Source organism: Nicotiana tomentosiformis, chromosome 3, assembly GCF_000390325.3.
Source record: "Nicotiana tomentosiformis chromosome 3, ASM39032v3, whole genome shotgun sequence".
Taxonomy (NCBI): domain Eukaryota; kingdom Viridiplantae; phylum Streptophyta; class Magnoliopsida; order Solanales; family Solanaceae; genus Nicotiana; species Nicotiana tomentosiformis.
In genome coordinates this window covers 38,687,073-38,759,161 of record NC_090814.1, presented here as the reverse complement: position 1 = coordinate 38,759,161, position 72,089 = coordinate 38,687,073, and the positions used below count along the sequence as shown (strand labels likewise).

Sequence of the window (72,089 nt, the reverse complement as noted above, 5' to 3'; positions counted from 1 at the left end):
GCGAGGCCAGGCTCGCGTTCGCGAAGAAGATTTTGGGTCCCGAGTTTGTTGAGCTGTGCGAACGCGAGGGCAGTGCCGCGTTCGCGAAGAAGAAAAGCCTGAACATAATGTTTAAGTTCTGAAAATGGGACTTCGGGAGATTTGGACCTCGGGGAGAGGCGATTTTCGAGAGATTTTCAAGGAAAACTATGGGGTAATTGTTCTGAACTCAATTTTGGTCAAATTACTGTTTAACATTTAATTGGTGATTTAAATTGAAAAATTTTGAAAACCCTCTTGGTTAAATTTGAAGATTTGAGGGTCGAGTTGATGTCAGAATTAAGTAAAATTGGTCTAGTTGGACTCATGGTTGAATGGATGTTCATATTTTGTAACTTTTATCGAGTTCCGAGACGTGGACCCCATAGGCTATTTTTGAGTTAAAATTCAGATGGTTGGAAAATTAGTATTTTCATATGGAATTAACTCCTATAATTTGTATTGACTGAACCGAATTAATTGTGACTAGATATAAGGCTTTCGGAGACCAATTCATGAGTCAAAGACATATTGGATTAAAGAAGTTCACGGTTTGAGGTAAGTAACATTTCTAAACTTGATTCTGAGGGTATAAATCCCTGAATTACATGTTATGTTGTAACGACCCGGCCGGTCGTTTTGAGTATTATAATCCCATTCCCCATTTACTGCTTAATTTATATTTTACAGTTATTTTATGACTTACCAGATTAGTTGGTTCGGGTCCGGAAGAAATTCGGAGTGAAACAAAACACTTAGTCTCATAATTGAAAATTTAAGTTAGAAAAGTCGATCGGATGTGGACTTATGTGTAAATGACCTCGGATTCAAATTTTGATAATTCTAATAGCTCCGTATGGTGATTTTGGACTTAAGAGCGTGTCCGAAAAATTATTTAGAGGTCCGTAGTACAATTAGGCTTGAAATGGCAAAAGTCGAATTTATGGGAAGTTTGACCGGGGGTTGACTTTTTTGATATCGGAATCGGAATCCAGTTCTGAAAATTTTTATAGCTCTGTTATGTCATTTATGACTTGTGTGCAAAATTTGAGGTCAATCGGAATTGATTTGATAGTTTTGGCATCGAATGTAGAAGTTGGAAATTCTTAAGTTCTTTAAGCTTGAATTGGGGTATGATTTATGGTTTTAGAGTTGTTTGATATGATTTGAGGTTTTGACTAAGTCCGTATAATGTTATAGGACTTGTTGGTATAATTTGACAGGTCCCGAGGGGTTTGGGTGTATTGTTTTTGGATCATTGGTTGAGAGACTAGTAAGGTTAAGAAATTTGAGAGTTTGACCGTGGTCAATATCGGGTCAAGATGACCTATTTTTAGTGTTTTAAGTACGCGAGCAGGTTCATAGCGTGTTTTATGATTGAAATTCATATATGGTTTCTGTCCGGGAGGTTTCGGATGGTTAACGGATCAAAAGTTGGACTTAAACAGCTGTTGTAAAAGCTGCTGCAATTTTTATTCTGCTGGAAATTCGAAGGCCTGGACAGAACTGTAAGTTATAAAGCAGGGGACTTCATCCCATTTTCTATTTTTGACAAATTGGAGCTTGGGGAGAGGCGATTTTTAGGAGAATTTCAGAGAAAACATCGGGGTAAGTATTCTTAACTCAATTTTGGTTAGATTATCTGAATCCATCATTGTTTTTACCATTTAATTGGTGTTTTGAGATTAGAATTTGGTAAATTTTTAGAAATCTCATAAAAACGAATTCTTGAGATTTCGGAGTCGGATTTTGTGAGTTTTGCCGGATTCCGAGACGTGGGCCCATGGGCGATTTTTGAGCTAATTTCGGATATTATTGAACAATGTAGTATTTTCTTATGAAATTGATTCCTATAATTTTTGTTGACTGTATCGAATTATTTTGGCTAGATTCGAGCCATTTAGAGTTGGATAATCGAAGAAAAGGCCTACTAGTGGATTAAATTGGAGCAAGTCGAGGTAAGTGTATACACAGGCTAAATATGAATGTGATGAAAGTCGTGTACACGAGGTGATGAGTGTGTACACAGGCTAAATATGAAAGATTATGGTCATGACCCAAAATCTCACCCGTCGTGATGGCGCCTATCTCAATACTAGGCAAGCCGAAAATCTCAATAAACCATAATTTCTCTCAAGATTGAAAATATAATATTTAAATACAATACAAACACTCCCCAAAACCTGGTGTCACTGAGTACATAAGCATCTAATATGAATACAAGTGTGGAAAATATAGTCTATAATAGTCTGAGACCAAATACGGTAAATAAAGAGATAGGAAGGGAGAGAGAAGGTCGGCGGAACACTGCAGCTACCACAAAATCTCCTGAAAATCAACCGCGCGAAAGGATCAACACCCGCTAAGTCCGGGAATACCTGGATATGCACACGAAGTGCAGGGTGTAGTATGAGTACAACCAACTTAGCAAGTAATAATAATAAATAAGGAACTGAAGATAGTAACGAGCTACACAGTTATGGTTCATTTCGAGTAATTCCAGCCAAGAATAAACATGCTATCAAATCTAGCAGATTAATGTCAAATCAATTTTTATACAGTTCCTGTTCATGTAATCCATATATCAACAATCTTTCAGAGATTTTCCAACAATGACAGATAGCAACTAAGTGCAACAACAAATGGAAATCAAGTACAACCTCTTAGGACAACAATCACTCACTAGACTCCCAGCCCTCATCACTCCCTGGCCCCCCAACCCTCATCAATCTCTCAATGGGTACCCGCGCTCACTGGGGGTGTACAGACTCCGGAGGGGCTCCTACAGCCCAAGTGCTATAATCTGCACGGATAACTCACATGCCATAATATAAATATCTGGATCTGCACGGCCAACTCACGTGCTATAGTATAATATAAGGATCCGCACGGCCAACTCACGTGCTGCACGGCCAACTCACGTGCTATAGTATAATATAAGGATTCGCACGACCAACTCATGTGCTGCACGGATAACTCACGTGCCATAGTATCAATATCTCACAATCAGGCCCTCGGCCTCACTCAGTTATAAATCTCTCCAGTCTCTCGGGTTCTCAATAATCATAAAATCAGTCCAAACAATAATTATATGATGTATCAATAATAATAACAGAGACTGAGATAAAATGTACAAGTAAAAACTGAGACTGAACAAATATAGCATTTAGCAGGAAATTCAACAAGTACACGACCTCTGTGGACCCTAACAGTACTATCACATAGCCTAAGGATGATTTCTAACATGATTTACAGTCAAATTTTATCAACACATAGAGAGCATATAGCTAACAACAAATTATTCAACTTTACGGTTTCCCGGGACGGACCAAGTCACAATCCCCTCGGCGCACGCCCATACGCCGGTCACCTAGCATGTGCGTCACCTCCAAAATAATCACATGATACCAAAATACAGGGTTTAATACCCTCAGGACCAGATTTAAAATTGTTACTTACTTCAAGCCGTGAAATTCTTATTCTGCAATGTCCTTTCCTCAAGAATTGGTCTCCAAATGCCTCGAATCTGGTCATAAATAATTCGTTTCAGTCAATAAAATTTATTGGAATTAATCCCATAAGAAAATGATAATTTTCCGTAAAAATCCAAAAATTAGCTCAAAACTCGCCCGTGAGGCCCACGTCTCGGAACTCGACAAAAGTTAAAAAAAATCCGAAAGCTCATTCCACCACGAGTCTAACCATACTAATTTTACCAACATCCGACATCAACTCGACCTCCAAATTATCAAATCTTATTTCAAATCCATAAGTTCAAAACCCCCGATTTACACCTCAAAAACATGTAATCTAGTCAGATTATTCGATGATAATTCAATATTATGGAGTAGAAATGATCACAAGGGACTTACCTCAAGTTTTCCCGTGAAAACCTTGCTCAAAATCGCCCAACCCGAGCTTGAAATGCCCAAAAATGGCAAAAGCTCGGAACCCCTCTGTTTTTGTACTGCCCAGAGGTTTTCAAACCTGCGGCAACTTGGCTGCTTTTGCGCCAACCGCATGTGCGGAAAAGTCACGCATATGCGCCTTTGCCTACATCTGCGCGCCTATTTGCGCTCTTGCACAAGCCGCTTCTACGTGCGTCCCTCCGCATCTGTGCTCACGCAGGTGCGGAATTTCCCTCGCACCTGCGACCACTGCCCCACAGTCCATTTGCACATTTGTGCTTTCCAGGCTCACTTCTGTGAGCTCGCACCTGCGATGGAATTTCCGCAGGTGCGATTGCAGCGGAGGGCAGAAACTTCAGTTATGTCTTCTAAGTCCGAATTTGATCTGTTAACCATCCGAAACTCACCCGAGGCCCCCGGGACCTCAATCAAATGTACCAAAAAGTCCTAAAACATAATACGAACTTAGTCGAGCCTTCAAATCACATACAACAACACTAAAACACAAATCACACATAGATTCAAGGCTAATGATCTTTGAAATTTCCAATTTCTACAAACGACTTCGGAACCTATCAAATCACGTCCGATTAACCTCAAATTTTGCACACAAGTCATAAATGACAAAACGGAGGTATTCCAATTTTCAGAATCGGATTTCGACCCCGATATCAAAAAGTCAACCCCCGGTCAAACTTTCCAAACATTTAACTTTTGACATTTCAAGCCTAATTCCACTATGGACCTCCAAATAATATTCCGGACACGCTCTTAAGCCCAAAATTACCATACGGAGCTATTGGAATTATCAAATTTCAAATCCGAGGTCGTTTACACATAGGTCCATATCCAGTCCATTTTTCTAACTTAAATTTTCAATTATGAGACTAAGTGTCTTTTTTCATTCTGAATTCCTTCTAGACCCAAACCAACTAACCCGATAAGTCATAAATCAATTGCAAGACATAAATTGAGAAGTAAATGGGGGAATGGGGTTATAATATTCAAAACGACTGGTCGGGTCGTTACATTCTCCCTTTCTTAAACAAACGTTCGTCCTCGAACGAGTTTAGAATAATACCTGGAGTCTCAAATAAGTGTGGATATTTGTTCTGCATCTCCTGCTCAGTCTCCTAAGTAGCTTCTTTGACTGGCTGGCCTCTCCACTGCACCTTCACTGATGCTATGTTCTTTGACCTTAGCTTTTGAACCTGCTGGTCTAAATTAGCCACCGGCTCCAAATCATAAGTCAAATTACCGTCTAGTTGTACTGTACTGAAATCTAGAATGTGAGACGGATCCCCGACATACTTTCAGAGCATGGATACATGGAACACTGGATGAACACCTGATAGACTAGGTGGCAAAGCAAGTTCATAAGCCACCTCCCCAATTTTATTAAGTATCTCAAAAGGCCCAATATACCGAGGGCTCAACTTGCTCTTTTTCCCGAACCTCAACACACCTATCATGGGTGAAATCTTGAGCAGAACCGTCTCCCCAACCATGTGAACAATATCACGAACCTTCATGTCGGCATAACTCTTCTGTCTAGACTGTGTCGTGCGGAGCCGTGCTTGAATCACTTTGACCTTCTCTAAAGCATCCTGAACCAAGTCAGTACCCAATAGCCTAACCTCACCCGGCTCAAACCAACCCACCAGAGACAGACACCGTCTCCCATATAAAGCTTCATACGGAGCCATCTAAACGCTTGACTGGTAGCCATCTGAATCCCTAATCAAGATTGAAAATATAGTATTTAAATATAATAAAACACTCCCCAAAACCTGGTGTCACTGAGTATACGAGCATCTAATATGAATACAAGTGTGGAAAATATAGTCTATAATAGTCTGAGACCAAATACGGTAAACAAAGAGATAGGGAGGGAGAGACAAGGTCTGCGGAACACGGCAGCTACATCAAAATCTCCTGAAAATCAACCGCACGAAAGGATTAACACCCGCTATATCCGGGAACACCTAGATCTGTACACGAAGTACAGGGTGTAGTATGAGTACAACTAACTTAGCAAGTAACAATAATAAATAAGGAACTGAAGATAGTAACGAGCTACATAGTTATGGTTCATTTCGAGTAATTCCAGCCAAGAATAGACATGCTATCAAATCTGGCAGATTAATGTCAAATCAATTTTTATACAGTTCCTGTTCATGTAAACCATATATCAACAATCTTTCAGAGATTTTCCAATAATGACAGATAGCAACTAAGTGCAACAACAAATGGAAATCAAGTACAACCTCTTAGGACAACAATCACTCACTGGGCTCCCAGCCCTCATCACTCCTTGGGCTCTCATCCCTCATCACTATCTCAATAGGTACCCGCGCTCACTGGGGGTGTACAAACTGCGGAGGGGCTCCTACAGCCCAAGCACTATAATCTGCACGGATAACTCACGTGTTGTACGGACAACTCACGTGCCATAATATAAATATCTGGATCCGCACGGCCAACTCACGTGCTGCATGGCCAACTCACGTGCTATAGTATAATATAAGAATCCGCACAGCCAACTCACGTGCTGCATGGCCAACTCACGTGCTCTAGTATAATATAAGGATCCGCACAGCCAACTCACGTGCTGCACAGACAACTCACGTGCCATAGTATCAATATCTCACAATCAGGCCCTCGGCCTCACTCAGTCATAAATATCTCCGGTCTCTCGGGCTCTCAAGAATCATGAAATCAGCCCAAACCATAATGATATGATGTATCAATAATAATAACAGAGACTGAGATAAAATGTACAAGTAAAAACTGAGACTGAGCAAATATAGCATTTAGCAGGCAATTCAACAAGTACACGACCTCTGTGGACCCTAATAGTACTATCACATAGCATAAGCATAATTTCTAAGATGATTTACAGTCAAATTTTATCAACACAAAGAGAGCATATAGCTAACAACAAATTATTCAACTTTACGGTTTTTCGGGACGGACCAAGTCACAATCCCCTCGGTGCACGCCCACACGCCCGTCACCTAGCATGTGCGTCACCTCCAAAATAATCACATGATACCAAAATCCGGGGTTTAATACCCTCAGGACCAGATTTAAAACTGTTACTTACTTCAAGCCGTGAAATTCTTATTTTGCAATGTCCTTTCCTTGTGAATGGTCTCCAAACGCCTCGAATCTGATCATAAATAATTCATTTCAGTCAATAAAATTCATTGGAATTAATTCCATAAGAAAATAATGATTTTCCATAAAAAACCGAAAATTAGATCAAAAATCGCCTGTGGGGCCCACGTCTCGGAACTCGACAAAAGTTACAAAAATCCGAAAGCTCATTCCACCACGAATCTAACCATACTAATTTTACCAAAATCCAACATAAACACGACCTCCAAATCCTCAAATCTTATTTCAAATCCCTAAGTTCAAAACCCCCGATTTACACCTCAGAAACATGTAATCTAGTCGGATTATTCGATGATAATTCAATATTATGGAGTAGAAATGATCACAAGGGACTTACGTCAAGTTTTCCCATGAAAACCTTGCTCAAAATCGCCCAACCCAAGTTTGAAATGCCCTAAAATGGCAAAAGCTCGGAACCCCTATATTTTTGTACTGCCCAGAGGTTTTCGCACCTGCGGCAACTTGGCCGCTTCTGCGCCAACCGCATGTGCAGAAACAGTCCCGCATATGCGCCTTTGCCTGCATCTGCGCGCCTATTTGTGCTCTTGCGCAAGCCGCTTCTGCGCGCGTCCCTCCGCATCTGTGTTCACGCAGGTGCGGAATTTCCCTCGCACCTGCGACCACTGCCCCACAGTCCATTTGCGCATATGTGCTTGCGAGGCTCGCTTCAGCGAGCTCGCACCTGCGATGGAATTTCTGCAGGTGCGATTGCAGCAGAGGGCAGAAACTTCAGCTATTTCTTCTAAGTCCGAATTTGATCCGTTAACCATCCGAAACTCACCCGAGGCCCCCGGGACCTCAATCAAATGTACCAACAAGTCCTAAAATATCATACGAACTTAGTCGAGCCTTCAAATCACATCCAACAACACTAAAAAACGAATCACACATAGATTCAAGCCTAATGAACTTTGAAATTTCCAATTTCTACAAATGAGTTCGGAACCTATCAATTTTGCACACAAGTCATAAATGACATAACAGAGGTATTCCAATTTTCAGAATCGGATTTCGACCCCGATATCAAAAATTCAACCCCCCGGTCGAACTTCCCAAAAATTCAACTTTCGGCATTTCAAGCCTAATTCCACTATGGACCTCCAAATAATATTCCGGATACGCTCCTAAGTCCAAAATCACCATACGGAGCTATTGGAATCATCAAAATTCAAATCCGATGTCGTTTACATATAGGTCCATATCCGATCTATTTTTCTAACTTAAATTTTCAATTATGAGACTAAGTGTCTTATTTCATTCTGAATTCCTTCCGGACCCGAACCAACTAACCCGATAGGTCATAAATCAATTGCAAGACATAATTTGAGCAGTAAATGGGGACACAGGATTATAATATTTAAAACGATCGGCCGGGTCGTTACAATTATATTTTTAAATTGTGTAGATCTCTGTTGCATACTGATTAAATTATTAAATCTTGTTATATTCTCCATCATTGATCTGATTTATATACTTTAAATTTGCTAGACTTTCTCCTGCTAAATGTTTTTACCTGTTTAGCTTAAACTTGTTTTCTTTTATTCTGTGCATTATTTGAAGGCTGAATTTCTTTAATTTAAATATTATTAATATGAAATATTTGATATTTTAAATTTGGAACTGAGGAAACGTATTAAAAAAATTTAAATATTATTTTTGTTGAGTTATTTATTCTCGAATATTTTGTGAGATTTCGTACTCATTGTGATTGAGCCGTGAACTCCCTATTGTGGAAAGTATTGTTGGTGTTGTTTATTTTGGCAAATTGAATTAATTGGGCACTTGAGGTGCAAATTGTGATATATTATGATATTGATACGCATGCGGTAGTATAAGGTCTAGGTGTTGAAGTGCATGCGGTGAGATAAGGGTATCTTGATATGCGTGGCTAGTAGGGGAACTAATAGAAGTCATGCGGTGTGATAAGGGTGGCTAAAATGCGAGATGCTATTTCGGAAAAAATATTTTTCTTTAAAATTCAATGCGAAGGCTTCCGCGGTGATATAAGGAAATGAGATATTGTGAATTTATTTGTGATTTGGGACTACGAGGCGGTACCTCGGGAGTGCCCTTGTTGATATTGATTTATGACCGCAGTTGCCTTTGATTATTGTTGTGATTTTCTTAAATTTGAAAAGAATTCTGTTTTGTTTTCATGAGGTATTATTTGCCATTATTTTGCGTAGTTAATTGGTGACATACTACTTACTTGATTCATTTCCATTGCCATTTTATTTTTATTATATTGTTAAATATTTCACCTTGTCTTTTATTATTCCAGTAGGGCCTGACCTGACCTCGTCACTACTCTACCGAGGTTAGACTTGGCACTTACTGGGTACCGCTGTGGTGGACTCATACTACGCTTCTGCACGTCTTTTTATACAGATTCAGGTACATCCTACCAGTCCAGATATCAGTGAGCTACCTGTGTATGGACACTTCGAGGTATATCTATCAGCGTCTACAGACTCCAGAGTCCCATTCTATCATTATTATGTTGCTTCCTTATTTTCCTTAAACCCTGATATATAGATACATTGAGGATAAATTCTTAGAAGCTTGTGACTTATTTCTACCGGGTTTTGGGAGTTGTAATTATGTGAATTGCAGATTTAATTATTTTATATTTCAATTGTTATTCCGCATTGATAGGCTTACCTAGTCTTAGAGACTGGGTGACATCATGATATCCTACGGAGGGAATTTGGGGACGTGATATATGTGAATTGTATGAAGGTGACGCACATGCTAGGTGACGGGTGTGTGGGCGTACACCATAGAAATTGTGACTTAAATAAATTCTGTGGAGTTGTAAAATTAAGGAATCATGTTATTATCCGCGTATCCTCCACGTATTAGAGGAATTGAGCTGAGGCTCATATTAAAGATCATGTTGAGGCTACGTGCCGATATTTTGGGACCCATAGGGTCGTGTTGCTATTGAAATAATTGTTGTAAAATATACATTTCATACTTAGTCATGTTCATCCATTGTGAGGATATTTATGGGATCGAGCTGCGCGCCGCAGAAGGCCATATTGGCTTTATATATATTATAATAATTATTATTATTATAATATGGATCAGGGTTGCACATCGCAACAGGCCTTATTGGCTTTATTATTATGGGATCAGACTGCACGCCGCGGTAGGCCATATCGGCTTTATATAGCGCTTGGGCTGAAGGATCCCCTACGGAGTCTGCACCCCCCCCCCTCCCCCTATAGTGAGCGCAGATGATTTATATCTGGGATGGACTTCCCAGGGTATGGACTTGCCTTATTTATTTATAATTGTGATGAATTTCTGTCACGACCCAAAATCCCACCACAGACGTCGTGATGGCACTTAATCTCTAAGACTAGGTAAGCCGATTACAATTACATTTAGAGCCATTTTTTTTGAAACATATAATTTAATACAAGTGTCGAAACCAAAAGCATAAACAAATATAACAACCTCCCAAGACTGGTAATACTGAGTTACGAACTCTAACTGAATATATGCAATGATCTCAAGGATCGAATATACAATATTGTTCGAATAAGAGTTGACAGTACAATAAAATAGAAAGACTCCAAGGGACTGTGACGACCAAGCAGCTCTACCTTGAATCCTTGCGATCAACACACTAACTCTGCCCAAGTCCAATATCTCCAATACCTGGTTCTGCACAAAAATATACAGAAGTGTAGTATGAGTACACCACAGTCGGTACCCAGTAAGTATCAAGACTAACCTTGGTAGAGTAGTAACAAGGTATAGTCAAGACACTCACTAGTCAAATAACATGTGCAATATAGCAGTATACAATAGTAACAAAAATCAACCAGTGATAGCAACAAAAATCAACCAATGATATAAATAGCAAGTCAACAAGAACACCATAATTATTACTCAAACGAATAATGTCACGACCCAAATTCTCCTATAGGTCGTGATGGCGCCCAACGCTACCGCTAGGCAAGCCAACAGTGAACTAACCACATGATTGTTGCTTTTAATATTTTTAAAATAGCTGATTTTTAATTAGTACATAAATAGGAAGTAAAAATTTAATAAGATGAGAGATAACAAATTTTAAGATCAAGTGAGATAAGTAAACAACCCAAAAAGCATCACGCGTCTACTAGCAAAATTTCTAAGACCTGGTGTCACAAATGTATGAGCTACTAGTAGAATATACAAAAGAATACTACACTACTGTCTGAAGTGAAATAGACAAAAAAAAATACAAGCAAAAGAAAGACTTCGGATGCTGCAGAACGGGCTCAGAAGGCAGCTCACCGCAAAGTCTCGTGAAAATCAAGGATGCGCGCTGGACTGATATCCAGATGCACCTGCCTTAGATCCTGCACATTTAGTGTAGAAGTGTGGCATGAGTACATAAACAACATGTACCCAGTAAGTATCTAGTCTAACCTCGAAGAAGTAGTGACGAGGGCTCGACTTCGATACTTACTATGGGCCAACAATAAAATATAAAAAAAATCTAATTAAACATGGGGTATATAAATGATATTAGAACTCGGAAGCAAGAAATAAACAAACAATCTTTTCACCGATAGTTAGTACTAAATCAATTTTCCTCATTTAAACATTTCACCTCTCAAGCCAATGAAACAATATCAAATATAATTGGGTGCCCAGTATTATTACACACAAATTATGTCGAGGCCATGCGGCCCGATCTAAAATACATGTACATATACTATGTGCATGTCACGACCCAAAACCAACCGTCATGGTAGCGCCTATCGTGGAACTAGGCAGGCCACAACTCAATCATTTCAACACAGCAAAAGCTTTGGAAATATATATGGAAGCAATTTATATTAAAGAAAATCCTTTTTGAAACAGAAATAAATCCGCAACACAATACAATCTATCCCAAAATCGGGGTGTCACCAAGTACATGAGCATCTATACCGGGATACAGTCTACTACAATGTCTAGGGAATAAGAACTGAAATACAAATAAAGAAAATGAAGGAGAGTTAAGGCCTGCGAATGCTATACAACTACCTCGATAGTCTCCGAGATCTCAACTCCTCTCTCAACAACCGCCGTGACCAGAAGCACCTGGATCTGCACACGAGGTGCAGGGTGTAGCGTGAGTACAACCAACTCAATAAGTTACAAATCCAAACTCTGGACTGAAAGGTAGTGAGGAAGTCAACTGACACAGTTCAATATAGAAATAACAGTACAAAAATGTAGGCATGCTTTCAAGTTCAATAGATAATTCAAATAGTAAAAATAGAGTAAATCTGAATGGTATGAAGAATATAACTCCTCTAATTCTACATGCCAATGCTTATGCTGTATGTGATGCACCATGCTAACAACCTCATGTACTCACACTCTCAACTGCTCAATCACTCAGTATTGTATATGGCCCATCCGGCCCAACCATCCTGGAATATATACATCAATGACTATCAGTCACCCAGTATCGAGTAGGGCCAATCCAGCCCGTGGAGAAGATCCATCTCTAGGTATATAATGCTTCGGATAAGATCCATGTCGAGGGAATATCCATCCCTCAATATAATCAACCGTGCTCACTGGGGGTGTGTGCAGACTCCGGAGGGGCTCATTCAGCCCAAGCGCTATCATAATTCAGTATAACCACTGCGGCGTGTAGCCCAATCCCATAAATGTCAATCATAGTCAAGCCCTTGGCCTCACTCAGTCATCAATCTCTCCAGTCTCTCTCACGGGCTCACCATATCAATGAAACTACCTCGAAAACAATGATATGATGCATCAATAAATAACAACAGAGACTGAGATATGATGTGAAATGAATGAATATTACTAAGTACGAAATATCAATGAAATCCATAAGATAACAGCAAGAAACGACCACTATGGGTCCCAACAGTACCGGCATATAGCCTAGACATGATCTCTAGCATGTTTAACAGCTTAATTCGTTTATAACATGATGAAAACACGGACATCAACAAGATAAGTCCACTATACAGTGCCATGGAATTGACCAGGCCACAATTCTCACGGTGCACGCTCGCACGCCCGTCACTTGGCATGTGCGTCTCCTCAACACCAATGATATAACATATATTTTGGGGTTTCGAACCCTCAGAGCCAAGTTTAGAAGTGTTACTTACCTCAATCCGGGCAAAACTCTACTCCAACACGCCTTTGCCTTGGAAATCGGTCTCCAAATGACCCGAATCTAGCCACAAACAATACAATACAAACAATACGGGCTAAAGGAATCAATAATACAAAAAATTACTAAGTTATAACTCAAAATCCGAAATTGGTTCAAAACCGCCCTCGGGCCCACGTCTCGAAATCCAACAAAAGTTACAAAACCTGAAAGCCCATTCGACCAGTCTAACCATACCAAATTTATCAAAATCCAACATCAAATCGCCACTCAAACCCCCAAAATCAACTCTCCAAATCCGTAGCCTCAAACCCCCAAATTTCACATCAAAAACACACAAACTAGGTGGAAAATCAGTGGGGAAACATAATTATTGAAGAAAAATGAACACAAGGAGCTTATTTCAATAATATCTTCAAAACCCCTCTCAAAAACCTCCAAAACCCGAGTTCAAAATGTTAGAAATGGGATAAATCTCGGAACCTTCGTTTACATAGGTTCTGCCCAGGCTTTCCGCACCTGCGGCAACTAAGCCGCTTCTGCGCCCTTTCAGGAGCGACAAAATACCCGCTTCTGCGGTGACCTCCGCATATGCGGCTCCCATATCCACTCCTGCGGAAACACCCCTGCGTGATATCCTCCATTTCTACGGAACCCAGCTCCCCCTCCTTCCTTCGCTTCTGCGGCCTTCACCCCACATCTGTGGTCTCGCAGGTGCGGGAAAACCTTCACACCCGCGTCCCTCTGCCTTATCTCCTCCATCTCCGCATCTGCGGACCTTCACCCACACCTACGGGCTCGCATCTCCAGTTCCCATTCCGCAGGTGCGATTACACCAGCGGCACACAGACTTCAGCAACTTCTCAAATCAAATTCCAAGTCCGTTAACCACCCGAAATCAACCTGAGGCCCCCGGGACCTCAACCAAGCACACCCATAAGTCTTAAAACATCATACGAACTTAGTCGAACTGTCACGACCAAAAATTCATTAAAGGTCGTGATGGCACCGGACACCGCTGTCAGTCAAGCCAAAAATAAATACTTAACTTGGTTCCCACTTTAATATTTTTGAAATCATATTTCCTTCAATTAAATGGCAAAAGATGAAATTTGCAAAATAAATAATGATATTCTTAATAAATTCCAATACAGTGCAACCCACAATCGCCCCAAAACTCGGTGTCACAAGTGCATGAGCCTCAACTAAGAATGTAAAATAAAATACAACATCTGTCTGAAATACAAATCGGACAGGAAAATATAAATGCTCTGAGGGAGACTCTGCTGGCTTCGGACTCGTAACGTGGAATGCAACTCACCTAAGTCCCCGCAATAACCGCGCCTCTACACGTATCTCAGAGATTGCACTCATGTACTCACACTCTCAGAGTACTCAATCTCATTGTCTCGCATTCTCTCTCACTGTGCTCAGCACACTCAATTACTCAGCGCTATACAATACCTGTTGCGGCGTACAGCCCGATCCCTGTTTATAGTCGACTGCGCTCACTGGGGGTGTACAGACTCATGAGGGGCTCCTACAGCCCAAGCGCTATAAGCACGGACAAACTCACGTGCTATAATATCATATCTGGATCTGCACGGACAACTTACGTACTACACAGACAACTCATGTGTTGTAATAACATCTGGATCTGCACGACCAACTCACGTGTTATAATAATATCTGGATCTGCACGGCCAACTCACGTGCTATAATAATATCTGGATCCGCAAGGCTAACTCATGTGCAATAGTATAATATATAGTTCCGCACGGCCAACTCACGTGCAATAGTATAATATATATAAAGCCAATATGGCCTGCTACGGCGTGCAACCCGATCCCAAAAATATCCTCACAATCAGGCCTCCGGTCTCTCTCAGTCATCAATCTCTCCAGTCTCTCTTTCATGGGCTCATAATGTCATGAGAATAGCCCAAAAATGATGATATGATGTATCAATAAATAACAACAGAGATTAAGATATGATATGCAATAAAATGAATATGACTGAGTATAAATTTTTATTTTAAAATAAATATTTCACAAAAATATGACCTCTATGGGTCCTAATAATACTGGCACATAGCCTCAACATGATTTTTAATATGCTTTTCAGCATAATTTCTTTAACTCATAAAATCACATGGAAAATGCCAAGATCATTTAACTACAAACTTCCACATAAACAATTATGTCATAATTTCTATAGTACACGCCCACACGCCCGTCATCTAGCATGTGCGTCACCTCCCAACAATTCACAAAATACATATATTCAGGGTTCATACCCTCAAATCCAAGATTAGAAGAGTTACTTACCTCGAACAAGCCAAATCCAATGTCGAGCAAGCTAAACAATGCTCCAGAAATCCTATTATGCGCGTATCAACTTCCAAACGGCTCGAATCTAGTCAAAATAATTTGATTCAGCCCACAACAATTATAGGAATTAATTTCATATCAAAATACTAATATTTTTAAAAAATCCGAAATTGCGCCCCAAAAATCACCCGTGGGGCCCACGTCTCGAAATCCGATAAAAATCACAAAATTCGAACCCTCATTCAACCACGAGTCCAACCATATCAAAATTACTCAAATCCGACTACAACTCGGCTTTTAAATCCTCAAAATTACTCAAGAACACTTACCCCATTATTTCCTCTGAAAATCGCCCAAAAATCGCCTCAATCCGAGCTCCAAATCGTTAAAAATGGACTATCCCATTTTCTGAACTTAAACTTTCTGTCCATGCCTCTCTTCTTCGCGAACACGACAGGTCCCTCGCATTCGTGAAGCACAACTCGACTGCCCACAAATTTAACTCTTCGCGAACGCGAAGCTTTGCAAATCTTATCCTTCGCAAACGCGAAGCTTTACCAGCTCAAACCTTCGCGAACGTGACCGCCACCTCGCAAACGCGTAGAACAAGAACCCGGGGTCCCCAATCACCTCACTCCTCTTCGCGAACGTGACACCTCTCACGCGTTCGCGATGCACAAACAGACCATACCTTTGTGTTCGCATCCTCCCCTTCACGAACCCGAAGAACAAAACCTCACACTCAGAAAACACTCTTCGCGAACGCGAGGGCCCACTCGCGAACGCGAAAGAGAAAATCAGAAAAATGCAGCAATAGATATCAACAATCTCACCAAGGCCAAAATGATCTGTTAACCCTCCGGAACTTACCCGAGCCCTTCGGGACCTCAACCAAATATACCGACAAGTCCTAAAACATCATATGGACTTAGTCGAACCCTCAAATTACCTCAAACAACGCTAAAATCATGAATTACACATCATTTCAAGCCTAATGAACTTTGAAATTTCTAGTGTCTACAAACGACTCCGGAACCTATCAATTCACGTCCGATTGACCTCAAATTTTTCACACAAGTCATAAATAACATAACGGAGGTATTCAAATTTTCGGAATCGGATTCCGACCCCGATATCAAAAAGTCAGCACCCCGGTCAAACTTCCCAAAAATTCAACTTTCGGCATTTCAAGCTTAATTCCACTACACACCTCCAAATAATTTTTTGGACACGCTCCTAAGTCCAAAATTACCATACGAAGCTATTGGAATCATCAGAATTAAATTTCGAGGTCGTTTACATATAAGTCGACATCCGGTCACTATTTTAACTTAAGCTTTAAACCTTGAAACTAAGTGTTCCAATTCATTCTAAAACCTCATCGGACCCGAACCAATTTCCCTGGCAAGTCACACAACAATTGTAAAGCCCAATTTGAGCAGTAAATGGGGAAACAAGATTGTAGTACTCAAAATGACCGGTCGGGTTATTACATTCTCCCCCACTTAAATATATGTTTGTTCTTGAACGTGCCAAGAGTTATTTCCACGCCATCAAATCACTGTTCCATCTTACCACACACGTACGAGGGGGTGAATCCACGTCACCCTATCCCACATAGGCTTGACTACACAATACAACTGAAAATCATTAATTTAACCTTAACCCATAAACCTTGGAGTTTAATTTCCAACCTTTAGAATTTCTTTTAAGATACAAATCTTACATTTACACACCGTATAAGTCCGAACAAGTTGCATCGAGCTATAACTATAACCCTGGATATAATCAACCAACATATTAGACAACTCGCATGCTCGTAGCACCATTCCTGATAGCAGTGACTACTCCAAAACCACACACATACTAGTATTAAACCCATATCAAACCAAACCTTATACCAAAACCTTTGTACACTGTTGATAATAAAAGAAACACGTAGAATCTCGTAACCCCTTATCAGACCAACAAGTCATGGAGATCTCTCGCCCCAACTGGAACCATAATCACTTTCTGAGCCGACTTTCAATATTATACTCCCGAATATACCAAAATTAAACTTGATAGTACCCATTCCAGGTCCAATGACCTTATATTACTAAAGATAATTGTTCCACAGACATATCGCACCAATATAACTCGCGCCATCCATGCACTAATACGCAACAATTCAAATGTACCCAGTCATGGAAAATGACTCAAATGAGACAACTGCCCCGCCAGATTAACAAGTACCGCCACAACGAAACACTGAAAATTCATCATACACTGTAGAACTATCACCCGATTCTACCACAAGGTTCGTATTATATACCCCGAGCCACCCTCCTCCAAATTAATAAAGACGGAGAGGCAAATGACAAAAATACCATACAAAACCTGAAAGAATATAACCATTACACAATCGATTATGCAATACCCAAATACTCATCACGCTCAAATTCCGCTATAAAGCTCAAATAGAACCGCACCATCTGTGCGCATAACCAATGAATCACGACTCCTCGTAGCATAAAGGACTAACTCACCGATCATTTCAGAACACGAATAAGTTCAACATCAACTGAATGACCCATCCCTTAACAATAGCAGTATGGAGCCAAACATTCCGGCTCGGTGTAGAATACACTTCTTAATTGGGCCTACCAATGGACCCCAAATCAATTCTGGTCACCCACAGTAGATAATAACCCTCCAAAAATTCACCGCGACTAATTCATAATACATCCTATCATTTTACTAACTTCGGCCACGACTTCACAGTCCGCAACCATGTACAATCTGCTCCTGAAACTCCAAAATTCCAAATTCATAGGACACGTAAATCACCATATTTGATTCCTTCTCCACCGCCCGAATGCCTAACACTTCTCTCATACACGATCATCCCACGAGAAATACTTTAAAAGTTCTTCCGTGCCACTTGACAAAATTTGAATATCACAGCCTATCAACCATGTGAGTACCGCAATACTAATTTATACATCTATAAGTCAAAATACAATGCACCTTCTGAAGTCCGATCCTTTCTCATACAACACCAAGTAGTAATAGTATTTATCTAGTTATTTTAAACCGTCCATGTTGTCCAACATTCATTACCTTCTCTTCAAGACTGTACTGCCACCTTGTACATGAAAATCTAGCTTTCGTACAATACATAACATCTATCTTGCCATCATGTGAAAGGTACAAAAATCTTATTATTAACTTTGAGTTACCACTAATTTACATACCATTTTAGTTAGAAACCTTTCTCTTGCTTCTTTCCAGGAGGAAATTTCTTGAACGTTTAAGTGTTAATTGAATGTGGTTCTTTTATAATTTCATATTTTTCATTTTTTATTTTATTTCTATTAAAATTGTATTGGGTAATTATGCATAAATGACACTACAGATTAACTTGCTGTTATTTGTTTTCTTTTGGATTTTTGTATGAAGTGTTCAATTTTCTATTTCTTGAAAGCCTAAGTGTTAATTAAACATGTCGGTCATTTTTTGTTTCTTTTCCGTTAAAAGTATAATATTTTCTTAGGCCTGTTGAAAAATGGCCGAAGAAAAGCTTCATGTTCTTACAACTTCTTGTATGAAATATGCGTTTTTTCATTATGTTTAATTTCTGTATCATTTCTCGAAAGTTTAAGTGTTAATTGAACGTGGTTCTTTTATTATTTCATGTTTTTCGTTTTCTGTTTGGTTTCCATTAAAAGTGTGTTGGGTAATTATGCATAAACGACACTACAGATTGACTTGCTGTTATTTTTTGTTCTTTTGGATTTTTGTATGAAGTGTTCAATTTTCTATTTCTTGAAAGCCTAAGTGTTAATTAAACATGTCGGTCATTTTTTGTTTCTTTTCCGTTAAAAGTGTAATATCTTCTCAGGCCTCTTGAAAAATGGCCGAAGAAATGCTTCATATTCTTACAACTTCTTGTATGAAATATGCATTTATTCTTTATGTTTAATTTCTGTATCATTTCTTGAAAGTTTAAGTGTTAATTGAACGTGGTTTTTTTATTATTTTATATTTTTTGTTTTCTGTTTGATTTCCATTAAAAGTGTATTGGGTAATTATGCATAAACGACACTACAGATTAATTTGCTATTGTTTTTATTTTATTTTGGATTTTTGCATGAAATGTTCAATTTTCTATTTCTTGAAAGCCTAAGTGTTAATTAAACATGTAGGTCATTTTTTGTTTCTTTTCTGTTAAAAGTGTAATATCTTCTAAGGCCTGTTGAAAAATGGCCGAAGAAAAGCTTCATGCTCTTACAACTTCTTGTATGAAATATGTGCTTTTTCTTTATGTTTAATTTCTGTATCATTTCTTGAAAGTTTAAGTGTTCATTGAACGTGGTTCTTTTATTATTCAATGTTTTTCGTTTTCTATTTTGTTTTCATTAAAAGTGTATCACGGCCCTAAATTTTCCTCCGACGGGACCGTGATGGCGCCTAACATTTCACTTGCTAGGCAAGCTAACGTTAGAGAATCATTTACCAATTTCTTATTTCCATTCAGTAATTAACATTAATTAACTACAACGAAATATAACAAGTGCGGAATATCATAAATATATATTAACTACTACCACCCGGATCTGGAGTCGCAATTCACGAGCATTCTAGAATTTATAACAAATAATGGGCTGAAAGAAATACAACTGTCTGGATGAAAGAAAACAGTAAGACATAAAAGATAGACAGGGACTTCATGGTCTGTGAACGCCGACAGATCTACCTTGAGTCTCCGTATAGCGGACCAGTAGCAAATCTCGATCAACCTGAGCTGGTATCAAAATCTGCACAGAAAGTGCAGAGTGCAGCATCAGTACAACCGACCCCATGTACTGGTAAGCATCGAGCCTAACCTAGGCGAAGTAGTGACGAGGCTAGGACAAGACACCCACATATAACCTGAACAGTATAATCATGCTAGTGGCAACATCAGTAAATAAGAAATAATGCAGAAATAATGGGAGGGGAACATACAGTGGGAAAATACAATATAAGGAGTGAGAATAATGAAAAGACATAATTAAACCGAAAATCCTTAAACGAATTTAGCAATTAAGACAGCAAGAAAAACTGCACGGTATCACCCTTCGTGTTTTTACTCTCAACCTCACCAAATAACAAATAAGACTGCACGACATCACCCTTCGTTCTTTTACTATCTTCCTCACAATATAAATAAATTATGCACGGCATCACCCTTCGTGCTTTACACTCTTCCTCACAATATAATTAATCCATCGACTCTACCCTTGCATCTGTAAGGTATTTTGTGATAGTGTTGGGATACGGATATGACGAGTCATCTTCCCGAGCAATCACTGAGATGTTGTCCGACATCACGGCCCCCACATTGATAGGGTGCCTGTCCATAATAGAAGCAACCAAAACTTCCCGAGGAATCGGAAGGTAAGTCTCATTCTTGGGACAGGTCCAGTCTGCTGCAGACAAACATTTGCCACCCCTTCGCCTCAAAACTCAGTGTGCTCTAGTGGATAGGAATCCCAGCGGTAATCCATGTTGGTGGTGGCCCTGGTGCTGCTAGAATATCTGCTAACCATGGCCGGGATGCATCTCCCATCTCAAGCTTCTCCAAATATTCCTTTGGCTCGACATTTTCAAAACCCAAGTATGTGTTAAGTGTATGCTGATCAAATCTCACTTTGAGGTTGCACACTTTGGTGACCTTTGTCCCCTTTTTGATATGCACCACATTGGCATTGAATTCACAGACAAGGTACTCTTTGGTATCCACGACACCCTGGGAGAACCTCATCCAACCCTTGCATTCCTTGAACTGTCTCAACACTGCTGGGTTGTACCTCTCCAAATCTTTCAGTTGAAACTGTCGCTCAAGAGTAAGCGACCTCACTGGCCACCATGTACGAAAGTTGGTGAAGGTAGCCAAGCTGACAAACAGATCCCTTCTTTCACTATGTTTCTCTAAAAACACTATGTACGGACCACACATTTTCAGGTACGGCCGCAGAAGTCAAAAACTACGAACAATCAATTTTTCTATCTAGGTTTTGCAAAATTTGTGCAAATTTTGACATGGCAACAACATAGAGGTATGAAAATATATTGACCCAGTCCCCATAGAGCATATATTAGTTAACCCACTACAGATTTACCCCACATGAATGCACAATTGAATTTTATTAATAAATGGCCTAAAAACAAACGACTAAAAGTTTACAAATTAAAAAAAAAGATTAACAAGAAATTTAAGCATACCAGATGAATGAGTGTGAAGAGTGACTAATCAAATATGTTGCGTGTATGGACAGATAGATTCACCAAGAAATTGCATGAGGGTATTGTTTTTGTGCTCAGAGAGGGAAAGAAAAAAAATGAACAGTAGCCTCTATTTATACTACTTGGTTTTGATAAGGTAAGGAAGGTCGAGTGCAGACGCACAATTTCAATTGCGGTCTGCACTCGGTTACCTGAGTCTTCTATTTTGATTCTTTATCTGCGGTCCGCAAAATTTTGTGTGCGACCGCAGGTTTCTTATTGCGGTCGCACATACCTTTTCTCTGACAGACTAACTCTCAAAGAGTTTGCATTTCCAACTTTTTATTTGTGCGGTACGCAAGCTAATTATGAGGTCGCAGTACGCTTTTGTTACAACAACCATAAATATGCGGCCCGCACAAATCAACTGCAGGCTGCAATTCTTTCAACAGTTAGCCATATTTTTGTCCACAATTCCTGTAAGTCACACTCAGCCCTGTAGCACACTTCAAATCAAGTTAGCATAAAAATAATACCTAACTACAAAAGAAGAAAAGAAATATGGGTTGCCTCCCAAGAAGCGCCCGATTTAACGTCGCGACACGATGCAAAATACCATCAATTGAAATGAATGACTGCCACGACGTGGCTATCTCCAACTTTTCCCAAATAGTGCTTCACTCGGTGACCATTGACTTGGAATACTTCATTGTTTTTGTTCTTCATGTCTAGTGCACCAAAAGGTGTCACACCCACAATTTCAAAAGGACCGCTCCATTTAGACTTTAGCTTCCCCGGAAACATCCTCAACCTTGAGTTGAATAACAATACAAGATCGCCCACCATGAACTCTTTGTTCCAAATGTATTTGTCATGAAGATATTTCTTCTTTTCTTTGTACAGGGACGAACTTGCATAAGCATGGTACCTGAACTCATCCAATTCATTTAAATGTGCAACCCTCAAGTTAGTGGCTACATCCCAATCAAGATTTAACTTCTTTAGAGCCCGCATGGCCTTGTGCTCTAGTTCCACAGGAAAATGACAAGATTTTTCGAACACCAATTGGTATGGCGACATTCCGATAGGTGTTTTGTAAGCCGTATGATAAGCCCATAGTGCATCATCAAGCTTCTTGGACCAATCCGTCCGATTAGCAATCACCGTTTTGGATAAATCTTTATCTCCCGTTGGAGACTTCCACTTGACTGCTAGCTTGTTAATGATAAGGAGTTGTGACTTTATGAGTAATACCATACTTACCAAGTAAAGTGTTGAAAGACTTGTTGCAAAAATGTGACCTCCCCATCGCTTATAATAGCCCGCGGAGTACCAAACTTTGTGAAAATATTCTTCTTCAAGAACGCCACCACACTTCTCGCCTCAATATTGGGTAGAGAAACGACCGCAACCCATTTGGAAACATAATCAACCGCGACCAAGATGTAGGTGTTTCCACAAGAACTCACAAAAGGACCCATGAAGTCAATACCCCACACATTAAAAATATCAATCTTCAGAATGGTAGTTAGAGGCATTTCATTTTTCTTTAAGATTCCACCTTCCCATTGATATTCATCACATCTTTTCACTAGCTCACTAGCATCCTTATAAAGAGTGGGCCAATAGAAACCACAACTTAGCACTTTGGCCACTGTTCTTGCTCCACCATGATGACCAACATATGGCGAAGAATGAAAAGCCCCAAGAATTTTACCCTGCTCTTCTTCTGGTACACATCTTCTAATTACCCCATCCGTACAAATTCAAAAAAGGTATGGATCATCCCAATAATATTCTTGAGAATCCCGTTTGAGCTTCTTCCTTTGGTTTGAAGAGAACTCATCCGGATGATTCCACACACAAGGAAATTTTCTAGATCCGCAAACCATGGAACCTCTTTCATTGAAATAGCTAAGAGTTGCTCATCGGGGAAGGAGTCATTAATTTCAAGGCCATCATGCGGCCTCCCCTCCTCCTCCAAAAGAGACAAGTGGTCCGCCACTTGGTTTTCACTCCCTTTTCTATCTTAGATATCAATATCAAACTCTTGCAATAAAATCACCCATCTCATCATCCGAGCTTTGGAATCTTTCTTGATTGTAAGATAACGAAGTGCCGCATGATCCCTGTGGACAATGACCTTTGCACGCATCAAGTACGGGTGGAACTTCTTAATTGCAAACATAATGGCAAGGAGCTCTTTCTCCGTAATGATGTAGTTGACTTAGGAACTATTCATGGTCTTACTATCATAGTAGACTGGGTGAAAAATCTTGTTGATGCATTGCCCCAAAATAGCCCCAACAACTACGTCAATTGCACACACATGAGTTCAAAAGGGACACTCCAATTTGGAGCAGTGATGATGGAAGTAGTTGTCAACTTGAACTTTAACAATTCAAAATCTCTCATTCAATCATCATCAAAGTTGAACTTAGCATCCTTCTCAAGATGCTTGCATAACGGGTTCACCACCTTAGAGAAATCTTTGATGAAACACCTGTAAACCCCTGTTTGGCCTAAGAAACTCCGCACACCCTTCACCGAAGTTGGAGGTGGAAGTTTAGAAATCACCTCAATCTTTGCCTTGTAAACTTCAATTTCATTCTTTGAGATTTTGTGGCCAAGGACAATGCCTTCCTCGACCATGAAATGACATTTCTCCCAATTTAGCACCAAATTTGTTTCTTCACTTCCTGCCAAAACTTTATCCAACTTTGCAATACAATAATCAAAATAATCTCCAACCACCGAGAAGTCATTCATGAAAACTTTGAGGTATTCCTCCACCATGTCCGTGAATATAACCATCATACACCTTTGAAAATTCATCGGTGCATTGCACAAACCAAATGGCATCCGCTTAAAGGCGGAAGTACCATAAGTACATGTAAAGATTATTTTCTCTTGATCCTTCGGAACAATAAGCATTTGGTTGTAGCCTGAATACCCATCAAAAAAGCAATAGAAAGCATGGCCGGCCAATCTATCAAGCATTTGATCTAAGAAAGGAAGTGGAAAATGATCCTTCCTTGTGACTTTGTTGAGCTTGCGATAGTACATACACACCCTCTATCCGGTCACCGTTCTTGTAGGAATCAACTCATTCTTGTCATTGGTGACCACCGTCATGCCCCCTTCTTCAGGATACATTGAACCGGAGAAGTAGCAAACTATCGGAGATGGGGTAGACAACCCCGACATCCAACCACTTGATAATCTCCTTTTTGAAAACTTCTTGAATAGCCTCATTGAGTCTCTTTTGATGTTCAATAGATAGTTTTGTGCCTTTCTCCAAGTTGATCTTATGTATGCAAAATACAGGGATTATTCCCCGAATATCCACCAATGTCCTCCCAATAGCCTTCTTCCTCTTTTGTAACACCGCCAATGTAGAATATACCTGCATGTTAGTCAAAAAAGAGGAAAGAATAACCGGTAAAGTAGAGCAAGGTCTAAGAAATACATACCGAAAATGTGGAGGCAATGGTTTCAACTCCAAGGTAGGAGGCTCTTCAATGGAAGGCTTTGTAGGAGGAGTTGTCATATTTTCAAGATCCAAAGATAATTTCCGGGGTACATAATTGTATGACCCCATTCCTTGCAAAGAATTCACACATTCCATGAAGCCATCCATCTCGTCATCATCAAAGTTGAGCAAGACGTCCTCCAACATATCACCAACATTGACCATAGCACTTGTGTCATCCACAATAACATCGGTCACCAAGTCCACAAAAGAGCACACCTCATTGCTATTTGGTTGGCTCATGGACTTACACACATGGAACACCACGTTTTCATCACCAACCCGGAAAGTGAGTTCTCCGGCTTCATCATCACAAGAGTCTTTCCCATAGAAAGGAAAGGTCTTCCAAGAATAATCGACACCTCATAATCGACTTCACAATCTATAATGACAAAATCTGCGGGACGAATGAATTTATCAACACGAAACAAGACATTTTCAATCACTACCAAAGGTCTCTTCATAGTACAATCGGCCATTTGCAATCTCATAGAGGTGGGTCTTGGTTGACCAATTCCCAAGGTCTTGAAAACCGAATAGGCAATCAAATTGATACTTGCCCCAAGATCATAAAGAGCTTTAGCAAACTCGACACTTTCAATTGTACAAGGAATCATGAAAGCACCGGGATCCTCTAACTTAGGAGCCATTGAATGCATAATTGCACTCACTTGATTAGTGACTTTACATAGCTCCTCTCTGTGAGACTGCGGCACGAACTTCTCCAAAAAGAGAAACGGTTTGAGCTTTCTTAAACTTTTAAAACGTTCCGGAATTCTTAGCAACTTCAATCTATTTTAGAAATATAACAAGTTGAACCAAAATTAGGAAGATGGTCATGATTCTAGCTCATTGGAGCATATTATCAAACACTAGGTGAGCATCAAGTTTTTAAGGCCCTTTTGTGGAAGATTCCTTCATTCCCCAACCTATTCTCTACCATTTTTAGCTAACAACCTTCCCATATACTCCAAGAATACATGCATGCAAGACAACATCCCCCATACCCAATAATTGTCTCCCTAATTACAATATTTTTTTAAAATTTTCAAAAATTAAGAGCTAGGGCATAGATTCTTACCTTTAGGATGAAGACTTTCTTTGTTAATCCTCAATGATTGAGCAAGAATTGATGGATAATAGGTTGAAGGTTACTCCCCCACACTAAGCACTCTTTCTCACTCTAAAAGTATCAGATTTTGTTCAAAATATGATCATTCGCGTAGATATATCGAAGTAGGGTCGGGTTATAAAAACCCAAAAATTAAGCCCCGAGACAAGATCTGCGGTCGCATATGCGACCGCAGAATGGATATGCGGTCCGCATATCGGCCGCACAAATTGGGTGCCAAAACTAGAAAGAAACTGACTGGATTTGCGGTCACTATGCGGCCCGAAACCTGTTCTGCGATCACATAATGCGTCGTAGAACCTCCCTCCGCAAAACTCCAAGGCTGATTGTGCGACAAGAGTGCGACCCACGAAATGGTTACGCGGTCGCATAATGGGCCGCGAAAATGACATCAAAATGACCCAGAAAAACTGCCTTACTCTGCGACCATTCTACGGCCCGCAGAGTGATTATGCGGCCGCAGAAACGCCTATTTCTGCAAAATATTTTTCTTTAACTCCCCAGCGCACTATTCAATCCAAAAAGTTCGAACATCGATTATTAACCTCTACGCCTGCCCCGGCATCACAGAACCCCGATTTTAGGAAACTTTTCACGGGGCCTTACATCCTCCCCCACTTAAGATCATTCGTCCTCGAATGAGGGTCAAGGTTCACTATTAGCATCTTATGCAACTCAATTTTTGTATCACACACCATCAGCCCGAAATTTGACTATCTCCCTAAATTCCCAAAAATTTCACCAGAGTTTTCCCTGTAACTAGGCCTATCCACCTGTCAGAGAGCCCCAGAAATACATCCTCAAAATATGTATATAATCCAATGACACAATATAACACAATAACAACACCTACTGCGGCTTCATGAGCAATATCTTACCAGAAACAGAACACCCTTAACATCAACTATACAAAAGATACATAATTCGGAGAAAGAAACTCTTAGAATTTTCATGGCTATTCAAACAAATAAGAATACTTTTTCTTCATTTCTTCCTCGGCTTCCCAAGTAGCCTCTTCAACTTGTTGGTTTCGCCATAGCACTTTCACGGATGCAATTTCATTATTTCTCAACTTTCGGACTTGTCGATCAATAATAGAAACTGGAATCTCTTCATAGGTCAATTCCTCATTAACCTCAATAGCCTCAACCAGAACAATGATTGTCAGATCTCCAACTACTTTCTTCAACATAGACACGTGAAACACCGGGTGCACTAATGACATCTCAGGTGGTAGCTCAAGCACGCCAACTCACCGATCCTCTGAATGATTCTGTATGGTCCGACATACCTCGGACTCAATTTCCCTTTATTACCAAATCGCATTACACCTTTCATGGGGGAGATTTTCAAGAATACCCAATCATCTTCTTTGAACTCTAAGTCTCTGCGACGAACATCCGAATAGGATTTTTGACGACTCTGAGTAGTTTTCAACCGCTTCTTAATGATCTTAACCTTCTCCATAGCCTGATGCACGAGGTCTAGCCCTATCAACTCAGTTTCCTCAATTTCGAACCACCCAATGGGAGGTCTACATCTCCTACCATACAATGCCTCAAATGGTGCCATTTGGATACTAGCATGAAAGTTGTTGTTATAAGCAAACTCTACGAGTGGCAGATGATCATCCCAGCTACACTTGAAGTCAAGAACACAAGCACGCAATATGTCCTCAAGTGTCTGAATAGTCCGCTTTGCTTGCCTGTCGGTCTGTGGATGGAAGGCTATACTAAGATTCACCTAAGTACCCAAACCTTGCTGAAATTTCTTCCAAAACATTATCGTGAACTGTGCCCCTCGATCGAAAATGATAGAAACTGGAGTGCCATGCAGCCTGACTATTTCCTTGATATACAACTGAGCATACTGTTCCGCTGTGTCGGTAGATTTAACTGGCAAGAAGTGTGCTGATTTCGTGAGTCGATCCACAATCACCCAAATTGAGTCAAACTTACACAGAGTGCGTGGTAATCCTACCACAAAATTCATATTAATCATTTCCCACTTTCACATTGGAATTTCTATATTCTGTGCCAACCTACTAGGCCGTTGGTGTCGGCCTTCACTTGCTGACAATTCAGACATCTTGCCACAAAGTCTGCCACATTTCTCTTCATGTCATTCTACCAATAGACTTCCTTGAGATCATGATACATCTTCGTAGAATCTGGGTGCACGAAATACCTAGAAGTCTGAGTCTCGGTCATGATTCTTTCCCGGAGACCATCTACATTTAGAACACATAGCCGCCCTTGGTACCTTAGTGTACCATCATGCATGCCAAGAGTAAAAGCCATAGTTTTATGTTTATGAATCCCCCCTTCAGTTGTACCAACAATGGATCGCCGTACTACTTCTCTTTGACTTCCACAACGAGCAATGATTCAGCCCTATTCTGCGTAATTACCCCTCCTTCACTAGAGTCCACAAGACGAACTCCCAAACTAGCTAACTGGTGAACTTTCTTGGCCAACGGCCTCTGACCTACCTCCAAGTGAGCCAAACTACCCATAGATTTTCGGCTAAGAGCATCCGCCACCACATTGGCTTTCCCCGGGTGATATAGGATATTGATGTCGTAATCCTTAAGTAACTCAAGTCATCTTCTCTGCCTCAGATTCAGCTCCTTTTATTTGAAAATATATTGAAGGCTCTTGTGGTCCGTGAAAACATCCACATGGACCCCATACAAATAATGATGCCAAATCTTCAATGAAAAAACCACTGCCGCAAGTTCTAAGTCATGTGTTGGATAGTTCTTTTCATTATTCTTGAGTTGCCTAGAAGCATAAGCTATCACCTTGCCATGTTGAATTAACACACACCCAAGCCCAATTCTTGAAGCATCATAATATACCACAAATCCATTTGTACCCTCTGGCAGGGTCAACACCGGTGTCGTAGTCAATCTCAATTTTAACTCCTGGAAGCTCCTTTCACAAGCATCTTACTTTAGAACTTAATTGCCTGCTGCGTCAATTTAGTCAACGGAGAGGCAAGAGTAGAAAACCCCTCCACAAACTTTCTGTAATACCCAGCTAAACCTAAGAAACTACGAATCTCTGTTGGTGTTGTAGGTCTAGGCCAATTCTTTACCGCTGCAATCTTTTGAGGATCGACCTTAATTCCTTCTCTGGAGACAACATGACCCAAGAATGTGACAGATTCCTAATTCCATGTCCAATTTCATTGTAAGAATCCAAAAATACCAAATTCTAGGTTTTCTACCAAATACCACAATTTCAACAAAAATTCATGTTTAAATCCATACATAATCCATATATTTATCTTACAACAATTGGGAATAACTTACCTCATAGTTGATGATGAAAATCTCCCGTCCAAGAGCTCAAAAATTGCCCAACCAAGTGAAAACGTGAGAGAAATAGGCCAAGTCCCGAAATAAAAAGCTCTCTGCCCAGGCCTTTCCTCTTCGCGATCGCGAAGGCCAAAATTACTCTACGCGTTCGCGACCTCCACGTTGCGTTGGTGAAGCCTTTTGATCCATGCCCTTCGCGTTCGCGGTCCACCTAACGCGTTCGCGAATGCTTAACGCCTGCTAGGCCCCCAGCTTCCCATCCTTCCACGTGTTTGCGACACCCAGTTGCGTTCGCGTAGGTTACACCAAGTCCTTCACCGCATTCGTGATGCTTCCACCACGTTTGCAATGCACATATTCCTCCCCACCTCCAGCTACTCTTCGCGATCACATCCCTTTACCCGCGACCGCGATGCTAACCAGGAACACCAGAAGCCAGCAATGATAAAACAAGGAGACTTTGTCTGAAACCATCCCGAAACACACTCCAGGCCCCCAGGACCCCGTCCAATCATACCAAACAACATCAAAACTACGAATCAATGGTCAAAACCTTACTTTTAACTTTCAAACATTCAAACTTTGCCGAACGCGTCCGAATTAAACTTAAATATTCTGAAATGACACTAAAATTTATGTGAAATTCACAAATCACGATACGAACCTATTTCAAGGCTCGGAATCCCAAACAGACATCGATAACACCAAAGTCCACTTCAAATCAAACTTAAAAACTTCTAAAATGTTCAAAATGCCAACTTTCCACAATAAGCACCGAAATGCACCCGGACCACCCGATACTCAACCGGACATACGCCCAAGTCCAAAATCATCATACGAACCTATTGAAACCTTCAAATCCTGATTCACAGGTTGTTTAATCAAAAGTCAAATCTTGGTCAACTCTTCCAACTTAAAGCTTCCGAATTGAGAATTTTCCATTCGAATCAACTCCGAACTTCCCCAAAGTCAATTCTGACTACGCGTACAAGTCATAAAACATGAAATGAAGTTACTCAAGGCTTCAAACCGTCAAACGACGTGCTATAGCTCAAAATGACTGGTTGGGTCGTTATAGTTAAGGATCGCAGTCTTGAAGTGGAACAGGTACCAAACATTTTCTCAAAATATTTCAAATATCCATAGCTCTTTGGTGATCCTTAAACTTCCTTGGTATGTCATCATCCAAGTTGCTCAACAATGTAATGCGAGCAATGGAGTTCTTTTTATTCCAACTGTTATAGGCTTCATGCTCACGCCTCTGCTGAGCAGTGTTGCCTTTCTCAAGCTCATTCATGACATTGTTAATGACCTCCAGAGCCTCTTGCTCCTCTAGCTCATATTGGACTTTCAAACTCTAGGTTTTATAGTTATCGCCATTGAGTTTCAACCCTTTGTTGAGCTCAGCAACAATGTTTTTTGAAGCAGTAGTTATTGTTTACAAAATAAAAAATCATGAGGATCATATAAAAATAAAAAATAACGCAAGGCACTATGTTCAACATACATACATACTATAACACTAAGCATCAATTGATTAACTTAGTGAACACATATATTAATCATGGAGTCGCGAGTTCACTATATTCTCAATCATCATCCAAAAATTAAAATATTATGAAAATTAACCTATTAAATTATCAAACTAAGCGTCTCAATCATGTTTAAGACAACCTAATTATCTATCATGATTTTACAATCTCATATGGATAATAAATAACAAATAACTTATATTATCATGCAAATAAAATTAATGTCAAACTAATTAAATTAATGTCAAACTAATTAATATTTATTACATGCTATACAAATTTACATAAAATTTACTTTAATGTTAAACTAATTAACATATCATACATGTTAAATAAATTAGCCAAAATTTGACGAGCGCAAAATACCACTTAAATTATGCTTGCTAATGAAAGATAGTATAGTATAATATCACATCCACAGAGACTGGAGTTAAACAGTATTTTATAGTTTTTAGCTTGATTGCTATCTAGGAGAATCAACAATCGAGATTTATATGATTAATAACTAAAATTAACTAAGAATCTAAAGTTATTAACTAATGATTATCGAAACAAGGAATAAGCAAATAAGGTTATCAATGAGAGAAGATAGGGTTTTGATAGGATAGGTGCAAGATAATTATTCGGGATCTAACTCTAGATAATTCATTTCTAATGTTCAAGAGAGTCTCTCAAATTCACTCAATTATTAGTTCAAACGTTCAGCAAAAACTCCTCTCCCGATTAAGTTTTAACCTCACAAGATGAACCAATTAAAGAATGTGAAGATATGCAAATGCGTAGTAGATTGGTCTTTAGGAGAACCTCTCTCGATTATCCTCCTAACTAGGTTTAATCAATGATTCAACTAGCCTCTTTCGATTACTAAGAAGAATTAATGAACTCAACCAACAAGATAATGCAAAGATATCACAAGTTATGCCTCTCTCGATTACATGAACAAATGAATAGATGCAATAATTAAATCATCCAAAAATGCTTCAATACATAAAACTAGAGTTATAATCCACAAACAATCATCAATATACCAAATCCATCAAATCCTAAAGGGAACTACTTCATAGATATGGAACAATCCAAACTCAGGTCTTGAGTGAGGATTGAATGATGAACTCCTTGTGCTTTTGCTTCTCCAACTCCTCCTTAGCCTCCATAGGTCTCCAATATGTCAAAAGTCCAGGAAATAACATTTTTTATGTATTTATACCAAGTAGGGTCGGGTCCAACCGAAATTACCTTCTCCTAGTCAAAATAGGAAAATTACTCTGTATATTAACAAATAAATATAATGTTAAATAAATTAACTTTTTAAAGCATGTTAAAAAATTTAACCAATAAACTTATGTTAAACATACCCTAGTGTATGTTATTTGTAGATGATATAGTGCTGATTGACGAGACGCGCTGTAGAGTTAATACTAAGTTGGAGGTTTGGAGATATATCCTGGAGTCTAAAGATTTCAAGTTGAGCAGGACGAAAATAGAATACTTGGAGTGCAAGTTCAGTGAGGGGACGCATGAGGCAGAAGTGGACGTGAAGCTTGATACACAAGTCATTCCCAAGAGAGATAGTTTCAAGTACCTTGGATCTGTTATCCAAGGTAACAGGGACATTGACGAGGATGTTACACATCGTATTGGAGCGGGGTGGAGGAAATGGAGGCTCGCATCTAGTGCTTTGTGTAATAAGAATATGCCATCAAGACTTAAGGGCAAGTTCTACAGAGCGGTAGGTAGACCGACTATGTTGTATGGTGCTGAGTATTGGCCAGTCAAGAAATCCCATATCCAGAAGATGAGAGTAGCCGAAATGAGGATGTTGAGGTGGATGTGTGGCACCAAGAAAGATAATATTAGGAATGAAGTAATTAGGGACAAGGTGAGAGTGACCCCTGTGGAAGACAAATTGCGGGAATCGATGCTGAGATGGTTCGGGCACGTGATGAGGAGAGACATGGATGCCTCAGTTAGGAGGTGTGAGAGTTTGACCATGGCAGGTCTGAGGAAGGGTAGAGGTAGGCCAAAGAAGCATTGGGAGCGGTGATTAGGCATGGCATGTCATTGCTTCAACTTACCGAGGACATGACCCTCGATAGGAAGGTGTGGAGGTCAAGAATTAGGATTGTAGGTTGATAGGTAGTCGAGAGTTTCTCCTAATCGTACTAGTAGTATTAGTATTATTCTTATATTTTGTGTTCCTTGACCTTTATTATTCCATATTGTGTCATTCTTACCAGTATTGTTTGTAGTATTCTTGTATTTCTTATTCTTAGATCTTTGTTACACATAATGGCTTTTTTTCCCTTCGGTGTTACTGCTGGTCGCTTCTTGTTTAGTGTTTCTTTAGCCGAGGGTCTATCGAAAACAACATCTCTACCTTCACAAGGTAGGGGTAAGGTCTGCGTACACACTACCCTCCCCAGACCCCACTCGTGGGATTACACTAGGTTTGTTTTGTTAAACAAATTAATAAATAAATCTTATGTTAAACTAATTAACATTTCAAGCGTGTTAAACAAATTAACAAATAAATATAATTCTAAACAAATTAACAATTTAAGCAATTAAGATAATAAAATAATTATAATTTTCATAAAAGAATATAAATACAAAATTTATATTCTGAAAATTAGGTCCATATGAAAATTTTCATAATCTGAATTTTATTATTTAAAATGGATTTTTTTTTATAATTTGTAATTATGCTTTTAGCCCAAAACAATTAAACAAAGTATTTTAAACTAGGCCTTTAGTCCAATTCTGAAATCTGTCCATTTTTAAGAAAGAAGACATCAGATTTTCAGGCCCAATCTTCTTAATTTGGCTAACATAAAAAAATTCAGACTAATTTAAATTGAACTTGCATCCAACTTTACTAGTTCTATCCATTCTCTTTTGAAGAAGCAACAAGTAGCCCAAGTCCCTTTCTTTTGACAAAATTCGAACGAGTTTGACCACATATTTTGTGATACGGACAACATCACGTGGTCAGCCCCCTTTTCAAAAAACAATCGTCCTTTTTTTAATGATTAAAGCATCTTTGCATTTTAAGAAGAGAAACCTAATTTCTCTTCTTCTTTCCCTAAAACTCAACGCCAGCAACTTTGGAGCACCAAGCTCCAAATTTTCTTATCATTTCCTTTTTTTTAAAGTATCGAATTTAAGTAAATGAGAAACCCTAGTTTATCTTCCTCTTTTTTTTTCATCCTAGACGTCGCAGCCTTTGCCATTAAAAGAGAAACTCTAATTTCTCTTCCTCTCTACTACCATGGTCATGAAGCACCAAGCTTCAAAATTGTTGATTTTTAGAGATGGGAGAAGCCATGGTCTCTCACCATTTTTTTTCTCACCAGTGTCGTCGATAGTTTGTGGAAGAAGAAGAAACAAATTCTTTTATTTTGTTCTTTGTCATGGCAATTGATTTACTAAAAATCAATTTTGGTTCAGCTATGAGTGAAAAGGGGAGAAACTTTTCTTCTCTTAATTTCTTTTCCTTGTTTGGTGGTATTATCTAAAAACAGCCAATGTCTAGTTAATAGGCGATGGTGGTATTCTGGTGGCAACAGGGGATTGGATTGCTAATCAAAGAGTTTGATTAAACAAACTAAATATTTCTCTTATTTATCAGATCCGAAAATTGATTTGAATTAAACTGATAAAATAATTATCGTATTGAGATTAAACAAATTAATCGTCCAATATCACAGAAAAATACAGATAGTTTAACATTCACATAGAAAATCAAAACTATTCTATATTTTATTCCGGCCAGAAAATCAGCCTATGATTTTGATACCAACGAAGGAACACGTTAATCTAAACATATTAGATAGCGTGTAAATCATAAATAGAGAACCTACTTGTTCTTCTTAGCAGAAGCAGAAGACGGATAAACCGCGGTTGAAAATATTGGTCGGCGGTGGTTGCCACTGTAGTGTTGGAACAATCCCCAATTTCACAGCCTAAACCCTAGTTAGATTGAGAGAAGACTAAGCGTAGTAAAATACTGCGTATTGCAAGCTCAACAAGTAGCAAAAGCCTAGTTGCAGAGCCAAACTCAGGCACCGACCAGACTTGAGCCCAGTCCACCCCAAGAAGTCACCAACAAAACGGGGCCAGCTATAGTAAGGTCAAATGAGCAAGAATCGGAGACTAATCCCGAAATTGTTAGGATGTTCGAAGAATTGACAAAACGAATAGAGTCAGGAGAAAGGAGGATCGATGCAAACGACAAAAAAGTGAAAATCTCTAGGGTTGATCAGATCCGATATTGAAGGGCTTAGATTCCAAAAAATTTATACAAAAGTCTTTCCTCCCGAGCGCGGCTCCTAAACCGATCCCAAAGAAGTTTTGCATGCCCGAAATTCCCAAATATAATGGAACGACCGACCCCAACGAACATGTCACCTCTTACACATGTGCCATTAAAGGGAACGATCTAGAGGGCGATGAGATCGAAGCTGTATTATTGAAAAAATTCGGTGAAACTCTGTCGAAGGGAGCAATGATATGGTATCATAATTTACTGTCTAACTCTATCGATTCTTTTGCTATGCTTGCAGATTCTTTCGTAAAAGCACATGCCGAAACCATAAAGGTCGAGACAAGGAAGTCAGACTTTTTCAAGGTAAGACAGAAGGACAACGAGATGCTGAGAGAATTCGTATCTCGTTTCCAAACGGAACGAATGGATCTACCACCGGTAATCGACGATTGGGCTGTACAAGCTTTCACTCAAGGACTAAACAAGTGGAGCTCGATGGCTTCATGACAGTTGAAGCAGAACTTGATCGAGTACCCGGCTATTACTTAGGCCAATGTACACAATCTATATCAATCGAAGATCAGAGTTAAAGACGACCAGTTGGGGTCTAGGTCCGTTATTAAAAGGGACATCGACCGAGAACAGAGGTCAAACAAGGATCGATATCGACCGTATAATGGAGATCATAGGGGTAGCGAACCTTCACGCAACCCCGTACGAGGCGAAAGAAGAAATGGTCGAGGCCAAGGGTCTCGGGGGCTGATGAACAGGAATCGGTTCGACAGGCATACCGGACCTAAGGAAGCACCACAGTTATCAGAGTATAACTTCAGCATCGATGCATCCGCCATCGTGTCAACTCTCAGACGAATCAAAGATACTAAATGGCCTCGACCTCTGCAGACCGATCCTGCCCAGAGGAATCCCAATCAAATGTGCAAATATCATGGCACTCATGGCCACAGAACGGAAGATTGCAGGCAACTGAGAGAAGAGGTAGCCCGGTTATTCAATAAAGGGCCCTTTGAGAATATTTAAGTGACAGGGCCAAAACCCATTTCAAAAACAGGAATTTCAGTAGGCAAAACAAACAGGAAGAGCCACAACACATCATCCACATGATCATCGGTGGGATCGATATCCCTTAGGGGTCGGTGCTTAAATGCACTAAGATGTCGGTTATAAGAGAGAAGCGACCTCGAACTCAGGGTTACGCACCCATAGGAACCCTGTCCTTTAATGATGAAGATGCAGAAGGAGTCATGCAACCTCACAACGATACACTGGTAATATCTGTACTTATGAATAAAACTCAAGTTAAACGTGTGTTAATTGATCCAGGTAGCTCGGCCAACATTATTAGATCGAAGGTCGTAGAGCAACTCGGTCTACAGGACCAGGTCGTGCCCGCAACCTTAGTTCTAAATAGATTCAATATGGCATGTGAAACTACTAAGGGCGAAATAATCCTAGACCATCCAAGAAACGAAGTTCCACGTGATCGAAGGTGATATGAGATACAACGCCCTGTTCGGAAGACCGTGAATCCACAATATGAGGGCTGTACCCTCGACCCTCCACCAGGTTTTGAAGTTCCCATCGGAGGGAATCAAAACGGTATACAGAGAGCAACCGGCCGCAAAAGAAATGTTTGCCGTCGATGAAGTGATTGCGATATCATCATTATCATCAGCAAAATGATCAGATTCGAAAGGGGGAACAGAATACCAAATAGCAATCACAAACGTCAGCTTCGACCCAATTAGAGAATCAGAAGACTGACGAAGATGATGAACATGGGGTCCCTCGATCCTTTGCGGTCCCCGATGATTCTGACGCTACCCAATCAACTGTCGAAGAACTGGAGCAAGTCATACTAATCGAATATCTGCCCGAACGAAAGGTATACCTGGGCACGGGGTTAGATCCCGAGCTCAGAAGAAAGCTTATTCAATTTCTTATAGCTAACATAGACTCTTTCGCTTGGTCCCATCTTGACATTACAGGGATCCCACCGGGAGTCACCACTCATAATCTAAGCTTGGACCCAAAGTTCCACCCGGTAAAACAAAAAAGAAGGCCCCAGTCCGAGGTCAAACATGCTTTCATCAAAGACGAGGTAACCAAACTCCTTAAAATAGGGTCCATTCGGGAAGTAAAATACCCTGAGTGGCTAGCAAATGTGGTGGTAGTCCCTAAAAAGGGGAACAAGCTTAGAATGTGTATATATTACAAAGACTTGAATAAACCATGCCCTAAGGATTCTTTTCCTTTGCCTAATATCGATCATTTGATCGATGCCACGGTCGGCCAAGAGACTCTCAGCTTTCTCGATGCCTATTCCGGGTACAACCAAATATAGATGAACCTGGAGGATCAGGAAAAGACCTCATTTATCACTAAGTATGTGACTTACTATTATAATGTAATGCCATTCGGCCTAAAAAATGCTGGTGCAACTTATCAACGCCTAGTAAACAGAATATTCGAAAAGCAAATAGGAAAATCAGTGGAGGTTTATATTGATGACATGTTAGTTAAATCCCTGCAAGCAGAGGACCATTTAAAGAATTTGCAGGAAACTTTCGACATACTAAGGGAGTATAATATGAAGCTCAATCCTAAAAAATATGCTTTCGATGTTGGCTCGAGCAAGTTTCTCGATTTTATGGTATCCAATTGTAGTGAAGCAGGAGAGGACGATTTGGTGAGAGGTTTCATGACCTTGCACGAATTTGTGCAATGTCTGTTGATTGGCATTCATGAGAGACTGAGAGAAAAGAGAGGGAAAGAGGAAAGGGAGGCTGAGAAGGTGGCAAATGAATTAGGGTTAATGGGTTTGGGGGTCGTCTCTGGGGTTAAGCTTAGGAGATAAGATACAGGCCGTTGGATCTGGTGATCAACGACCCTGAAATTTTGGGCATTAAGTGTCTTTTAGAAGAAATTTTAATGGCAATTGGATCATGAGATTTGAACGGTGGAGATAAAATCTCTCAATGTTTTGAAAATTAAAGGGGAAAGAAGAGTAAAATCGTATGCCATTGATCAAAAATCAATGTCCTAGATGTCTTGGTGTTTCTTTTGTGAGTGATAGAGATGGATGACGTGGCGTGCTCTGTTTGGTTCTCATGGAGTGGCAAGGATTGACAATGTGGAAAGAGGGGAGTGTTTGGGCTAGGTGTATTTCGGACTGGGCTGTGTATTTGGGCTAAAATAATTTAGGAAATGGTCATCTTGTGTTTAATTAAGGAATTGCAATTGTAGCCTTTTAGTTTTTAACCCATTTAAAATTAATTTAAATAAACTTAACAATTTTAATAAAATATGGTAAAATTATAATTACTATATATGCTACTAATTGTTTTGATTAATTATCTATAAATAACGCATATTTTGAATTATAACACTAATTTCAAAATATTAGTATAGTAAGCTAATTCACTAGAAATTAAGGATTAAATATGTCCAATTAATTATAAAACCTATGTAATGTATATACAAAAATTATTTTAATAATCTTAAGATAGTAAATACATTTGTAATTACATAATATTAATACTACATGATTAATTTTAAGACTAGTACATAATTAATTTGTAAAAAATAGGTATTCATTAATAAAAAATACTTCTAAGATATTTATTGTAAATTATTAAGTATGAATAAATTAAATTTAAAATGGAGGGTCAAAATTGGCCATTGACAGTTGCCCCAATTTTGTCTCGACTTTAAGCACGCATTGCAAGAATAGTTTGGAAATATTGGGCCGAATTTTGGTTTTGAATTGCTTACATACCTCGGGCTTAACGAGGATCATACCTCATGTAGTTCTGGAGTAGGGATTTTGGGGAAGCGGCACTCGTAGGAATTGCCTAAGTATCGTATAGCAACGATACGGGTAGACGGATGATTGGTCACTCGTGATAGCTTGAATTTTTCGGCCTGATTTGAATGATTCAAAATTTAGAGCTCGATGGTCGTCTTGAGCTGGGATCTTGGGCCCGCTACTGGTTGTAGTTCGGTCTGCTGCTAAGAAATAGTTGCACGATGCGGTATTTGTTCCTGCAAAACAAATAAAATACATGCATACCAATATATTGTAATGCAGAATATATTAACATGTGATGTAAATGATGCATGAATGATGATGCATGGCTACCGGCGAGCCGTTATTCAGGATGGGGATGAAAGGATATTTGACCCTGACTCGATTTGTAAGCCGGGATGTATACTGTTTTGCAGCTGCCGGAGAATTTGTAAATTGTCTTCGATTGTTGGGAGATCTTGGTTGGTAAAGTGCGTCTCCGCTTTCTGGGAGAGCTTTGCACTGAGAAATGTCTCCGTTTGTTGGGAGAGCTTGATTTGTAGAGTGCGTCTCCGCTTGTTGGGAGAGCCTTTCACTGAAATATAAGTAATAGCGAAATGAAATATAAGCATTCCCAAGAGATACTCTTGGCTGCGAAGCTAGGTTGCGGCCATCGATTGGCAGAACGAGGTTTGCGATTGTCTATTCTGGCATCCATGATTAACGGAGCGGTGTTGTGGATTGCTTTTACTTGGCAAAGTTTGCACTTTGCTATATACAAGGCTCCAGTTGGCAAAACCGACGTTCGATTTGTACAAGGCGCTCCGATTGATTGAGTTGACAGTTTGCTATATACAGGACTTCGATTGCTGAAGTCGACATGCGATTTGTTCATGATGCTCCGATTGATTGAGAGGGCAGTATTCGTTTTGTACCGGATGCTCCGATTAGGCGAGCAGACAGTTTGCTATATACAAGACTTTGATTGGCGAAGCCGGCGTTCATTTTGTACCAGATGTTCCAATGAGGCGAGTTGACGATTTGCTATTTACAAATATCCGTATCAACTGTCTGATTTCGAGGCACCTGTAGAGAATTCAAGAGTTAGCTTTAGCTGTGCTTCAAGTAAAAGGGAGGAGAGATAATCTTAGGTAAGTGGTGGGTTCGTCCTTCGTCCCAGTGTGGTCCCAGTGATTCTTTACTCCTGTTGACCCTGCGCTCAAAGAAAACTTCTTAGTAGGGGGAAGGGGAAGCTGGTTTGCATCGACCATGATATTGATTTTGCCCCAGCCTTTAACATGATGGCACCACGAAGTTTGGTAGATGGAAAAGATTATTTATATATTTTTTAGAAAATATTTTGAAAATACTTGTTTATTTTAAGAAATATGTCGTCATTCCGGATTATGACATGTTACGAAAGGTTATTTACACGGGAACGTATCCCTTCGAGAACTTTATCCTATCGTTGTCAAACATCTGTGACGTCTCTAACAACGCAGATATTTGCTACTGCGACTACATCCTAATTAGAGCTAACGCATTACAGAGGTTTCCTAAGGTTATGACCGAACCCTTTCAGGTTGCCTATGTATCCAAATCGGAATCAGGTCTGGACGTAGTTAGTGGGATGATGATGAAATGTGATAAAATGACCGAGCCTGACTCAGGTAGCCTACGTATCCAAAATGGAATCAGGTCGGAACGTAGTTCAAATACAACAAATTTTAAATGATGAGATTAAGAAATGAAAATGGTCGAGTCTGACTCATACGGCCTACGTATCCAAGTGGAATCCGACCGGAATGTAGTTCAATTTCAAAAGTCGACTGAATACGATGAGGATTGCCTATGTATTCCTTTTTGAGGAAATCAAGTCGGCATAGTTCTTGAAAAACATAAAAAAATAATATTTGGTTTTTCTATTACAAGAGAAAGGGGGAGAGAAACTGAACCCTACGTGGGTTGCCTACGTACCCCTCCATGGGAAGTCAGGTTGAACGTAGTTTTGTTACATCAAAAACCCTATCTTTATCTCTCTTCACGCGTAATATCTCTTGATTGAGTCCGAGTTGATAGGCTTCGTGCTGACTCTTCCATCCATTTTTGCAAAGATTAGAGCTCCACTAGATAGTGCTCTATGGACCACGTAAGGAACTTACTAGTTTGGTACAAAATTCCCTTTAGCTTCTTCTTGATGGAGAAAGATTTTCTTCAGAACCAACTGCCCCGGTGTGAATTGGCGAGGCTTCACTCTTTTGTTAAATGCACTAGCCATCCTGTTTTGGTATAGCTGTCCATGACACATGGCATCCATTCTTTTCTTGTCAATGAGCATGAGTTGTTCTTGCCTGACCCGTATCCACTCTGCATCGTTCAATTTTGATTCTTGAATGACTCTTAAGGACGGTATCTCGACTTCTACGGGTATCACTGCTTCAGTGCCATATACCAACATCTATGGTGTTGCCCAATAGATGTTCTCATGGTGGTCCGGTAACCTAATAAAGCAAAAGGTAACTTCTCATGCCATTGTCTGTAATTGTCCACTATCTTTCGCAGAATCCTCTTGATATTCTTGTTAGCTGCCTCAACTACCCCATTCATTTGTGGTTTGTAGTCTGTGGAATTGCGGTGGACGATTCTGAACTTCTCACAGATTTCCCTCATGAGGTCGCTATTGAGGTTGGCGGCATTGTCAGTGCTGATAGACTTTGGTATCCCAAATCTGCAAACGATGTTGTTCCGAACAAAATCTACCACTACCTTTTTTGTGACGGCCTTGTAAGTAGATGCCTTGACCCATTTGGTGAAATAGGATGTAAGGCCCCGTAAAAATTTTACTTAAACTCGGGGTTTCGTGGTGGCGAAGTGGACTTATGGGTTAGGACCTTTTGGGTTGAACAGTGCGTTGGAGAGTTGAAAAAAAATATTTTGGAAGTACAGGGCATTTTTGCGGTCGGAGAACTAATATGCGGACCGCAGATCTGCCGCAGAGTAAAGCAGAAGCTGGAGCTAATTTTTTGACCATTATGCGGTCCATTATGCGGCCGCATAATCATTTTGCAGGACGCATAATCCATTGCAGATCCAGCATGAAAGTTTCTGGAGGGAAGTTTTGCGGCACATTATGCGACCGCAGAACAGGTATGCAGACCGGTCACAAACTGAGGCAGAAGTGCCCAGTTCCGTAGGACCATTTTGCGGACTGCAGAATCATTATGCGGTCGCATATGAGACCGCAGGTCTACAACGGGGCTTCATTTTTTTCTAATTTTTGATCCGACCCTATTACGATATATTAGAGTAAAGGGCCACTTTTGAAGCAAAAATCTGATATTTCTAGTGTGAGGGAGTTCTATAGAATGAGAGGGGAAGTTCATAAGCTTATTGTTCATCAACTCTTGATCAAACTTGAAGAATTCACAAGAAACATTCACTAGGTCTTCATCCTAGAGGTAAGATTCTACTCCCTAGCCATCAATTGCGCGATTTTACTGAAAATAGGTAATGAGAAAGGCAATTCTTGGGTGTGGGAGTTGTCCATTATGCATGCATGTACTATCAAGGGTTGTGGGAAGAACGTTGAGTTAAATTGTATAGACTTTGGGTAGTGGATGGAGGAATCCACCATAGGAGAACCCTGAAATCATAATACCCACCTATTGTTTGATATAATGCTCAAATGAGCTGGAACCATAAACTCTCTCCTAATTTATGTTCATTTTTGTTATACTTCTAAATAGATCGAAGAGGCTAAGAATTTCGGAACATTGTAGTAATTTAAAAAGCTCGAGGCGAGGTATGCTGGCTAAACCTTTTTCTTAGAATTGAACCCCACAATATCCTTGTAAGTCCCGAGTTGTTCGTCATAAATGGATTATTCTGGATAAACCTTGTGTCTTAAAGATATATGTTCAATATGTGTTCCAATATTCTTGTTATGTTATATTCTATTTGAAAATGTGCTCGAAGCATGGGTTGCATATCTAAATGTTATATCTTTAAGTCGTGATTCAAATGAAAGCTATTATGTCAAAATGTGTAAGAGATATCAATGTTCTTAACATTCTTATTTGCTCAATATGTGGACTTAAAGTCTTGAATAGAAATGCTTTCCTGTTGATGATCCGTGAAAATGTTGAAAGTGAAAGAAGATGAATATAAAATATGAAGGACGGCCAACATGCCAAGAGTAACATTGTGTTATGGCCATCGGTGCCAATGAACTGAATGATATATCGAAGATAACGAATGAGTTGTCAATCATCGAGGAAGGGTAGGTTGAAATGACCTAACCCCGAAACAACACGTGCATGTGTAGGAGTGAACTGTGATTGTGCCCCTTTATTATGATGAGATTGATGTGAATAGAATATTCCCCTTTATTGGGATGAGATAATTACAAAAATAGCTTTCAGGACCCGATATGGGCACTTTGAGTTCCTAGTAATGTCTTTTGGGCTAACAAATGCCCCCGCAACTTTCATGGATCTTATGAATCGAGACTTGAAGCCTTTTTTGACTCCTTCGTGATAGTGTTTATTGACGATATCCTTGTATACTCGCAAAGTCGAGAGGACCATGCCGATCATCTCAGGACAGTTCTACGGACTTTATATCAGCAGCAGTTGTATGCAAAGTTTTTGAAATGTGAATTTTGTCTTGAATTTGTCACATTCTTGGGTCATGTCGTCTCCAAAGAAGGAATTAAGGTTGATCCTCAGAAGATTTCAGCGGTGAAGAACCTACTACCCCAACTGCGATTCGCAGTTTCTTGGGCTTAGCTGGTTATTTCAAAAAGTTTGTGGAGGGATTCTCTACCCTTGCCTCCACGTTGACTAAATTGACGCAAAAGGCTGTTAAGTTCCAATGGTCATATGCTTGTGAAAGGAGCTTTCAGGAGTTGAAATCGAGATTGACTACGGCACCAGTGTTGACTCTACCTGACGGTACAAATGGGTTTGTGGTATATTGTGATTCTTCAAGAATCGGACTTGGGTGTGTATTAATGCAACACAGCAAGGTGATAGCTTATTTTTCTAGGAAACTCTTGAATCATGAAAAGAATAATCCAACACATGACTTAGAGCTTGCGGTGGTGGTATTTGCATTGAAGATTTGGCGTCATTATATGTATGGGGTCCATGTGGATATATTCACGGACCGTAAGAGCCTTCAACATATTTTGAAACAGAAGTAATTGAATCTGAGGTAGAGAAGATGGCTTGAGTTACTCAAGGATTACGATATTGATATTCTCTATCATCCGGGGAAGACTAATGTTGCGGAGGATGCTCTTAGCCAGAAATCTATAGGTAGTTTAGCTCACTTTGAGGCATATCAAAGGCAGTCGGCCAAGGAAGTACATCAGTTGGCTAGTTTGGGAGTTCATCTTGCGGACTCTAGTGAAGGAGGGGTGATTGTGCAAAATAGGGTTGAATCGTCGCTTGTGGTGGAAGTCAAGGAGAAGCAATACAACGATCCATTGTTGCTACAATTGAAGGAGGGGATTCATAAACATAAGACCATGGCCTTTTCTCTTGGCGTGGATGATGGTACACTAAGGTACCATGGGCGACTATGTGTTCCAAATGTGGATGGTCTCCGGGAAAGAATCAGGACCGAGGCTCAGACTTTTAGGTATTCCGTGCACCCGGGATCTACAAAGATGTACCATGATCTTAGGGAAGTCTACTGGTGGAATGATATGAAGAGTAATGTAGCGGACTTTATGGCAAGATGTCCAAATTTTCAGCAAGTGAAGGCCGAACACCAATGGCCCGGTGGGTTGGCACAGAACAAAGAAATTCCTATGTGGAAATAGGAAATGATCAATATGCACTTTGTGGTAGGACTACCTCACACTCCTCGCAAGTTCGACTCGATTTAGGCGATTGTGGACCGAGTCACGAAATTAACCACTTCTTACCTGTTAAGGCTACCGACACAGCGGAATAGTATGCTCAGTTGTATATCAAGGAAATCATCAGGCTGCATGGAACTCCAGTTTTCATCATTTCTGATCGAGGGGCACAGTTCACAACTAACTTTTGGAGGAAATTTCAGCAAGGGTTGGGTACTCAGGTAAATCTTAGTACAACTTTCCATCCACAGACCGACGGTCAGGCATAGCGGACTATTCAGACACTTGAGGATATGTTGCGCGCTTGTGTTCTTGACTTTAAAAGTAGCTGTGATGATCATTTGCCGTTGATAGAATTTGCCTACAATAATAGTTATCATGCTAGCATTCAGATGGCACCGTTCGAGGCTCTATAGGGTAGGAGATGTAGATCTCCCATTAGATTGTTCGATATTGGGGAAGCGGAGTTGATAGGACCATACCTCGTGCATCAGGCTATGGAGAAGGTTAAGATCATTACAGAACAGTTGAAAAATGCTAAGAGTCATCAAAAGTCCTACTCGGATGTGCGTCACAGGGATTTGGAGTTTAAAGAGAATTATTGGGTATTCTTAAAAGTTTCCCCCATGAAGGGTATAATGCGGTTTGGTAAGAAAGGGAAGCTGATTCCAAGTTATGTCAGACCGTACAAGATCATTCAGAGGATTGGTCGGGTGGCTTACAAGCTTGAACTACCTCCAAATTTGTCTTTAGTGCACCCGGTGTTCACGTATCCATATTGAAGAAGGTGGTTGGAAATCTGTGGCCTATTGTTCCAGTTGAGGCTATTGAGGTTAGCGAGGAATTGACTTATGAAGAAATTTCAGTTTTCATTCTTGATAGGCAAGTCCGTAAACTAAGAAATAAAGAAATTGCCTCCATGAAAGTACTATGGCGGAACCAACAGGTTGAAGAGGCAACCTGGGAGGCCGAGGAAGAAATGAAGAAGAAATGCCCTCATTTGTTTGAATAACCACGTATTTATAAAGTTGTGTTGTATGAAAATGTTAAGAGGGGACGATTCAATAAAGTTGTGTTTTATAAAGTTGTATTTATAAATTATGTATCATTTATACAGTTGATGTTAATGGTGTTCCTTGTTAGTGATACACTGCTCGTGAGGCTACGATTGCCGTTGTTTTTATGTTATGTTGCATCATTGGTTCATGCAGGATTCGTAAAAGTTCGCCAAGGTTTTGAGTTTTTTGGTACCAAAATAAGCTTATGTGCCACAGTACAGATTTTTGGATTGTGTAGTGCATCGTAGAGTTGGTAGAAATATTTGCAGAAAATGGCAATTATGTGATTCATTATGCTACCGCGTGTCTGTTCCGCTGACCGCGGAATCACCACAGAATGAGTAAGAAACAACTCAAATTTGAAGACCATTTTGTGGCCATTATGCTGGCCACAAATCCTTTCTTCTACTGCGGAACTGCATCACAGATCTGACCAGACCCAACCCAAAATTTGAAGACCATTTTGTTGCCATTCTGCTGGACGTGGATGCTGCCGCAGAATTGCATTGCAGAGTTGACATACTATTTTGTGGCCATTCTGCTAGCCACGGATCTATTTTGCTACCACAGAATTGCATCATCTAATTGAGCGCGGGGGTTATTTTTGGAAATTTCCTAATCCAACTCTATTTTTATATAAAGGCCTTAGGGGGACATTTTAGAAGGTACAATCTGATGTTTTAAGAGAGAGGGGAGGAATTAGTGAGAGAAGGAGGAGCTCCAACATCTTTCACTTCAAATTCTTGATCAAGCCTTGGGTATTCATGAGGGAAAATCTCACAAGTCTTATATTAAAAAGGTAAGACCTTTCCCCAGCTCACATGCAATATCCTACTATGCAATTATGAGTAGATTGTATTATTTTGGGGGTTTATGGGATAGTGATCAAAAGCCTAGCCTCCATTTCGAATTTGGGGTGTGTGAGGAGAAGGTGGGGTGTGATTGGTGATTTAGGGGTGTGACGTTGGGTATGCATGTATCAATGAAGGTGATGTGGAGGATGTTGAACTATAGTGGGTAGATTATTATTTGAAATTGGTTGTGGGGTGAAATTCCACCATAAAAACCTTATAGTCAAAATGTGCACACTTAATGTTTGATGAAATGCCAATAATGGCTAAACCTATAAACGCCTCCCTAATAGTTGTTCTGTTTAATTATGCTGCTATAGATTGAAGTGCTAAGACTAGTGGATCGTTGTAGTAATCCTAAGAAAATCTCAATCGAGGTATGTTGGCTAAACTCTCACCATAAAATCGAATTTTCATGAGTTCCTTATGAATTCCACGTACGATTTGACCAAACTCCCATGCTTATTGTGCTAGATCATTACAAATGTTTTCATTTATCGAATGTCTAATTACTCAAATCATGTCTCAGTTTTCTCTATATGTATATCATACTCTCCCTTGGGAAATAGTCCTAGTATGATCGAATCATCAAATGATCATGAACTCAATACATGGTTCTGTTGAAATTACTACGCTCTTATTTGTAAATGTTTCTTATGTATTCTAAGCCCATATATATCACGAGCCGAAGCTATGATTTTCCAGATATTTTATAAGTGACTTTAAATGTTTTATAGTCCATGTCAAATGAAAGAATGAAAGCATGAAGTATGAAATGCGGCCATAGTGCCAAGAATGATGATTTACATTTGTGGCCAAGAGTGCCAATAAAATGAGAGAAAGTATGAAAGGATATGAAACAAATGTGATTCCTGTAAGTGATAAATTTTTTGGGAGTATTGTTAGGTCACCGAGGAAGGCTGGGTCATAAATGCCCAAGCCCGAAACTACACATACTGGTGTAGGAGTAGATTGAGGGATGAATTCCTGTTATGTATTATATTGAGATTATTCCTCTTGATTGGGATGATTTGATAGCAAGCAAAAACCATGTCGACCCACACGACATTGTGGTGAGACGACCCATACGATCGGGCAGAGATCAAACACCATGCCATGCACATGGTGGTGTTGTGTTTGTAAGTCCACCCGTATATATTGGGGTCGAACTCCATGCCATGTGCATGGTGGTTTGTTGGTACCTAGGATCTCCCAACCTAAAATGAGAGCTACTTATTTGAAGTTTTACTTTATTTAAACCTGAAATATACATATTATTGATATACTTACTGTTTCCATGTATTTTATCCTTGGATGTTTTTATTCCATTTCATGAGAGGGTATTTAGATTTATATATTAGTACTATTCCATATGTACTAACGTCCCTTTTGCCATGGGCGCTACATCTTTAATAGATGCAGGTGGTTCTGCAACAAGTGGCAGTGATTGTTGATAGCATCATACCCTCTTCTAAGCGATTTTTGGTGAACATTATGCTATACCAAGGCCCATATGTTATATTATCTTCATGTACATTTACTTTTGAGATATAGTCAGGGCCTTGTAACCCGCACTCCCATATGGTACTCATGTTCTCCTAGAAGCTCTGTAGACATAGTGTGGGTTGTGTTTTGATTTGGTAAATATACTATAACTAATGTAGTTATGGGATGTTCCACTTTCAAATGCGATCCAGTAAGTCTAGCATGAGTACGTAAATCAATGCATACCCAGTAAGTATCTACCCTAACCCCGAAGAAGTAGTGACGAGGGGTCGACATCGGCACTTACTAGTGGTCCAATAAATTAGTACAATAAATTATAAATTGATATGATATACATCAGTAATCGTGAGTTAAGAAATTGTAACTGACATAATCCTCTAATATAATGATATATGAATTGCTCAAATATCATGTATCATCCCAAACAGATAAGAAATATCATATAAATGCCAAGTCTCAAATCAAAAGGGAAATCTCATGAATATTCGGACTCCTAGTGGCATTACGCATGAATTATGCTAAGGTCGTATGACTCAATCCATAATAGTCGTGTACATACACTGCCGAGGTCGTACGACCCGATCCATGGATGCATCTCAAATATACTGCCGAGGTCGTATGGCCCGATCCATAATGCTATTTCATAGCACTGCCGAGGCGTACGTCCCGATCTACAGGAATAAAGGAACTCTTCCAAATACGGTCAAACAATTACAACACAAAGATGGGCACATAAAGAAAGCATACTTTTTACCGACAATCAAGTATTCTGCCAAAACTAAAGGTAATGAAGCTCCCCTAACATAATCCCTAATAAAATTTTAATTTTAAATTTGAGTAATTAAACTAAATAATAATTTAACACCTACGGGGTACTTTTCCTCTCATAAGGTTAGATAGGAGACTTACCTCGCTCCGAAATACGATAACCGGCTCCAACGCCTCTCTAACACCTCAAACCGAAGACAAACAATCCGAAACTAATCAAACAACATGCAAACCAATCAAAATATACTCCAATACTCGTGATTTAACTATTTATAAAAATTCCCAACCCTTCACGAAAAGTCAACCCCCGGGCCCACGCACCCGGATTAAAAATATTTTTGAAGATAAATATTACCCATAGCACCACAAACATAAATATATAATTTATTCTCAATTCCATGTTCAATTTCGTGGTCAAAATCCTAAAATACCATTTCTAGATTTTTATCCAAAATCAGACAATTTCTATCAAATTCTATGTTAAAATCGATATATAATCCATATATTTAACTCGAAACAAGTAAGAATAACTTACCTTATGATATATGGCGAAAATGGCTTTAAGAATCACCCCAAATCGCCCCACATGTGCTCCAAGAACATAAAAGTGAAGAAATGAACTCAAAAACCCGAAACTAGATGTTTAATGCACATTCCAGGCCTCCTTTTGCAATCATGGTCATTAGCCATGCGGTTGAAGTTAACAAATGTTCCAACATCATTTTCTTCATCGTGCTCGCGAGCAAGAAGCTCAGGATCGCGGTGTACAAATTGTGTCTTTCTCTTTATAGAAACCCTTTGGTAAAATGGCCATACATTTTTAATGACAAACGGTTTTATCCTATGAAAACAAGATTCAAAGGTCTATGACTTTTATTTTTTGATAAACTCTAAATTCCTTATAGATTGCAAGATATAAGATCTCCAAGTCAGACCACAAACAACAAAAATTCCTTATTCGCCATCACGACCCCACATTCCGCAATCGCATTTCACAAGGCCTGAAATGCACTTTGTTCTTCGCGATCGTGGCCCTGACCTCCGCGATCGCGATTCACACCCCTAGCATCAGTTATCAGCAGGTCAAAACTCACTCGAGGTCTGAGAAACCCCGTCCAATCATTCTAACAAGTTTATATACCCTATGTAAACTTGTCCACAGACTCGGAATACGAATTACAATACTGAAACCAAGAATTAATGATCAAACTCAATGTCTTAAACTTTCTTAACTTTCCAACCTTTATCCTTCACCGGACGCATCCGAATCACACTTAGACATTCTGGATTGCGACCAAAGTTCACGCATAAGTTTCAATAAATAAAATAAACCTATCCAAGTTCCCGGAACACCGCCTGGAGTCTGATAACACCAAAGTCCATTGTAAGTCAAACTTAGCAAGTTTCAAAACTTTCAAAATGCAAATCCGATAATAAGCATCGAATTGCTCTTGGACTATTTGATACTCAACCCGAACATACGCCCAAGTATGAAATTACCTTACGAACCTATAGGAACCTTAAAATCTCAATTTTGAGGTCGTTTACTCAAAAGTCAAACTTGGTCAACTCTTCCAACTTAAAGCTTCCGAATTAAGAACTATTCCTCCAAATCAACTTCGAACATCTCAAAAATCAAAAACAACCACACATGCAAGTTATTATACATAAAGTGAAGCTGCTGAAGTTCTCAAACTACCGAATGACATGCTAGAGCTCAAAACGATCGATCGGGTCGTTACGGCCTACATATTATTTTCTATGGGATTCAACCCTGACTCATAGTTGGGGAAATTATATTGCATGTGACCGTGTCCGCTTACTCTTTGGGAGTGGATTGGGACGTCATCAAAATTGGCGTTGTTGTCGGGGAATAATTTGGCGCATTTATGTTATTTGAGAAGTAAGCGTACATGCTTTGGTCCAAACTTGTGAATACTTGTGTAGTCATTTTTTTCTTATTTTGTTTTATTTTCTTGTTTGTTTTCTTGCTTACTTTCTTAATTTTATTTTTCCAAATCAATCCCGGAGTACTCAAAAACCGCAATCGACTATAAATACAAGTCATAATACACAATATGAACACACTCAAGACCTCTAACCATTAAATGCTAAAGCTCAAAACGACCAGTCCGATCGTTACAATATGAGCTAAAAGCTAAACAAGAGTTTGAACTAGCAACGGATCTCGAACTGAACCGAAATTTAAGCTGAAACTGTGATGAAACTGAACTACTATCTGAACTGGTACCTATCTGGAGTATTGGGCTATAACCCCCCCCCCCCAAATCAGGTAATTATATATCTGAACTAGCCTCATGTATAGTCATGCAATGCAAACGGTAGCTATATACGCGTATATAACATGCATGACTAGTGTTATTGGCTATATCCCCCCACCAGGAAAATATATAATAAATAGGCCCGGCTGGTGTTATGGGCTATCTCCCCCAACATATAATCAATAGGCCTCGCTGGCGTTATTGGCTATATTCCCCCAACCTAATCAATTTAAGCATGTAGGAGGCATAACACACGTGGCAACATCATATGGACTGAAGAGATCATGAAGAAAATCATAGATGGAATCACAAAAAAAGTTGGCTATTTTTTTGTGGCATCGATTGTACAAGTTTGGGAAGAGGGATGGACGGGTGGAATGAGGGAAAGCGGCTCGATAGACAAAAAAAAGAGTAGCCTCCCTAGAACTTGGGAACGTCATTATCAATGAATTCCTGAGCAATTCTCAACTAACATATGCGATTCATTCCCGTAAATGTTATAACATATAAGAAGACTCCTTACCATTCCAGTGAACCATCTGGCGAGTGACGATGAAGAATGCAAGCAATGTTGTAGATCGGATATCGATATATTGCCCTTTGAAAAAAGTAAAAAAAAAAAAAAAAAAAGAGCGCTAGGGAATAGACAAAGTTGCAGAAGTGCTTCTAGATCTGATGGAATAAAGCAAAATTTCTAACAAAACTTTCTACCTCTTGCTTTCATAGAAAAAAATAATTTAGGAGATGAAATCCCGATTACATTACTGTATGCCAAAATTTTATTTGAAAGATCAAGCTAGAGAAAAGACGTGTTTAGATAATACCTTTTATCCTAATCTTATCTACTGAAAAAGGGAGCCCACTTGATCACCTAAAGAGATTTTTAGGCATAATTGGCATAATTATTACCGAGAGGATTGAGCTGCCAAAAGAGATTATCCTCTTTTGGGCTAGAAGAGAAGATTTGTGCAGTCCATAGAAAAAGAAAAAGAAGAAAGTATTCTGAAGCCAAATGCTCTTGGATGGGTAGTTGAATAGGGGGATAAATCATTTTTTCTTCTTTATATTGTATGTGGTCAACTACTTTGAGGTCATGAGAGCCTTGTGATTTGATATAAATTATGGCATACATCTATGAGGAGAGTGGCGCGACCAAAGAACATCCTAGAAGCGAATCAGCTTACCATTGCCTAACCATAGTCTAGCCCAAGTTCTGCTTAGAAGTCTCTCCATAAAGAATAATACCTCTTTCGATGCAGGATATTTAAAAGGTGGGTTGGTCAATCCATTTTTGCCATTTGAGAGGCACTTAGTAGACAAATATGAGCACCATGGCATTTTCTTTTCCTTTGGAAATTTCCTTAGCCACTTCATAAGAAGGGCTGATTTTGTTGAAGCCTTCTCACGTCCACGACTGGTTGAGGTCACGACAATGCCCTTTTGGTCACTTTCCACGATGTCTCGCCCAAACACGTTACCCTTCTCGTAATGGTGCTCTGATAGAAAGCTCAAATTTTTAATAAATATCATAAGAGAAGATGCGCAAGCAAAGAAGGTTGTGCGTCTTTTTTTCTCACATGCTTTCCGTTGGTCAACAACCAACCAAAGTGCTCTATACTTCTCTACTACTCATACAAGCTTGACAAAGTTAAGATGTATTAATGGAATCATTTAGTCTCAATCAATCAAGAATATTATATTTTTCAGGAGATAGATTAGTTGGCGATGAACACGTAAGAATCGCCTTAACTAAAATTAATGAAATTGGACATAAAAAGGCCATTCAGGTTCGATATTGATTAGTTATCAGTGGAAACATAAAGATAAAATAATCAACTAAGTATCAAATTGACCAAATTGAACAAATGATAGGTCAAGATCATGTTGTTCATTGGGAATTGAAGAGGGGAGAACGAGTAGATGTCGAATGATTAATTTCTATTTCTTATTATTGGAGGATATGAAAAATTCCTTATTTGTTGGGAACTTTCACTCCTCTATATTTGAAATTTGCCTCTCTAAGAGCATTATGATCTGCAGCTCATATGGTCCCTTATAAAGTCTCTATTGGTCTTATTCTTATTGTGCACCTTGTGAGCACGTTTGGATCTGCGAAGGCAATTGCAGTATGGGGAATGTTCGCTTCTCGTCGCAAGGCTCATTTTGAGTTGTGGGTAGTAAGGCGGGCAACTTTATATGATCAAGGGCTGGGGCACAAGGGTCTTGGTACTATATAGCTGTGAAGAACCCTGATGGTGACTGCAATGAGAAAACATCTCACTCACGGGCCTAAACAATGAGCAAACACTCGAAATTGAGAGCAAGGGATCACCTAACAAATAGACGAGCTCAAAGGGAGGAGGGAGGCAAGAACCATGCTTTTAGAAGACCAAAACCCAACCCGATCTGAATCTTATCTGAAATGCGAGAATAAGTGAGTATGAAGTGACATAAGGGGTCATTCTCAAAATAGGACGGGGAAAAGCCTTTAGGTTATTTAAGTAGGTTGGGCGAAAGTTCGACCATATGAGTACTCCAGGATATAAACCAGGGCAACAAAAGTGGAGCATATGATGATGTCCCCCGTTTTCATTTCCTGGAAGTCCCCGGTAAAGAAAAGGGATGTAGGTGATGGCGTGTTCTACTTCTTATGATGAGAGGGGCGTCAAACTTATTTCTATTGGTTATTGCATGGCAGATGGTATAGATGATGAACTGCGGATCGCTTTTTCGGGACCTATTATCTTAATAGGTGGCAAAGTGAAATAGGAAAGAGGCCGAGCTTGATGAGTTCCTTTTTAGCCTCTATTCAAAAGGCTCTCATGTGGAGCTAACATGGATGGCTACAAACAAGTATAGCCAAATCAAGATAAGAGGGGATGGCTGTTCAGAGGCCGCAAAAGGACTACCATAGGAAAGCTTGCCATTAGTATCTAACATAAAAAGTGATTCCCAGATAGCAGTAGTCTCTATGTGAATCTCTTCCCGACCAGCCTGGCCAAATCGAGGCACCACTTGGTATGGGAATGGCTCAACCCATATGCATCATTTGATGAAAGCAATCAGTTACCTCCGATGATTGTCAAGAAGCAAGGGTGTAGCAGCTGGTAGAAGTTGCTTCTTTGCGCATCTATTTTCTTGCTCGTTAGCGCTTGATTAATAAGATAGAAAGAGCCTTTCTTGCTTGTTTAGTAAACTCTCACTTTTTGATAGGATTAGGTGCTTGCTAGGGCACGACACTTTTCATTCTTCATTTGATACAAACAAGTGTTGGGTCGGGGATTTCTGTCATGTTATCAAAAAAAGAGTTGGGTAAAGAAAATTCTCTCTTTGGAGGAGCACGAGCTTTGTCAAGTAGAGCCAGGTTGTGCTACTTGATTCTCCAATAAAAAACAAATCAGTGGGGCTATGCCGGTACGACTGAATATGCATTAGAAAGGTCAATCCCTCCCCTACTACACAAAAATAATTGGGCCAAAATTCTAAATTGCACGCTTCGGTAGAATAATATCGTGGCAATGTAGACCTAAGTTGTCATATTGGATCCTTAGGAACCATCACAAGTACAGACGGCTTAAAGAAGCAAGCCCCTATCAGAGAAAGCCATTGTGTGCTAGCCTAGCTAGCTAATATTTTTTAGCTGGCTGTTATGTTAGTTGTAGCGCGCATTCCCTTCTTCGCTCACTTTGGAAAGATTTTTCATTATATTCTTATGATGACCTGGTCAAGAGAGTATGATATATTGGTGTAAAAAAGTTTATTTTTTCAGTGATCTTGGTTTACTTGACCGAAGGGTACAGTAGAACCTGAAGGAAATGAATAAATACACGGTCTATAATTTTTGCAAAATAAGGACCGCTATTGGGAAATATCTTCCTCCTCTTGGTCGTCATCAAAGAAGTTGACTTCCTAGGCTTCCTCTTTCCCATTAAAATAAAATCAGTGAAGTCCATCCTAAAGTTCAAAATCTACATCCAATCCCAAAGGTTCACGATGAGAACAAATTGTAAGGCGTTGAAAGAAACACTTAAGAAAGATGTCCCTCGTTGCAAAACATTCTTTCGCAAGATGGCAAGTCCCTCTTTGATTTTGATATAGAACACATAAAGGGGGAGAGTCACAGTTGCCCTTATTTCCTAGGAATAAAATTTATTTTCTAAAAGGCCAGTATCAATGCAATATTCCATAGATAAGCAAGAAACTAAAGCCTCTCTCTTTTATTTATGATATACCAACTTGAATTCACTTTCCCTTTAGGAAAGAATTTCTTTCTCCTCAAAGTAGGTGCTCGCTCCACAGTACGATTAGGTCAAGATGCGGCCTCGATTACATCGGGTGGGCCATACTCCCAGAGTAGAGCTTGAAGTAAGGGACAGAACATTAGGCAGGGGCCTCTATCGATAGAGCTAAAGCAGTCATTCATTAATCTACCCTCGACAAACTAAGGAAAATGGTTGATCCAATTACAGAACAAATACAGACATAAAATAAAAGATACCGCACAGAACGCCCGCTCTAAAAAGCTGCCCTCCAGCATTCGTCCTTCAAACTACCCACCAATCATCCAATACAACTAACTATTCCTAGAAGATAAATGAATGAAAGTAATCAGTGAATAAAATAAGGTGATAGAAAAAGAAGAAATGACCTAGGAACGAGGAAGGAGGATTAGTTTCCCCACCTTAAAGTACTGAGCATTTTAGGGATCTAGCTCATTGATATAAAAAAGCGAAAGACTCAATCCAGGCTGAAGCGTCCCTAGATTGAATCCTTAGTTAGAGAGAGGGGCTAAGCTTACGTAATGCTATAGGAACAAACTTTTTTGTGCGCTCTCAGTTGTGTTATATAGATGGGCTACCCTATGAAATAAAACATCATATGTTAGTAAGTAGCATCTGTAATAGAATCCATAGCACCTAAGAAAAAAATGGAGTAGCTTGTGGGTCGGTCGTCATTGCACATTAGCTGGTCAGTGGGGGTAAGAGAGTATTCCGTTGGTATTTTCGGTCGCAGTGCGACCTTGCCTTGTCAACAAGGGGATCAAAATGAGAGAGTTATCATCCCATACTCAAGTCTGACTTCGATCATCTTCTCCTACCTGTGCAAGATGGATTTAGCTTCGGTGATTCACCATTTGAAAGGCGAGAGAACACAATCGTCACAGAACTAATAAAGTCTGATTCTATTTCAATCGTAGGTATTAGTGAATGAATAAAGAAAGTAGGTATATGTGAATAAATTCATTAGGTCTTAATGCAAATTTAGGTCAATAGGATTAAAAACAAAATAAAAATGGAAATGAATGTTGGAGTCTCTTTACTTCTCAGCCTTAAGCTAAGTCTTCCTCAATGACCGATCACTTTTCAGCATATTCCAGTAAAGCCTTAAAGGCAAAGAAAGCCTTCAAGATAATAAGCTACTTAAGAATAAAAAATAAAGAAAGAAAAGAATTGAAAAGATTGAAAGTAAAGAATGCAAAGAGAGATACGGAAAGGTTGAAAAGCAGGGATATGACAATAATAGGATGTCATTTCATGTATGAATGGGTTAGGTATAGAAGGAAGGAGATGAAATATGGTGCATAAGTAATGTAATGATGGCTATGGGCTTTCTTTTTCTAGTTTGAAAGAAAGATTGTGCCATGGTGAAATCCAAGACAGGACAAAATGCAAGGAAGGTGAAATGGTATTGGAAAAATCCAATACAGAATGTCCCGAGGGAGCATTGTCGAATGAATTGAGTTCGGTTTAATTTCCTAAAACAATGGTGGATTGAAATAATAGAACTAATAATAGAATAAATAGACACAAAAGAAAGTACTTGAGAACCCAAGAAAGGAGAATAAGCCTCTATAAGGGAAGAAGACCTAGCCTAGCTTTCTTTCCGAATCATCAATAACTACCGGCTTTCAACGGGTCCGACAATTATTTCACCAGTTGGTAAGTTATGAAAGACTCTGGTGGGTAGAAGCCCTAATATCATTAAGAATATATTAATATTTTTTATTCTGTGTGTCTTTTTAAAATAATGGAAGGTAGTATATAAAGAATAACAAATAACAACCTGCTAGAGAAAGAGGGCGCTAGTCTGGGTATAAATGTATAAGGTCCACCAATGCACACAATTATTTTGTTATTATCTCCTACTCGTTTAACTACTTCTCGAGACATTTCTGCTGATGGGCCCTTGGATTATAGCAGGAGCAACCTCAGTTGACGTACCCAGGCACCTGTGTAAGATCCCGTAAAAATTTTGCCTAAAAAAATCTGGGGTTTCGTGGTGCTGAAGTAGGCTTATATGTTGACGATTGTAGAGTGCGTTGGGGAGTTAAAGAATATTTTTGGAAGTGTAGGGCATTTCTGCGGTCCATTCTGCTGTCGTAAAACTTATATGCGGACCACAGATCTGCCGCAGATTGAGGCAGAAACTTGGGCAAAATTTTGGAACATTATGCGGCCGTATAATCATTATGCGGTCGGAGAGTAGGACAGTAATGCCCAGTTCCGGAGGGCCATTATGCGTCCCATTTTCATGACCGCAGAACCGTTATGCGTCGGGACTTCATTTTTTTTAATTTTTTTACCCGACCCTATTTCGATATATTAGAGTAAAGGGACACTTTTGAAGCAAAAAATTGATATTTCTAGTAAGAGGGAGTGCCATAGAGTGAGAGAAAAAGTTCCTAAGCTTATCATTCATTAATGCTTGCTCACATTTGAAGAATTCAACAAGAAAGCTCACAAGGCCTTCAACCAAGAGGTAAGATTCTAGCCCTAACCCTCAATTACGAAATTTTATTTTGGCATAGGTAATGGGGAGGAAGGTTTTGAGGATGTTGTTTTGGAGTAAAGGAAATCCTTCATAGGAGAAGCTAGTAACAATAATGCCCACATAGTGTTTGATAAAATGCTCACATGAGCTGGAAACACAAAGTCCTTCCTAATCTATGTTCAATTTTGCTATATCTCTAAATATATCAAAGTTGCTAGGATTCTGGGTCTGTGTAGTGAATTAAGGAAAGCTCAAAGCGAGGTATGTTGGCTAAACTCTTATTTTAGAATTGAACCCCACAATGGCCTTGTAAGTCCCGTGATGCTCATTAGAAATTGATTAATCCAAATAAGCCTTGTGTCAAAATAAATATGCGTTCAACATGTATTCCAAAGATTCTTGCTATATTGAGTTACTATTTGAGAATATGGTTTAAGTATGGGCTATGTGTTATTATGTTATGATTTAAGAATGTGATGCTAATGGAAGTTATAATGTCAAATTATGTAAGAAATTACATGTGCCTAAGACCCTAAATTGTTCAAGTATGTGTTTAAAGTCTTAATTTGAAAGGCCTAGTTATTGTTTATCAGTGATGTTGTTTGAAAGTGAAATAGTGAGCATGAATTATGAAATACGACCAACATGCGAAAAATGATATTTTGTTATGGCCAATGGTGCCAATAAAATGAATGCCATGTAAAAGAATATGAAATGAGTGATAAATTCTTTTAATAATAAATGTCTTGGGAGTATCATTTAGCCACCGAGGTAGGGTAGGTCGGAATAACCTAACCCCGAAACTACACGTGCTAGTGTAGGGGTGATTGAGGGGTAAGTCCCCGTGTCAATGTGATAAGACTGTTTCCCCTCATATTGGATGAGTTTGGTGTGTTGAGATATTTACCCTTAAATGGGATGAGATTATTGCTAATAAAATGTGAGGTGATGTCAACCCACGCGGCATTGTGGTGAGACAGCTTAGCCGCTCGGGCTGAGATAGGACTCCGTACTAACACATGGTGGTGTATCGGTGCTAAAGATCTCCCAACTTAAATTACTGAAACCTATTTGAAATTTATCTTTCCCCTAACTTGACACCTTGATACTGTTTGTGTCTTTTATTGATTTCATATTTTATTCTCCGCTTACTGTTGCTCGTTCTATGGAGAGGGTGTTTAATTTTACATACTAGTACTATTCCATATGTACTAATGTCCCTTTTGCCGGGGGCGCTGCACCTTTAATGGATGCAGGTGGTTCCAAAGCAGGTGGTATTGATCAGTGATAGCAGCACACCCTCTCCTCAGCTGATTTGGTGAGCCCCACTTTATTTCGCGGCCCAGTATCTTTTATCCTTTGTACATAGCATTTTGAGGTATAGTTGGGGTCTTATTGCCGGTACTGTCATAGAACTCTTTTGTTCATGTTAGAGGCTCCGAAAACATAGTGAGGGTTGTACCTGTTTTTGGGAAGGTTAACTAAAAAAAATGTTGTAATCATATCGTTTGTTCTACTTTAACTATGATTGTACTATGTTCTGTTTCAAAGACTTGTTAATGACGTAACTAATTGAAATAAACTGGTGTTACTCACATGACCTCTTACGGTCTAATTATCGAAATGTATTCTTCTCTTTATTCATGGGTAAGTTGGGTAGACGGCACTGTGCGGGCTTGCTCGACCGGGGTAACTCTGTTGAGCGCCGGTCGCGCTCCCCGAGGTCAGGGTGTGACGGCCTGTCTTTAGAAGCTTCTGGATTGTTAAATTTGTATGGCCTTAGTAATGAGACTATTTTTTGTGCCACTTTTGATGATGCATGCATTAGGCACATGTATGTGTCAGTTCCATAGATCAAGGCTTTTAAGGACTTATGAGTTGGTGGTTTGTCACCAGGCAGCACATTACACACTAGCAGATGGATGCTATAAATTCCTCCGAAATATTATGAAATATTGTGTGGCCATATAATATACTCTAAATTCTTGTTGTCGAGGCAAGTGAATCAACAAATGCATGCAAGAAGGGATATAATTTAGGAGGTGTATTTTATCTAAACATTCACCTATAATAAGAACAATAGATGCAAACATTATGGAATCAGAAACTTAAAAAAAAACCAGGTCTCTTGTTTCCAGTTTTTTTTCTTAATCAACCATATGTGATGACAGTTTTGGCAAATTTCAAGGAAGCATGGCTCGCTTGTTAGGCTTTATGTATTTTCTTTTATATGACCCACATAGGTACGGAGACCCTACCCTATAAAGTGAAACAACATAAAAGTAGTAATTAGACTCTTCACCTAGTTTTATGCTCATTAAAATATTCTTTAAAGGAGAATTCTTTTTATTGGCCATTATTTTGTTTTCTAATGGTCAATTTCAGCCTTCTAAATTTGAACTTGCAGAAAGGCTGAGATACATTGGAACAATGATCCAAATAATCTTTAATGTTTTGAATTAGAAAATGTCGCTAACTAGATTGTGTCAACATTATAGCATTAGGGACACTTTGTATAATCCGATGTCTTTTCTTCAAATGACCAAACTCTCAAAAATAATACAATACTTAGGGGTGACAGTAGTGGAAGTAGTTTGTATGAAATTTGCTGGGCACTTACACGCATTATTTGGCCCATCTTTCTTTCCTCCATGTTTAAACACTGCTCAGTGAGACAATGTAGTCAAGTCAACAACAGCCAGAGCAAAAAATTAATATATAATGACAGTTCACCTTCTTGTGGCAACATCTCCATACTAAATAGATTTGTAAATTCTCCTGCAAGTGGTTGAAAAGTTGTTTGGGTTGTATAGCTTAAGTTGAGCTCGCACCAAATAAAAAAGCAATAAGTTTCTAATTTTAGAAATCGTCTTAGCTAAACATATAAAATTCAAGTTTTTTTCTTTTTCATTTTTATTGCAATTTATAATGCATTAAGGGGACAAAAATCAGAATCTCTTTGCTGAATGTGGCTCATAACCGGTAGCCGGAGATAGAGGAAAGTAGAAAGATATTGACTTTGAATCAAGATTCTCCTTGCAAGCCGATTCCCCTTGCAAGCCGAATCCCCAGCTCATGAATAGGTGCTGAAAATCTTAAAATATAGAACCCGTGACTATATAGAGGAGTAAGGAAAGAGCTCCCATGACAATGAGGTCATTTTTTTATGGCTTGCACTTATTGATGATGAGTAGGATTTTTGTGCTTTGTCCCTTCTGTGGGCTTTTATCGAGGATAGCAAGCTTGATAGGGCCAAGCCTTCATTTGTAGGACTTTGATGGTGCATGTCATTCATGTAAGCTTGGGCCTTTCATTCGGGTCCTATTGTGGCACCATGTAGGCCAATGTGTATAAGCTTGGGCTTTCTTAACGTGGCTCATTTGACAATTCAGTACATGGATGTCTCGAATCAATTGGCATAGAATATGGAATCTTTTCTACGTAAGCTGATTGTGCAAAGTTTGCTTGTTCATACATGCAATGTGATTTTGGAATCTTTTGTTTGCTCTACAAGGTAGTCAAAGCCAGCAAGTTTTTTATAAAACAGGCATGATAGTCTTCAACTGCACAAAAGTTGTGCGGAGAACTAGTAAGAATTGCGCCTGCCATCCAATTCTTGACGGATGGCGAGATTACTATAGCACTCTATAAATGGAGTCTTGATAAGTATCTTCACTTCATCAAATTCTTTTCAATGAAATTGAGTAATATCACATATGGCTATGGATGCTGCAAACAGGCTTTCTGCAATTGTTGCCAAAATGGGGCAACTGCAAAATGAAATTCAAGAGCACCGTAGAGTGCTAAACTTCCCTTTGAGAAGTGTTAGAACAATGGATCCTCTAAGAAAAGAAGCGTACATTTGCGCTACCAGAGAGTGCATAGAGGGTTTGGAGGAGATGTAGCAAGCGCTGCAGGCAAAGCAGGAAGCGCTCATTGTTTATGGAGCACTCGGGCGCCTGGGACACTAGAAAAGATTAACAAAAAGTAGTTAAGTCGCCTTCAGTCTTCCTTATTCTAGGAAAGTATGTAGTTTCAAATAACAAAATAGTAGTTCTAAAATGTTGGCCCTATTAGTTGTTGTGGGTCACGAGCATATAACTTGTTCTGAATTTTTCTTTATTTTATATAAGCCCTTTCATTAAAGTTATTTTTTAATTGTGTCCACTGCAGTACTCTAACTCTATATAGTGTACTATATTACATGAAACATAGTTTATTATTTCCCATTCGCTCTCTTTAGCATTTTTCTTTAACACAAATGAAGGTAGCTAGTACATTCCTAGCTTCTTCATCAGGTAACCTGCGAATTCAACACATTGTTAGCGACATTTTTGTCCTATAAAAGTTTATTAATGAATCAGTATCTCCTTTACTTGAACAGTTTCGACTTCCACTGAGAGCTCGATTAGAGAATTATCATCCTCACTTCGCATACCCCCTTTCGTCTTTCGCCAGGGCTTATAAATCACCAATATCCTTACTGTGTTTCACACTTTTCAGGACCTCGATCCAAGCCCTCAGTCTCAAAAACTATAGCATGGATAGATAGATGCCATAAGACTGTTAGCTATTAAGTATTTCGTATATAGCAGGATTGTGACCTTCCTCTCAACCCAATCCCTTACTTGACCCTCAAAACTCACTATCGAGTTGTAACCGAAGCAGATCAAAGGAGGGACGATGCCCAGATGACATATTTGACCCAATGTCAAACAGGCCAAAGGCTTAGAATGAGATGAGTCAGGGATCCAAAATGACTTCATTCACTGATCATCAAGCAAGAAAGATGCTTTACTCAGCATTTCAGGCAAGAGAAACTATATAAGTGTGCCATCAAGTTAGGTTAGGCTAACCTTGGAACTAGATGTGGTCACCCTTCTAATCAAACACCACAGGCGATGGCCAGGGATCATCCTCTCAATAGGACAGAAAGAAGGAATCTTCCTAGGGAGAACGTAGACAATTTCTGGAAGCATCATTTACTTTGCTGTTCACAGTAGCAGCTTGACAAGTGGGAGAATAAGGAGTGTCGGAACGAGGGCATGAAGGCTATAACATTGAGTTGGAGGCCTTATTTCTATGACATCCAAAAAAGCCATCCCATTCAATAACCCCTGCTTATGCCCTTGCTCCCTTCTATCCCTTATAGATTATCTGAAGAAATTTGCAGATCAAAATGGAATTCTGAACCACTATAGAAGTGAGCGACTTGATCGCAAACTCTTTGTTTGTTCAACTGACCGATTCGAATCGATTGGGCTTAATTCCGGGTCTTGTTTAGTCATAAGCCTATCTCATTTGGTCTTCACTTGTCTGTTTTCATTCCACTCCTTTCTAACTCAATTCTGCATTTCAATAATTTTAACATTGTTCCCCTTCTCCAGGGCGGCAGATAGGTCTAGGGATCCGAACTATCTCACAATTTCAATCCGGTTAGAAAAATGCTCCTGAGAAATTCACGTATCACTTGAGGAGTAGTACAAAATCTTATGAAAAGGCAATCTACTAGTTGAAAAAAGGAGGATGTGTTGAAGAGTTTATGTTGTCTCGGTAGGGAATAGTCCAATCTTTTCCAGCACTGGTACAATATGAAAGAGTCTTTTAGAATTCCTTAGAAAATAAATGAGATCAAAAAGGCAGCCCAAAAGCAGAGAATGGAGCAGTATTATAATCGAAGAGCCAACGCAGGAAATATAGGAGACTTGGTCCTAAGGAAAGTAACTCAAAGTACCCGAGAGCTCAACGTAGGTAAGCTAGGCCCAACATGGGAAGGCCCTACCAGGTTTCAGCTGTCACCAAGAAAGGTTCATATGAATTAGAGAACCAAGATGGAGAAAAGTTGCCTAACAACTGGAACGTGGCACACCTCAAAAGATATTATTGCTGATGAACATCACCTGAACTGAAAGTATGTGCTGCACTCTTTTTCCCTTCATCCAGTTTTTGTCCCAATTAGATTTTTCTATCAAAGTTTTTAACGAGGCAGCAACAGAAAGCATACTACAAAGAAAGCTTCAATAGCATCAATAAGACCTTTAATATCAAGGCACACAAGCAAAGATCCACTCTAGGACGGTTAGATAATCTTTTGCTCTATAGCAAAATTCCCACCAGGAAGCTAAGTTTGCTATCGAGCAAAGGTTACCCGACTGTTCACAAGTACAAATCACTAGAGGGTTGTTAGATAATCCTTCGCTCAATAGCATGAATTCCTGAAGGGAAGTAAAATATGTTACTGAGTTAAGGATTATCTAGCAATTCATTAGTGGGATCCTCGAATGTACAAGACTTCCAGTGTTCCAATTCACATTCTTTGCATTCAAACACTGGGGGGGGGGGGGGGAACGATATGAGGATACGACAACAATGACTGCCACGTCGACCGAGAAGAAAAAACCGGAAATATAGTTGTATCATCGGTACTGGGGACTGTGCGGTCAGCCCCGTAGAAACCAGTTGTATAAGTTAACCACAAGTAATGACAATTTCTTTTAGCCACAAGTAATGGCACTTTCTTTTTTCAGCATAACAAATGCTTATGTACTTTTTGAAAATAGAAGGAATAAAATGAAGTCCTTTTGTTTTTGTCTTGTTTCTTGTCTGAATAATGAATTAACTTTGTCATTTGAAAGTTAAACAAGTACTTCAAATACTAATGTCGTAATGAACAGGAGACGTCATCTTCAAGAGGGCCCTCTCTTATAAAAACCATCATGTAAAATGGTTGGTTTTGGAAGAACTCATGCCCGAAATCAAAATACTTTCGGGAACAATACACCCAAGGCTTCACATAATAAGACGCAAGCAGTAAAACTTGCGCAAAACTCTTAAATAAGAAGAAGAGAATGCAAAGATTAAAACTTATATAAATGTTCAAACGAAAGAAAGACTCAAACAATACTTGAGCAAAAAGATGTTTTTATTTACAATAACATGCCAAAATGGCACAAATTCAAGAATTGGAAAAAGAAAAGAAAGTTAAACTGCAGCATCTCCGGAACCCGGGGGAAGAGAAGTGTCTGCGCCCCTAGGGGAAGTGGATAGTCCGCCGATGGCTCAACATTTTGGCCTTCGCCAGTTTGGCCTTCAACATCTACACCTACTAGGATATTAATTAGACAGTATGAAAATATAATACGGATAAGTAACGAAAAAAATGAAGAATACCTTATACGGAATAAGATAATAGCAAGAACTAGTACCGGAAGTTAACAATAGAAGTAGCATAAAAGAAACAACTAAAGTGATACAAATGTCATGTACGGACTACAACTACTAGAATGATAAAGAGTGAAGCAACAAGAAATATTCTTTCCACAACACTTTGCAACATGAAATAAACAGCCAGAAACACAACGAGATACTGCCTCGTGTATAATAAAATCAAACTGAGGTACCGCCTCGTATTCACATTACTCAATTTCAATCACAATCTGTCCTTATACCGCCGCGTGAGCCTTACATTTGAAACTAGGTTTTGAAAATAGTTTTTTCAAAATAGTTACACGCACTTTAGCCTACTTTGTGACGCCGCCTGGCTTTACGTAGTTCCCCTACAAGAAACACGCACATAAGTCCCACCTTATACCGCTGCATGCACATCAATATCATATTGCAATATGAACTCGCACAACAAGTGCCCACATTTCACACTTTACCAATAATAACAATATCAATATTTCCACAACAATAGCTCACGGCTCCACCACAATGTATACAAGAATACAAACAACAATAATGGATGAAAAATGCTCAATAAGATAGATGTTTCAACAATAACCAACATCGCCTCAATGTATTAACGATTTTCTTATTAGATAAGACTAGCTCACAATAAAGAAAATAATCTTCAACGATGAATCTCAAGTTATGGAAGTCAACAGGTAAGGGGCAACATGAACAATTAATTTAATAATGATAATTAATAATGGAGAGGTAACATATAACAATAAAGGGGCAACAAGTTCAACTAATAGCATGGGAGCAATTTAGCAAGTAGGATGTAGAACAAATACTAAACAAGTCAACTAAAGCATTTAAGGATAATCTAATACAACTAAGGATGATTCAACTATGAGAATTTAGAACATAATATGGCATTTCAATTAAAGCATGAAAATAATCTAAATAGCCTAAACCGGTCAAATACTACGTGTACCCACTCGTCACCTTGCGTATGCAAATTTCACTTAGCACAGTTGAATCAAATAATACCAATCCTTACTGGTAATTCTCCCACACGAAGTTAGGCAAGACACTTACCTCAACTAGGCCAATTCAACACTCGAAAATAGCTTTTCCCTTAAAATTCGCCTCCACACGGCTCAAATCTAACTAAAATCGGCCCAAAATCATCAAACAATGCTAGGGAATTCAATTACAATAGATAGAGTTAAGATTTTTATACTTTTTCTAAAAAGTCAACAAAAGTTAACCCGGGGCCCGCCCAGTCAAAACCCGGGTCCAATGGTAGATTTCGTCTACCCATGACCTCGTGAGTTCATATATGTGATTAGTTTCAAAATTCGAGTCCAAATCGACTCTCAAAACTCAATTCCCTATTTTTCAAAAACTTGACAAAGTTTCATAAATTTCTACTTTGATTCACATAATTTTAATGTTAAAATCTAAGATATGTTGATGAAATATGATTAAAAATAGATTAGAATTACTTACCCAAGGTTTGTTGGTAAAAATTTCCTCTCCAAATCGTCTCCTACCGAGTCTAGGGTTCAAAAATGAGAGAATGAACTCAAAATCCTGTCTCCCAACTATTTGATCAGTTGCAGATGTCGCAATTGTAGCACTGAAGACTTGAGGGACTCTTCGCATTGCGAAGGCTGGATCGCATTTTTGACCACTGTTGCCCTCTCAATTGCAACAAAATTATCGCAATTGCAATCCTAGCCCATCCTAGCATACTTCGCAAATGAGAACCAAGCAGACTTGACCTGACTTCGCAAATGTGAATCAAAATATCGCAAATACGATATCAGAGGCCAGCAGAAAAAACCAACAACCTTTGATTTCCAATAACACTCTGCTAAGTGTCTGAAAGTCACTCGAGCCCTCAGGTCTCAAAACCAAGCATCCACACAAGTCTAAAAATATCATACAAATATGCTTAAGTGAACAAAACACAAAAATAATATCTAAAACTACGAATTGAACTCTAAAACGCATGATTTTCAAAGAGATTTTCAAGAACTTCTAAAATTTCAACTAAGCGTCTGAATCCTAACAAATCAACTCCGAACGACGCCAAATATTACAAACAGGTTCTAAATGCCATAACGAACCTATTCCAAGTCCCAAAATTAAATTTCGAGTTCAATAGCTAAAAGTCAACCTACGGTCAAACTTTCAACTTAAAATTGCCAAATTTCGGCAAATCAACACAAATCAACCTGCGGACTTCCAAAATCAATTCTGGTCATACGCCCAAGTCCGAAATGACGATATGAAGCTATTGGAGTCATAAAAATACAGTTCCGGGGTCATTTTCACAAAAGTCAACGTTTGGTTAACATATTCAAATTAAAGTTTCAAAGTCTAGGATCAATGGTCCAAATCAACCCGAAGGCTACCCGAAACAAAACTGATCAACCCCGCATGTCATAAAGACATAAACACACAAGTGTGAAGTAATAAAAGGGGTAACGGAGCGCAATTACACAAAACGATTGATCGGGTCGTTACAACAACTGTAGTGATTTTGGGTAATGTAGCTGAAAAAATGCACACCATGACAGCAAAAGATATATTTGACACAGCATGTGACAGGTACAAACTTAGACAAATTAATTATTTTATATTAGTATATTTTATGTATATTCTTATTATGTGACCCGCAATTTAATCATTTTTAGCATGTAAAATTCATCTATGTGTACTTTTACGGTACTTTCATTTCAGCTTAGTTTACCTGGTACCTTAGATCTAAACAAATTACTACTTTCACTTTTAGGAATAACTCCTGCCCATTAACCATGTCCTGGAAATGTTTTCAAACAGAATCTTCCGAATTCAATTAAGAAAATCATCTTGGAAAAGTTCCGACTATGTGCATACAAGTCTATCAGTGTTGTCCTACATAGAAAAGGAACAAATCTTTGCACCAAATATTGGCGAGAGAAGCAAAAAGTAAGTCAAGGTTCTAGGAACAAATGAGGTCGGAATGGAAAGAACAGACATGATATCTGAATCTTCAAGCGCAGGGCTGAAGCTGGAACCACCAACACCATAAAAAAAATGGTAAAAGGCAAGTCCCATTATGTATTTATAGGTGATATTTTTTTTTCTTCCTCTGGACTTCTTAATTGATATGATTATAATATAATGCAGCTTAGAATTGCTTCTTTCTCACAAAATTATCTTTTTTGGGATTGCAACGGCTCTTGTCTATGAGCTCGATATTGATTCGAGTTTTCGGTCTTGACTCGAGCTCTCGATCTTGACTTGAGCTCGATTCTGACTCAGATCCTTACATTGATTCGGGGTCAGTGTCGGTCGGTCTCTGAATCATAAGCTCGATAACTTTACTTTGCATCATAGTTCGATTTGAATTCGAGTTTAATAATGATATCGAGCTCGACATTGACTGGTCCCTCAGGCTCGAACCTTGTTTGTACCATCTTCGGAACTCATCTCGAAGTCTTACTTCGATCTATTACGTTTTGACATCGATCGATCGTACGAAGGCCGTAATCTATTTCGATCGTATACAGATAGTCCACACGTTTCTCGGAAAGGATGTGGTGAGAAATGATATGATATTTCAACGGCTCGATCGAATTATAAGCTGACGTTTACATCGGGCTCGACCATGTCGTACGTGATAGCTGTCCCGTCGATTTAGTCTTTCAAGGCATTTAATGCATGTCAGACGGTGGACGGCCACCGCTGATACTGAACCGTCATTGCTTTAATCTATAAATAGCCCTCCCTTTTATCATTTACCACTTTTACATCTTCAATCTTCCACATTTCCTAAGTTCTTTTTCGTACTCTCTGAGTTTATTCGCAATTCTGTGATTCTTCTTTGCAAGATTCTTCTTCTAAACCACCAAATCTTTGTTACCTTCTTTGAATCCAAAATGGTGAAGACATCAAAAACCGTCCCCCAAAAAGAAAAAGCTTCTTCTTCCCAATCCGCCGCCGACAAAACACCGGTGGATCTATGGCCTGAGGAGTGCATTCCGGCGGCGTGTGTTCTTACCTCCGATTTCAAACTCGATAAAGGTTCGCCGGTTCCTGGATGATGTAAGCCCGTATCGAGATATATTTGTTCGATATCCCGAGAGAATATCGAGTGGATAAAAAAAAATTATAACTGGGAGAACAAAGAAGTGGTAGTGCCGTCTCCCGAAGAGGATATTACTACTCACGTGAGAGGGTTTTTAAGCGTGTAGACTTATTTTTTCGCGTTAAGTCCCCTCGACCCAGTTATCATAGATTTTTGTCGTAACTACCTAATAATCCTAGGCTAGATACATCCTTCCTTTTGGCGGATCGTTATTTTGATCCGATATTTTGTGAGTAAAATCGAAGGGATGCCTTTCACCCTCGATCATCTTGTCCGATTATACCGTCCTCGCCTTTTTTGAGGAAGGTTAATAAAACTCCAATGTCGAGCTACCAAGGCTCTGTTCTCGAGTATAGACGAGGATAAGGATCGAGTTTTCGGTCTTGACTCGAGTTTTCGATCCTGACTCGAGCTCTCGATCTTGACTTGAGCTCGATTCTGACTCGGATCCTTGCATTGATTCGGGGTCAGTGTCGGTCGGTCTCTGAATCATAAGTTCGATAACTTTACTTTGCATCATAGTTCGATTTGAATTCGAGCTTGATAATGATATCGAGCTCGACATTGATCGGTCCCTCAGGCTCAAAGCTTGTTTGTACCATCTCTGGAACCCATCTCGAAGTCTTACTTCGATCTATTACGTTTTGACCTCGATCGATCGTACGAAGGCCGAAATCTATTTCGACCGTATACAGAGCAATCCTGGCAGGAATTATGGAAAAGTTAATTTATCATGGGTCTCCCACTATGTATTTTTAATTATATCTAGAGTGAGATCCCTCTACTATAAAGGGGATGGTTATTATTTTTGTAAGGACCAAGTTTTTGCTTACATTGTAATTCAAGCACCATATTCTCCTATAGTGAAGAGTTGTTCTTTTAAGCTTCATAAATTGATTCAACTTATTCAGTCCTAAAAATCATCTTTTTTACAATCTTGTTTACTTTGTACTCTTTGCAATCCATATTTGATATTTCTATTTATCCTTACGGTTTGTATTAAGCTATACCATATATTCTTAGAACTACATACAAATTTAACTATATCTATTTTTTGGGTAAACAGATTAGCGCCCACCGTGGGGCTAAGGATAACAGTGTTTGTTTGATACAAATCTGCAACACACACCAGTTTACACTCGTCTTTTGAGGGTGTCTCTGACTTCGAATTAGCAATGGCAAACCCTCGATTAATGACTTTACCTACCGACAACGAAGTCAGCCTTCAAGACGAAACCAATAACTTGATGCCCAGGGCCGGAAGGCTGCTTATCGATGTTATTGAAGCTCGAGCCAAAGTACCGCTAGATGTCAATTCGCAGGTGGCCTTTGAGGCAAACCAACGTTCCGAGCCAGAAATTAGCATTCATGGCGGTACTCGATCTGTAGCTCGAGATTCCCATAACGTGGAGGAGAACGGAGTCAGCTTGCGTATGATCTTTGAAATGTTGCAAGCCCAGCAGGTAGCGATATCCCAGTTGCAAAGCTAAATCCAGCTACCAAGCAGACCGGAGCCCAGTTCACCTCGAGAAATTGCCCACCGAACGGAGCCAGCCGTAGTAAGGTCAAACGAGCAAGAATCGGGGACTACTCCCGACATTGCTAAAATACTTGAGGAGCTCATAAAGTGAATCGAAGCCAACGATAAGAAAGTAGAAACATATAATTCCAGGGTCGATCAAATCCAAGGGGCTCCGCCCATGATAAAAGGGTTGTATTCCAAGAAATTCGTACAAAAGCCTTTTCCCTCGAGTGCAGCCCCAAAACCAATCGAGAACAATTGGGGTCTGAACCCGCTGCTCGAAGGGATATTAATCAAGAACAAGGTCCGATCGGGGATCGATACCGACCGTATAACGGAAACCACAGAATCAGTGAATCAAGACATAACGTCGAACAAAATAACAAAAGAAATGATCGAGGTCAAGGGTCCCGGGGGCTAATGAACAGAGGTAGGTTCGACATGCCTGCCGGATCTAGGGAAGCACCTCGATTATCGGAGTATAACTTCAGCATCGATGCATCCGCCATCGTATCAGCTATCGGACGCATCAAAGACACTAAATGGCCTCGACCCATGCAGACTGATCCTGCCCAGAGGAATCCCAATCAAATGTGTGAATATCATGGCACCCACGACCACAAAAATGGAAGATTGCAGGAAACTGAGAGAGGAGGTAGCCTGGTTATTCAACAAAGGGCACCTTCGAGAATTTTTAAGTGACAGGGCGAAGAACCAATTCAAAAACAGGGATTTCGGCAAGC

At 39.4% G+C, this 72,089-nt stretch overlaps 1 protein-coding gene and 2 long non-coding RNA genes across 3 annotated transcripts; 2 read left to right on the top strand and 1 right to left on the bottom strand.

Annotated features, from left to right (window-relative positions):
* Positions 1–20,177: 20,177 nt before the first annotated feature.
* On the bottom strand, positions 20,178–22,160 carry LOC138908735 (uncharacterized). The gene is made up of 2 exons (XR_011415138.1): positions 21,828–22,160; positions 20,178–20,377 (listed from the first exon to the last, which is right to left on the bottom strand). It is a non-coding gene; the product is annotated as an uncharacterized lncRNA (long non-coding RNA).
* A 10,548-nt stretch (positions 22,161–32,708) lies between these two features.
* On the top strand, positions 32,709–36,116 carry LOC138907654 (uncharacterized). The gene is made up of 2 exons (XM_070198260.1): positions 32,709–33,342; positions 35,908–36,116. Exons 1-2 carry the CDS (start codon positions 32,709–32,711, stop codon positions 36,114–36,116), a joined length of 843 nt encoding a protein of 280 aa, XP_070054361.1.
* A 10,465-nt stretch (positions 36,117–46,581) lies between these two features.
* On the top strand, positions 46,582–48,856 carry LOC138908734 (uncharacterized). Its single transcript, XR_011415137.1, has 2 exons — positions 46,582–47,137; positions 48,606–48,856. It is a non-coding gene; the product is annotated as an uncharacterized lncRNA (long non-coding RNA).
* The last annotated feature ends 23,233 nt before the right edge of the window (positions 48,857–72,089 follow it).

Coding starts and splice junctions, on each gene's coding strand:
- LOC138907654 (XM_070198260.1), top strand. CDS start 32,709: ATGTTATTTGTAGATGATATAGTGCTGATTGACGAGACGCGCTGTAGA. Junction 33,343..35,907: donor TGAGAGTTTGACCATGGCAG/GTCTGAGGAAGG, acceptor CTATGCTTGCAG/ATTCTTTCGTAAAAGCACAT.